Genomic DNA, 62,465 nt, shown 5'->3' on the forward strand with positions numbered 1-62,465 from the left:
TGATCCAATTTTAAATAGGTTTTTTACTTAAACTAATTTTTTTTATTAGTTGATTAAAAAAAATAGATTTATTAATTATTTTAAAAACATAATTTTTCATTAATTTTATGATTGAATTGGTTTATAATCAACCCACAAAATATTTTTTTTAAACCCAAATTATTTTTTACTTAGCCGAAAACTTATTTTTTATATTGTTTTAAAAATATTTTTTATTATTTAAAAAAAGAGTAATTTTTAAAATTCAAAAATCTGATTTTTAAATACAAAAAAAAACTAATAAATAGGAAAAAAATTAAAATACTAAATTTTTGAAAAACTAAAAACATTAAAAACTGATTTTTTTAATTATTTTTAAAATAATTATTAAAAATCTGATTTTTAAAATAAAATAATATTAAAATAGTATGGGTGGTTGGTGGTGGCCGGCCGTCGGAGCACCACCACCGGCCGCCGTGAAAGTTGCCGGAGGTCCGCCGGAAACCGCCGTCCACCGCCGTCCGCTGCCGGAGCGCCGCCGCACCGGCCGCCGGTGGTCCGGCGTTGACCACCGGTTGACCACCGGTCCTCCACCCCTCTTTTAATTAATTATTTTATTATATAATAAAGAATTTTAAAAAATTGAAGATTGGGCCTGAATTAGCTATTGGGCCTAAATTTTCAAACCAATTCCAAACCAAATTACAAAATGTGGTTATGGTTTATAATTGGTGTTTTTTTATTGGAGTGGTGTGATTTTTTTTTTAAATGGATTTTGCAAACTAAAATTGGATATGGATTGGTTAGTAATTTGGTTAAGGATAACCAAATTTTTTGCACACCCCTACTTATATGGGTCCCATAAAAGTTATATGGGTCCACATTTTTTTATGGGACCCATGTGAATTTCAACCAATAAAAGAGAGTGTGTTGGAGTGTGTTTATTAAAGAGTGTGTTGCTAGCATTATTCATTGATTTTTTTTCTCTTAATTTTTTAAATAAAATCAATTTTAACAAGTAGCATAAGGATTTAAGGCCCATTTGTATTAACTTATTTTTAAGCTTATGCAAACAGCTTATACAAATTTTATGTATTATTATAAGTTTGTCAAGCTAGTTTATGCTAAAATAGCTTATAAAAATACAATTTTCACTAGTGTGAACTTATAAAATAGCATAAAACCTAATTTTTATTGCATAAACTCAAAAATAAACTAATCCAAACAGACCCTTAAACAGGTAATCTTGAGCGGCATAATAATACATCATACCATTAAACAAATACATGCCTTCTAAATTACTACAATTAAAAATTTGAATGTATCAATACACTTGATCTTTAAGGTATTTAATTAATTTTTTTATAATTAATTTTATACTTATTATAACTTAAATTTTTATATACAAAATAATTTTGTATTTAATTTATCTATTATTATTTTTTAGTGGCCCACCCGAATATCTATTCCTGGCTCCGCCACTGGGTGAAATATTTTTCGAAATTGATTTTGGGTTTAGATAAGAATTGAAGCTGATTTGAGAGTTTTAATTGAAAAAATTGAAAATTGAGGAAATAAGATTTGATTTGGGAAAATGAGGGAAGTCTACAGTCACAGTGTGAGAGGAGTGAAGTGAAATTAGTTGGAAAAAAAATGAGGATTTTTTTTTATCAAAAACAAAAATTGGATTATAATTTTTTTTTATTAAATTTGTACAAAAAGAAATTAGTTAAAAAAAATATTCTGGTAGCTAATTTTTGGTCTCTAATCGAGGGTGGAAAATATTGAGGAAATATTTATACCAACAAAAATAAAAATATTGGATCATAATTCATAAACTTTTTTAAGAGATTTGTACAAAAATAAAAATTAGTCCAAAAAATTTTCTATTCGCTAATTTTTGGTATCCAAGTAAGAGTCTTTCCCACCTTAACTCGATTAAACTCACGCCGCTTGAGACCTAATAGCCTTTATTCAAGTATTGTTAGTCTAACTCAGTTTTTGTCACCCTGACTCGACTAAACTCAAGCCGCTTGGGACCAAATAATCCCAATTCAACTAATATTATTATTGAAAGAATTTTTTTTCATAGAGTTCTAAAGATATTTTTATAAGAATTAAAAATAAAATTTGATATATTTAAACAGACCAAAAACATATTTAACCCTACTATTAGACCAATTATCATTAACCATAATAATATTTCCCATATTAAACATTGATACAATAAGTTGTTTTAACGAGGTCCATAACAAGTACATATGCTCTAAGGTCCATAACAGCAACACTATTCCAAACATTTGATCTAATCCACCAAATATTGTAACAAAAAAAAAAGAAAGCCAATCAGCACATGTGAACAACCTTACATAGACGTCTGTACTTGCAAGTTTTCCTTAACCAGTTCCAAACTTTCAATCCAAGCCGTTGACATATATATAATAAATCAATGAACCATAAGTCCATTGGTCCAAGATGGACAAATGAATTGAAGGGTCCAGATTATACGGAACGGAACCATAAAATGGATAGGGTAAAAATGGAAATTGGTGGAATAATGTTCAGTTTTTCAACTTTCTTCGCTGTTCACAATCATACCAAACACAGGCTATATATAAGTGTTCAATACAAGTGTTCCTCCAACGGCTCTCTTGATCTCTTCTCTTCTTTTCTCTCCCCACACAAAACAAAACCCTAACGTTTCGTTTTTCCACATCTTCAATCACCACCGCTTATTCATTTTTGTTTGTATTCCAATTTACATTCAAATATTTCATCACTCACTGAAATTACATTTTTCTTTGTAATTTGTCAATTCGATTCAGTTTCGTATTTGGGAACGGAGAAAGCACTTGACGCTAACTTTGATTTCTCAAAATGGTTTCTCAGGGTTCTTCTCCGTAACTTTGATTTCTCAGGGTTTCGCTTTCACTAATCCACTTGACGGTAATTGTTTCATATTTTCTTGAAAGAAAAATCAATACTTGATAATAGATTAAATATATAACTTAACTTCCGTTAATTGTTGTTATGATGCCGTTACCAAGATTTCTGGAACTACGCTTTGTGTTATTGTTATCTTTGAATTTGAATTCTTGATTGAAAAACATTAGGATTCTTGATTGTGTAGGCAAGCAAATCTATTAGGATTCTTGATTGTGGGAATACATTTTACCAATCATTCATGACTTTCGTGCTTCACATTTTCTTGGTTTTAAAAATGTCACTGAAATCATCACTTTTCTCATGCAGGAAATTCCCCCAAAACAGGGGTTTTGACTTTGCTCTTGCCACCGCACCGCATCGCCATTATTATGTGAACCGACTTCATGAGGAGTTCATGGTGAACCGACAAGAATGAGATGTGCTCACATGGCTGACTAGGTCAATTGTAGTCCTTCCTCACAATTCCATTCGTATTCTTTTTCTGTTATTCATTTTCATTTTATTTTCTATATGCTTAAAAGTTAGGTGTTCAGATTAGGTAATTTTATTATCATAATAACTGTTTTAGGTGAATTAGGCAAATTTTTGTGTGCATATGCTTTTCTTGAATTAAGAAGAGGTTGACTATAAGTTATTTTATTCTAATTTCCAAATTTGAATTTTGATTCGGCAAGTGATATTGAAATACCATGCAAAGTGTGAAAACTTTTTTTGTTGCTTATAGTGATTTATTTTATATTTTTATATATATAACAAAGTCACTTAGAAATGCTCACTTATGGGGTTTGTATACAAAAACAGAAGTTAGCACTATTTTAAACATGAGTTAATAGCTAGGTAATAAAAAAGGAGAGTTAGGAGCTGAGATGCAGTATAAGGTGGAGGGAAGGGGAAGTATGTAGAAAACTACTTGAGGCAATGGTTACATCTTGTTAGTTGAATTTTAAAAAATTGACTGGTCTTTATGTAGGGATGTAGCGCTTAAATCTATTTGCAAAGAGGCAATGGCTAGTCCTTTGTTGGTTACATCTTCTTGTTAGTTGAATTTTAAAAAATTGACTGGTCTTTATGTAGGGAGGCAGCGCTTAAATCTATTTGCACGTTAACTCAGCTAATCTACTTGCACCTTTACGTAGTTATGCCATGATTTAAACTGCTTAATCATACTTATTTACCTTGTCCTATAATTTTATTAAACTTATTTAAAACTTTTTAGTTCAAACTGAATAACTTTTCGTGTATCTGAATTATGTGCTTTGGTAATGTATACAAGCATATTTCATTTAGTTCAATTGATGGACTGAGTCTTCACTTCATATGTAACGATTTTTCTTGAATTTCAGAATCTATCTATTTCTTCATGATTAGTGTTTTTCTTTGACAAACATTTCAGAATTGCTTTCTGTTCTTGATGTATATGCAATGTGTAGTTTGCTCTTTCATCCCAAAATAGTGGTAGTTACGGCTCCGTTACCTCCGCCGGTTTACTCAATGTGGTTCTCTGGTTTAATTTTCTGCTACTGATTGGCCTTTATCCTGGTTTATTTCTAATACCATTTTTGTCTATGATCTGTTCCTACAAGGCAGTAGCAGGGTGCTTCGGTTCTGGTGTTTAAATTTTGCTACAGTTGCTATGCTAATCACAAGTCAGCTTGTATTGAGCTTCTGTTTGACACAGTGGGGAGTCTCTTTGTGCCTACATTTTACCAATCATCGATGACTTTCGTGCTTCACATTTTCTTGGTTTTAAAAATGTCACCGAAATCATCACTTTTGTCATGCAGGAAATTCCTCCAAAACAGCGGTTTTGACCTTGCTCTAGCCACCGCAACGCATCACCATTATTATGTGAACCGACTTCATGATTCCCTCTCATAAGGAGTTCATGGTGAACCGACAAGATCGAGATGTGTTCACATGGCTGGCTAGGTCAAGTGTAATTCTTCCTCACAATTCCATACGTATTCTTTTTCCGTTATTCATTTTCATTTTATTTTCTATATGCTTAAAAGTTAGGTGTTAAGATTAGGTATTTTTATTATCATAATAACCGTTTTAGGTGAATTAGGCAAATTTTTGTGTGTATATGCTTTTCTTGAATTAAGAAGAGGTTTACTATAAGTTATTTTATTCTAATTTCCAAATTTGAATTGGCAAGTGATATTGAAATACCATGCATTATTATAATAATGCATGGTATTTCAATATCACTTGCCAATTCAAATTTGGAAATTAGAATAAAATAAAGTATACAACAAGTCTTAGATCAGCAAGTGATTTATTTTTTATTTTTATATATATAACAAAGTCATTATGTGGGTGGATGTATGGTGTGGTTGAATTTCCTGCAAGTTGTACGGTTGTCTAATTTCTATTTGGATGGTTGTGTTGTTGTCTACCATTGCTTTGCGAGTTCTCGTATCCTTTTGTCATCTGCATTTTGCCTTCACCTTCCATTTTGCTCGTAAAAGTTAAAAGTTGCATATGTTCTGGTTGGGGACTGTTCAGATAGGGCTTGAGTATTTAGGAATTGAATAAGTGTTGAACTTTGAATTGGAATTAGTAGCTAGAACATATACTCCTTGGACTCTCTCCTCGGGTATGTAACCATGTTATGCATACTTTTGTAGAAATTATTAATGAACACAAGGAGTAATACCATGGAAAGGAGTATGATCAATTGGAAGGGGTTAGAAATGCTCACTTATGGTGTTTGTATACAAAAACAGAAGTTAGCACTATTTTAAACATGAGTTAATAGCTAGGTAATAAAAAAGGAGAGTTAGGAGCTGAGATGCAGTATAAGGTGGAGGGAAGGGGAAGTATGTAGAAAACTACTTTGAAAAAATATGTTACAACTTTGGGGAAATGAGTTTTGGTTGAAAGAGGCAATGGTTACATCTTCTTGTTGGTTACTGGTCTTTATGTAGGGATGTAGCGCTTAAATCTATTTGCAAAGAGGCAATGGCTAGTCCTTTGTTGGCTACATCTTCTTGTTAGTTGAATTTTAAAAAATTGACTGGTCTTTATGTAGGGATGTAGCGCTTAATTCTATTTGCACGTTAACTCAGCTAATCTACTTGCACCTTTACGTAGTTATGCAATGATTTAAACTGCCTAATCATACTTATTTACCTTGTCCTATAATTTTATTAAACTTATTTAAAACTTTTCAGTTCAAACTGAATAACTTTTCGTGTATCTGAATTATGTGCTTGGGTAATGTATACAAGCATATTTCATTTAGTTCAATTGCTGGACTGAGTCTTCACTTCATAGTTAACGATTTTTCTTTTCTTGTCTTTGACGCTGTAACTTTAATTGCTTGAATTTTAGAATCTATCTATTTCTTCATGATTATTGTTTTTCTTTGACAAACATTTCAGAATTGCTTTATGTTCTTGATGTATATGCAATGTGTAGTTTCTCTTTCATCCCAAAATAGTGGTAGTTACGGCTCCGTTACCTACGCCGGTTTACTCAATGTGGTTCTCTGGTTTAATTTTCTTCTACTGATTGGCCTTTATCCTGGTTTATTTCTAATAGCATTTTTGTCTATGATCTGTTCCTACAAGGCAGTAGCAGGGTGCTTCGGCCTTTATCCTGGTTTATTTCTAATAGCATTTTTGTCTATGATCTGTTCCTACAAGGCAGTAGCAGGGTGCTTCGGTTCTGCTGTTTGAATTTTGGAACAGTTGCTATGCTAATCACAAGTCAGCTTGTATTGAGCTTCTGTTTGACACAGTGGGGAGTCTCTTTGTGCCTACATTTGTGTGGTTATCCCCTGATCACTGATGCTCATAATGCTCTCCACGAGAAGGTATGAATTATATGGTATATGACAGTGACAGTGGCATTCTTTGATTTTAAAATTTCGATGATGTATGGTTGAGATTGAATATTATTGTATTTGGGTTTTCAAATTTGATATTTCATTTTTTCGTTTATTATGTTTGGCATTATCCCAAACCACTGGAAGTCAGAGCGAATCATTTGTGATCTCTTTGATATACTATTTGCTGCATAGCTTACCATGCATAATCCTATTAAAGTTTTACAGGATAGACTTAATGGGCACTTGCAATTATGTTGTAGATATGTATATGGTAGTGTATCTTCCAAAATAGATGTATATGCTTTTGGAGTTGTGTATGAACTGATTTCTGCTAAAGGAGCTGTGATAATGGGTGCTGAATTAAAAGGGCTTTGTTGTTATTTTACATTAAAAATTTAAGAACTATATTGTTCATTTCTAATGTTTAATTTTTTTGATGATGTACTTTTTGATGGGTCAAATCCTACAGGTCTTAAAAATGGTGGATCCTAGGCTTTGGAGATAACTATTCAATTGATTCAGTTTCTAAGGTATGAATTATATCACAAAATCCAAGTCTTGTAAATCTAATGTCAGGAAAATAGGCTTAGAAATATAGGATACAAATGTTACGGGGACTATAACTTCATAATCCTACTATTAAATAAATAAAAAATAATCTAATGTAGTAATGGACTTTTCCTTGTTTTTTTTACGAGCTATGGACTTGTCCGCATTACAAAAATATCAATAAATTATAATTGGAAAGATCAAGTCCCATTTAAAGGTAAGCAATAACTCTCTGATAATTCCGTAGTAGAATGTCACTAGTTAAGTCGGAAGCTTAGCTTGTTTTTACTAATATTCTTGTTAGGATTGTCAATTTCAAACACTGCATTGGGGTTTTTTTTGGCCAGCATATGGCTACTATCCTTGTTTTATTGTAGATATATATGATACTTGAAGCATGAGGTCTGAAGGTTGGAGCCAAGGTAGTGTGTTTTGGAAACTTTAAAAAATCATTTTCTTATTTTTCTTTTCTTACTTTGTTTTTTAGTGAAATAGTTTGAAAATTCTTTCTTGAAGTTGTTAGATTCATTTGTGCTTATAATGTGACCAATAAGAATAAACCAGCTAAGCTCTTGCTTGAACATGTGCAGTGTTGTCTCATTTATCTCATTTGGAGTTCAATATTGGGGGTTGGCTTCATAACTATTTGCATTACATGTCTGCTATATTCTTTCCCGGTTTCCTTTGATGAAGAGTGGATTTTGCCATCTATATGCATTTGAGGACCAGTGTTCTATCCATTTTGCAATTTTTCAGCTTAGCTATCGTATTTTAAGCTGCCCTTTCCACTGGGAATCAATTATTTCTTTTGTCTCTCTGGTGATTTATTTCTGCTCATGTTTTATTCTTTAACCTGTGGTAGTTTGTTTATTATTTGGATTGGGGTTCATTTTTTTCTTAGCTCTAAGGCTGGTTGTTAGATTATACTGCAATAAATACTTATGCGGTACATCACTTGGCTGGTTGTTATGACTTCTATGATAAATATATGTTTTATGATTAATAAAAAAATTATCTCCTTTCGTGCCCCCAATAGGTTTTGCGCCTCAACAGGTTATAATTTTTTTAAAAATTTTAAAAAAGACCTTTAATAGCGCTTTTCTAAAAAGAGCTATTAAAAATAGACCTACAATAGCGCTTTTCAATAGGCTGTTGTCATGGATATTGCTATGAATTGCATTTTCATATGCTCTTTTAGAATTGTAGATATATCAAGGATTTGACAATTTTCTTGAAATGGATCGGTTATCAAGAATTATTTGTAAATTTTTAGATTATTGATTCATTGGATAATCGAGATATGCGTTTATATGTTTTGCAGTGAGCCGAAGTCCGAATATCGATTCTTGATTCAACGGATAATAACGGATTTTTTCAGATAGATAAATCAAATTTCATCAATGAGTTGTTCTTTATTATTCCTTATTTTTTGACTTTGATGCAAGATAAACGAATTGAGCTGTGAACGTGTTTTTCTGCAACGTGGGTTGTCAAAATAATAACTTTCTTCATAGCATGCAGCCTCGAGATTTGATTTGCAATCTTTTAGTAAAAAAAAAATTAATTCGTATCAATCTTTTTCTTTTTTGTTGATTCTTATAGCTTATATTTCTTGGTTTTTTTTATTTACTCTTTGGTGTTGCAGTAGAGGATGTGGTTTTGATTTCATGATATCTTGATCAGTTTTACTCTTAATTTGTTGGCAGAATGCTGGAGTTCTCATGTGATTTTTCTGTTTTAGGGTGTTTCCAATTTAGTATCGGATAATGGTAATGCTTTGCGATACTTGATACATGGTTATAACTAAATGTTGGATTGTGAATTGAAATTGCATCTGTTTTCTGCCGCGTCGTCTGTTTGAAGCAATAACTTGCTTTGTAGCATCAAACAATGAAGTTCGTTTTGGCACACTCTTCTTGATTGGGAATCATTTTCATATAATTTATTCTCTGGAGTTTTATTGTCCCTGTGTTATCAAATTATTACTCCTTTACACATTAGGTTTTCTTACATAAGTTGTTGACAATGTAATCTTACAGCCAAATTTCCACGATTCTTGAGAAACCAGGACAACTTCGTAAAAGCCCTGTTGATCAGTGACTTGGCCATAGCATTCATCTCCACCGTAACCTTAGATGCTGTTTCTTATGATCATCTATTTGTTGGGTATAACTTAACTTTGTTGGGCGAGGCTTTAGTTAATCTTGTACTATTTTGTTATATTTATTGTTATATGTGATTTATGCTGCTAAAAAGATATCTGCTTCATTTTACTGTATTAGGAGGAATCGAAAATTGGGTCATATGATGGGTACATGATGTGAAAAGTGGATGAAAATTTGTCCAGTGAATGATCATCTTCTGAAGGCTTTAATCTGGTCATATCTTCTACGAATCTTTACATTTCAGCTAGTTTACTCAGTATCTACTTCTGCAATTCTTTTAAGTTATTTTTGTGGGTTTTACAGGGGAGAGGTTCACATGCTTTCCTTTCAGCCAATAAATGTGCGGAACCGGTGGCAGGCAGAGGTTTACATACTTTTCATACAGCCTTGGGATAAAACAGGTAATTTTTGGCTTACATGTGTATTTGTTTTGGGAGAGTGTTGTAGTTTTGGTGTATCTGTAGCATGAACGCGAGTATGAAGCATTTAAGATTCTAGACTACATCATTTTTCCCTCCCCAAGCTTTATGTTTTGATTTTCTTATCTCTGTTAAAATCTAAGTCTTCAATAATTCTTTTTCGCTTGATATCAAGGTTTTCTGTACTATTTTCTTTTTCGCTTGGTAGGGATTTCCCTATTGATACACTTTTCTCAGAATCTCAAGAATTTCACACAATCACATATAGGTGTTTTCAAAACACTGTTTTGCATTTAATTTTTTTGGCAGCATGCTGTAGTCATTCTAATTGAGTAATAGGTAATTGTGAATTGAAACGTGTAGCTGCTGATTACAGTGTAGTGTGTTTTTTAAAACAATAAAGTGTAGTGTGTTTTAAAAACAATAATAATGTTTTGTTTAGTATCTAGCAATCAAGTTTGTACACTTCGTTTGTTCTCCGTGTTGTTTTAGTGTCATGTCTTCTCGGTAAGCCTATTGATGTGCAGTGAGGATTGGTGGTTTATATAACTGAAAAGTTCAGCCTTAAGTTTCTGACCTATAACCTGACAGTGCAAGAAATTTGAAAAACTTTGTGGGGAACTCTTTGTAACTATGATCTTCTGATCATTGACTTGGTTTGGATAACTATTTTACTCTACTTTCTTTATTCTTGTGTTTTTTTATCAACTATTTATCATAGCGTATCATTCAGTGAACAAATTAACAAGTACACACATGAACCATCATGTTTTGCTGGCTGTGTTATATATTTAAACTGCTGATGGCATCAATTTGATGATCTGAACTTATATTTGATCATTTCTGCATCCATGTTTCTTGGTTCTTCTCTGTAAGCTTGGGGAAGATTATCACATCGTTGAGATATAATTGGTCAATTTTTTCTTATACGTATATGTATTTGAGCTGACTAATTGTTCTTCGATAGTGTACAAGGTGGTGTTGAAGTTTTTGGGTGCTGAAGTTTGTAAGAAATAAATCATTTCTCTTCCCAAGATGAAGAATTTTCGACAACTTGGTTACATTATCTTCATAGTGTACAAGTTAACTTTCTGGAGAGACGACTTCTGGAACAACTCTTGCCCTTCTTTTACTGTTTAGTTTATATTTTATTTTATTTTTTTTAATTTATTATATGTGATTTATTTTCAAAAAAAAAATCATTATTTGTGATTTATGATGGTTGTGCTGATACTCCTGTAAAAATATCCTCTTCATTACAATTTACAGTGCCCTAAGGACTCGTCTGTATTACAAGGATGGAAATTTATTTCATTGAACCATCATCTTCTACAGACTTTAGTTTGGTCATCTCTTTTAAGACTCTTTACATTTCAGTCTTTGTTTTGATACTCAGCATCTATTTTGGTCGGTTCCTTTGAGTTTTCTGTGTGGATGTTACAGGGAAAAGTTAACCTGCAAATGTGTGGTTTGCAATGGAATTTGTGGCAGGAAGAGGTTTGTCATACTTTCTGTTAAACCGGTCATTTCTGTGTGGTTGTTACAGGGAAATCAGCCTATTAATGTGTGTATTTGTTTTGGGATTTAGGATAGCGTTGAAGTTGTTGTCTATCTGTCAGCTTGGTTTGGCACTCCCCAAGGACAAGGAGTTCTGGACAACAATGGTTTGGCACTTCTTTATTATGTTGATTTACCACTTCTTTTGTTATTATTTTCTCTCTTTATTTTCCAGTCATTTGAGATATAAAAATAATTAGAATTTTTCTCCTAAACTGGAAGCATAATGGAGAATTAGAATCTGCTGTCCTTTCATAAATTGCTATCTCTTACAATCATTTATGTTGTTGTGCTTTCATTTGGTGATCTGTACCGTGACTATGAATTGTATCCATTTCTTTTATTCTTTTATTCTAGGCTATTAGAGTATAAGTACATTGTTACAACTCGACCCGATCATCCCAATGATCAACTAGAAGCATTTTCTAATAGCCTAGAATGGACTTGGTCAAACCCGGAATAGTTTGTTTTAAGTAAGAAATTTATGATTTCAAAATGCTAACCCGTGAACTTTGAAAAAAAATTGTGATTTCTTTTTTTGTTAATGTAGTTTGAAACTTTCATGTGTTGAATGCAGTAGCTTCAACTCGTTTTGTAAGTTTTCACAATACTTTTGCACATAATTCATTGTTCCATTATCAAGCTAAATGCTAATAGATTCTTATTCCACTTCTGGTTGTAGAGGCTGGGGGTTGATATATTGGTCTCTAGATATGTGTTTGAGGAGGAAGATTTTATAAGGCCATGGGAAATATAACGAAGATAAATTGAATTTAATCACATGAAGCTAGAGACGAAATACTCATTTTTGTTGCTGCAAGTGAAGCTAGCATAGATAACCTTGTCAAACAACTAAATGTGCAGCCAAAACCGTTTCTTAGTGTTGCTCAACTTTGACTACATGTATATATCAGTTCTGTATTTCGATGCCTATCTATTGAAATAGTTAAGTCCCATAGGCAGTTTATTTTACATTAGAGGAATTAAAGTCATCGAGGGTGTATCAGAGGTATTGCTTCATAGGTGAATAGTGTAATTGTTGGTCCCTCCCTACACTTAGAAACTTCTTGTGCTTCTCATTTATTGTATGTAACTATTCTTATCTTTCATTTGTTTGAACTGTTCATGCATTGACTTTGAATTATTCTGCTGTCACCTACTACCTTGAAACAAATTATTCTTAAATAGTGTTGGGGTTCTGGTGTTTGCTTGCTGATTATTTCTATAATTCATAATTCATGCTTCGAGTTCATATGTGCTAGATGAGATCTAACATGTTCAAATGCAGGAACAACTGTAGAATGCATATTGGCTGAATGGAGTTAAACTCAGTAAGTTACTTGGGACAGGTTTTATTCTGTTACATTGCTAAACTGAAAAATTCTGCATGAAAACTGGTGATGTTGTGATAGCAGGTTGTCATTGTGGCTGTGTTTAATTTTTCAATTCCTCTTGGCTTAATTTGGTAATTTGAACTTAGATTTAAACATATTTGCTTCAATGCTTCTCTGCATGCTTGTGCAAGATTTTCACTGACTTTCTCATTCATCGTTGGAATATAACTGGTCATTTTTTTACTTACATTATATATCCTCAAATAATTGTTATTTGATTGTGTACAAGCTGGGGAAGTTTTAGTGTTTCAGTATCCAGAACCTGAGTATTACTCTGGCATAGCCTATGAGATTCTAGAATAAATCTTTGCACTTCGTATGATGAAGAAATTTAGACAACTTGGTTATGTATAGGGGGTTTGTGTTCTGATGATTTGTTCGTTGTGGACAGACATAACTTTGCTGGGAGAGGTTTTCTATTATCTTCTTGTTGGGAGAGGTTTTCTATTATCTTATACTGTTTTTTGTTCATATTGTTATTAGTGATTTATGCTGCTCTTTACCTACCCAAGATGAAGACTTTTGGACATTTTGGTTACATCATAGGTGCTTTTTTTTTTTTTTTTGAAAATCAATAACTTCTTGGACATGGCACAAGATAGATTGAGGAATATAGTTAGACCAAAAACCATTGGGATCAGACACAGCCCACTTAGCTAGCTAATGAACTACAATATTCTCAGTCCTCTTAACCCGACAATGCTTGGTTGGGAACAACTTAACTTTGATGGGGGAGGTTTTCTATAATCGTCTTTTAAATTCACAACGATGAAGATGATACTTCTTAAAAGACATCCTATTCATTTAGGAGGAAGCTGCAATTGTCTCTTCATATTGGTACACGATGTTCTTCCAAATTGTTCCAATGAGTCATCATCTTCTGGAGGCTGTCCTATAGTCGCTACTGTTGCTAGGCTATAGTTTGGTCATTACTGTTGTGACTCTTGCATTTCAATCTTTTTTGGATAATTGGCGGCTACTTTTGTCAGCTCCATTGAGTTTTTTGTGTGGGTGTTACAGGGGAGATAACCTACAAATGTGTGGCAGGAAGAGAGGTACACACTTTCTCAGTCTGCCTTGGATAAAACTTTCGCCTTGGGATAAAACTGGTCATACCTCTTACTTTCTGTTCAGCCTTAGATAAATAAAACATATCATTTTTTCCCTTCTTATTCTTGTTCTTGAGATCAGTTGCATGCTCACATATGTTTGCTTTCTGATGACTCGATTTCAGGATTTGCTGTTGTTTTCTTCAATAGGCTGACGTCATGGAGCTCGCCATGAATTGCATTTTCATATGCGTTTTTAAAATCCTTCATATATCAAGGATTTTACAATTCTCATGAATCTTCTTTTATGGATCGGTTATTAAGAATTATTTGTAATTTTTTAGATTATTGAATATAACTCTTCATTGGATAATCGAGATATGCGTTTATATGTTTTGTAGCGAGCCGAAGTCGGGATATCGATTCTTGATTCAATGGATAATAACGGATTTCTTCAGATAGATAAATCAAATTTCATCGATGAGTTGTTCTTAATTATTCCTTATTTTTTGACTTTGATGCAAGATAAACGAATTTGAACTGTGAACTTGTTTTTCTGCAGCGTGGGTTGCTAAAATATTTCCTTTCTTCATAGCATGGAGCCTCGAGATTTGTTGATTCCATTTTTTTTGTTGATTCTTATAGCATATATTTCTTGGTTTTCTTATTTACTCTTTGGTGTTGCAGTGGAGTATTGTATAATGGTAATGGTTTGCGATACTTGATACATGGTTGTAACTCAATGTTGAATTGTGAATTGAAACTGCACTGTTTTCTGTCGCGTCGTCTGTTTTGAAGCAATAACTTGTTGTGTAGCATCAAACAAACAAGTTCGTTTTGGCACATTCTTCTTGATTATTACTCCTTTACACTTTAGGTTTTCTTACATTTAATCTGGTCATATCTTCTACGAATCTTTACATTTCAGCTAGTTTACTCAGTATCTACTTCTGCAGTTCTTTTAAGTTATTTGTGCAGGTGTTACAGGTTCACATGCTTTCCGTTCAGCCAATAAATGTGCGGAACCGGTGGCAGGCTGGGATAAAACAGGTAATTTTTGGCTTACATGTGTATTTGTTTTGGGAGAGTGTTGTAGTTTTTGTGGATCTGTAGCATGAACGCGAGTATGAAGCATTTAAGATTCGAGACTACATCACTTTTCCCTCCCCAAGCTTTAAGTTTTGATTTCCTTATCTCTGTTAAAATCTAAGTCTTCAATAATTCTTTTTCGCTTGATGTCACGGTTTTCTGTACTTGTTTCTTTTTCGCTTGGTAGGGATTTCCGTATTGATAAGCTTTTCTCAGAATCTCAAGAATTTCACACAATCACATACAGGTGTTTTCAAAACCCTGTTTTGCATTTAATTTTTTTGGCAGCATGCTGTAGTCATTCTAATTGAGTAATATGTAATTGTGAATTGAAACGTGTAGCTGTTGATTACAGTGTAGTGTGTAGATAGTGGTAATGTTTTGCGAAACTTGATACATGGTTATAACCTCAGTGTTGAATTGTGAATTGAAACTGCATCTGTTTGCCGCTGTGTCGTCTGTTTTGAAGCAATTACTTACTTTGTAGTATCAAGCAATCAGGTTTGTTTTGGCACACTTTTCTAGTTTGGGAATCATTTTCATATCATTTATTCTCTAGAGTTTTATTGTCCCTTTGTTATCAATTTACTCATTTACACCTTAGGTTTTCTTACATTTAAGTTTTTGACAATGTAATCTGACAGCCAAATTTTCCACGATTCTTGAGAAACTGGGACAACTTCATAAAAGTCATGCTGATGGGTGACTTGGTTTCTTTTTTTTTTTTTTTGACAACTTTTTGTTTTATTAATTTTTCTCTATATATCATATAGTGTTCACTGGGTAAGTGTTACATCTAGGCTTAATCCGGCGATCTGAATTAAATTTGAGATATAAACAAATTTTTAGGGATTTATGTATTCACACACTTCACTCGGAATTTCACACAATCACACGTCTCTTGACTCTTTTTTTACTTTAACTTTTTATGGTTTTAGTGAACCATTATAGCTACTTGTTAAAAATACCATGCCAGTAAAATCAAAACTGTGATTATAAAAATTATCCTGAACTTTATTAAACTTTAGTTTAATATACATGTTTGCACTATGCGCAATATAAGTTGGAAACATTGGCACTAAATTTAATTTTTCCTATCCTTGTTCATCCCCCTATGTTGCTGCATTTTGATTAGTTTGGTTACTCTAGAAAAGTTGAAATATTCAATGCCTAGATTAGATATATATCATTAGTATAGCTATTAGAGGTAATTAGAAGATAAATAGTAGTCTTATTATCAGCCGTAGAGATGATGATATTTAGATATCTCACCATTTTAGAGGATTAGCTGAGGATACCTACAATTTCTTGGTAAATTGTCTACAGAGATTCCTACTATTTTAAAGGATCTGATACTGAAGTCAGTGTATCAGGTACTTGTGGATCTATATTTTTTAAGCCCAATGTTCCATCTTGTTTTTATATTCATTATGGATTATTGCCACACTTTTTCCAAATAATAGTGTGATCTAGTGGGCTGTACTTGTTTGCCACTAAATTTTTGAATGGTATCATTATTGTTGGGAAAAAACTATAGGGACTATTTGTCGAAATTTATAGCTATTTGTATCTGACCTATGGTTAATCATATTTTGTGCATGTTAAATATGCAGAGGGAGGTTTATGGAGGAGATATGGCTGTGATTGATGTTATGAAGTTTGCAGCAGAGCATGGAAGTAACTTTTATCATCTTATCAGAGAAAGGTAAAAATTAATGTGATATACCATTTTTATATGCATGTATTGATTCCTTTAGAAATGATAGCATGATAACAAGTAACCAAACTGCATTTGGGTCTTATTAATAATAATCAGAAGGTAAATAATAGTCTTATTACCAGTCGAAGAGATGATGATATTTAGATATTCCTTTTTCTTTTTAGTACTCAATGGAGAAAGAATGGATGAAACTCACTTACAAATACAGGGAAGGCCAAGGGAGCAGGTTTTGGCAGAGAAAGGTCAAGATTGGAAGAAATACAGTGCTATAAATACAGGGAAGAGGGACAACAGAGGAAGAGAAAGGTCAAGTTTTTACCACATTGTCTTGCTACTCAGATTGTTTACAAATACTGGCTTACTTAACATAATTTTTCTTTTAGTTATCAGAATTTTTACTAATAATTATACTTTTCAATTGATAAAGGTTAGAAGATATTCTAGAAAATATCAAGTCCAGTGATGAATTGTATCAAAAGTACAAAGTTCAATTGGAAAATTTTAAAACAATGAAGAAATGTTCAACCGAAGATCGAAGGCAACAAAAATCATTGATAGCTGGAAGTTCAATCCAAGTGGTAAGATCATCTCAAATAAAACATAATAAGCAAGATCACAAGAAGCAATCACTTGATCAACAAGGTCTTTTATTATTTATCTATTGGTGTTAGTATGAAATTCACAAACTCTTCATTTTTCTAAGGGCCTGTGTTCAATTCTAAGTCTTGTCAGCTTGAATGAAATAAATTTCTTAAAGACCAAGATAAGTGTGTGCATTATCTGTATATTAGTTAACGTAAAATGGCATAGGTGTTTGAAAAAAATTCACACAATCACACTACTCTTGACTCTTCTTTTACACATCGGTAATCAATTATGAACGTTTCGTGATTCTTGTTAAAATTGAATTGAAGTGTGAACATGTTCTACTAAATTCTAATCTTTGTCTTGGTTTTTCTACAACTATATATCACACTACCCCATCATATCTAGTAAGCTCAAATACATTTTTTTCTTAAAAAAAAAACACTACCCCATCATATTACTGATTTCTCACATTTTAGTTTTCCATATGTAATCTGGCAGTATAAATTACACAAATCTGGAGAATTGGGACAACTTTGTGGGGTTCTGTATTTGTAACTATGATATTCTGATTTGCGGTCTGGTTTCAAGAAATCTTCAATGTTTCTCTTGACTTTTCTACAACTATTTGTGGAGTTAAAATTTTTCAGCACATGTTTCATCTGTTGTGATGTTCACAGGGTATGTGTTACATTGTTTTGATGTGCAGCATAGGTATCCTTTCTCAATCACACTGTATCTTGTTAAATTTTCTGTCTGAAGTGGAGAAGTAGAAGATGAGTGCATATTCCCTTTGTACTGCGTATTCTGTCAACCAATTTACATGTTATATTTGCAACTATTGCTAGGCTTAATTTGGCTATCTGTACTGTGTATGCGTGTCTGTATTGTTTTCGTTCCCAAATAGTTGTTCTTTAATCGTGTGCAAACTGTCTTGCTATTTTTGTGTTTCTTTCAGTGTTTGTGTGTTTTTGTATTTGGAACTTGTATACCACTCTCACTTAACTCTTTGCCTTTCCCAAGACGAGCAAGTTTGGACAATTTGGTTATGTCATATTCATTGGTACACCATGTTCTTGCAAATTGTTCCAATGAGTCATCATCTTCTGGAGGCTGTCCTATAGTCGCTACTGTTGCTGGGCTATATAATTTGGTCATTACTGTTGAGACTCTTGCATTTCAATCGTTTTTTGCATAATCATCGTCTACTTTTGTCAGCTCTTTTGAGTTTTTTGTTTAGGTGTTGCAGGGGAAATATCCTATAAATGTGTGGCAGGCAGAGGTACACACTTACTTTCCCTTTCTGCCTTGGTTGAAACTGGTGTTACATCTTACTTTCGCCTTGGGATAAAACTGGTCATACCTCTTACTTTCCGTTCAGCCGTGGATAAATAAAACATGCCTTTTTTTTTCCTTCCCGTTCTTGTTCTTCAGATCTGTTGCTCACATATGTTTGCTTTCTGATGACTCGATTTCTGGATTTTCGGTTCTTGTTTTCTTCAATAGGCTGCTGTCACGGAGATCGCTATGGATTGTGTTTTCATATACTTTTTTTGAATTGTAGATATATCGTGGATCTCACAATTCTAATGAATCTTCTTTTATATGGATCGGTTATCAAGAATTATTTGTAAAGTTTTAGATTATTATATATAATTCGTCATTGGATAATCAAGATATGCGTTTATATGTTTTGCAGCGAGTCGAAGTCCGGATATCGATCATTGATTCAACAGATAATAGCAAATTTCTTTGGATAGACAAATAAAATTTCATCGGTGAGTTCTTCTTCACTATTCCTTATTTCTTGGCTTTGATGCAAGATAAACGAATTGAACTGTGGATGTGTTTTTCTGCAGCGTGGGTTGTCAAGATTTTAACTTTCTTCACAGTTTGGAGCCTCGAGATTTGATTTGCGCGCTCTCTAGTAAAAAAAATTAATTCTTATCAATCTTTTTTTTTTTTTTTTAATTCAATTTTTCTGTTGATTCTTGTAGCATATATTTCTTCTGTTTTAGGGTGTTTCCAATTTAGTATCAGATAACGGTAATGTTTTGCGAAAGTTGATACATGGTTATAACCCCAGTGTTGAATTGTGATTGGAAACTGCATCTATGTTCTATGTTCTGCCATGTCGTCTGTTTTGATGCAGTAACTTACTGGGTAGTATGAAGCAACCAGGTTAGTTTTGGCACACTCTTCTTGATTGGGAATCATTTATTCTATGGAGTTTTATTGTCCCCGTGTTTTCAAATCACTCCTTTACACCTTAGGTTTTCTTACATTTATGTTTTTTACAATGTAATCTGACAGCCAAATTTATGTGAAGAGTTCAACTGGTAAACTCTATCATTCAAGGCATGTTAGTTTATTCCTTTCATATTTATCTGGTCATATCTTCTACGAATCATTACATTTCAGCTAGTTTACTCAGTATTTACTTCTGCAGTTCTTTTGAGTTATTTATGTGGGTATTACAGGGGAGTGGTTCACATACTTTTCGTTCAACCTATAATGTGTGGTTTACATACAGGTAATATTTGGCTTACCGGTATGTATTTCTTTTGGGATAGTGTTGTGGTTTTTGTGTATCTGTTGTATGAACGCGAGTATGAAACATTTAAGATTCCAAACAACACTTTTCCCTCCCCAAGCTTTAAGTTTTGATTTTCTAATCTCTTTTAAAATCTTTTAGTGTTCAATAATTGTTTTTCGCTTGATTTAAGGGTTTGGTGTGCTTGTTTACTTTTTCGCTTGGTAGGGATTTACGTATTGATACGCATTTCCCAGGATTTCAAGAATTTCACACAAGCACATCTTGACTCTTCACTCTAAATCGGTTATCAAGATTATCGTGAGATGTGTTTATCTGTTTTGCAGCGAGCTGAGAAGGTTTGATGTCTAGAACGACTGGATACAATGAACAATAACGTTTTCATATTGAAATTTCAAATTACTTTGATATGAGTCGTGCTTTGCTATTTTTATTTATATTTGGGCTTTGATTTGAAGACATTGTAAATTGAATTTTTTACATGTTTTTCTGCAACATAGTTTGTAAAAATGATATCCTTCTTCATAGCATGGAGTCTAGCCTTTTGAATTGGTGATCAGTATTAACTTCTTTTTGTTTTCAAAATATTTCTTCTGGTTTTATTTACCTCTTGCTTGATCTTCATCTTCTGTATTCAAATATCAGATACAATTGCAAGTCTTCCCAGTCTAATCGGCTGGTCAAGTTTAATTCCTACCTTTATATTCTCAACTGTTAATTTTGTTTTTACTCTATTCTGAAGAGAAATTTTTATTTTAGATTGAATCAGTATTAATTTTTTTTTACTCTATTTCTTCTGGTGATCAGTAATTTTTTTCTTGTTGATTATTTTGCTTTCTTGCTTCTGAGGTTTGTTATTAGTTTTAATCTTGGAATTTTCTGCTCTTATTTTAATGATCTTGGAATCTTGTTCTTTTAATTCCTCAGTTGTGTCAAATACTCTAAATTTGATCATGTACATATCGGTGTTTTGTTAACACTGTTTTGCATTAAATATTTATGGCAGCATGCTGCAGTTATTCCAATTGAATGACAGATAATTGTGAATTGAAATGTGGAGTTGTTTACTACAGTGTAGTGAAATAAGACAATAATAATGTTTTGTGTAGTATCAAGCAATCAAGTTTGTACACTCTTTCATTTGTTCTCTGTGTTCTTTTAGTGTCCAGTCTTCTCGGAAAGTCTATTGATGTGCGATGAGGGTTGGTGGTTATATAACTGAAAAGTTCAGCCTTATTTTTGTGGCCTATAATCTGACATTGCAAGAAATTGGAACAACTTTGTGGGGCTCTTTTTGTATAACTATGATCTTCTGATCATAGACTTGGTTTGGATAACTATTTTACTCTTCGTTCTATATTCTTGTGTTTTTTGTTTTTTACAACTGTGGTACAGCGCATCATCCTGTGAACAAATTAATGAGTACACACATGGACCGTCATTTTTTGCTGGCTGTGTTATATATTCAACTGTTGATGGCCTTAATTTGATGATCTGACCTTAGATTTGAACATTTCGGCATCTCTTTGCCCTCCACAAGGACGAGGAGTTCTGGACAGCTTGGTTTGACACTTTTTTGTTATGTTGATTTGCCACTTCTTTTGTTATAATTTTCTCTTTCTACTTTCCAGTCATTTGAGATATATATTAATAAGAGTTTTTCTCCTAAATTAGAAGCATATTGGAGAACTAGTATCTGCTGTCCTTTCCTAAATTGGTATGCCTCACAAATTGTGAAATCACAAAACTGACCTGATCACACGAAACCATCATTTGGCTAATCTTATCAAATATTGGGACCAACCAGACCGACCTGATCTTTCTGCTCCTCAAAGCTTGCAATTGTATCTGAGATTTGACCAGCTGATAATTGACGCTGAATTTTCACTCTGGCAGGTTGGCAAATTTCATTTTTCTTTACATATTCAAGGTGTTTGTTTTACATATTCTATCTGCAATTTCAGTGCCTTCTTATGAAAGCAATTTAGAATTAGATCATGAAAAGGAGCAAAATTTGATGATGGCTAATCTCATATGTTCTAATCTTGAAAATAAGACTAATAGCAGAACAACGGTATTTTACTGTCCCTCGTTTGCATTCCCGGTAGTATATAGATATTTGTTTTCCAAATCTTATTATCTGGTTTTGTTTATGTTTTGTCTCTACTCAGCTCTCAAGGTCTTCACTTCTTGCTGAACTGGTAAGATATTCTCATTATTTGAAGCACAAAGCACTATATATTTTTTTTATACTGTCATTGTAATTTATATTATTATGAAGTGTATTCTTATGGAGTGGATTTTCAAGTAAGAAGTTGAACTATGTATAAGTTTGTTTTTCTCGTTTTAATATTTGGCATGGTTGGTCATATATATTTGAATTTCTTTCCTCGTCAACTAATTGCCAAATCACAAACTTATAACAGATTTTGATATTTGCATTTCACATGTTGGTTGTGAATATTTGTTGTGTGGTAATTATTTTAACCTCGATTTACCTTCATTAGTATGATTGTCGATATTTCATGTATTAGATGGAAAATTATTATAATGATTAAAATACATTACGATAGCATAGCAAAACAAAATTGTGTAACTAGTTTTGAGTAACTAAATTGTGTAACTAGTTGAGAGGAACTATAAAAACAGGGAGCCGAAAATACATATTAAACATTTGAAATCCCTAGTCCCATGAATAACTAGAAAATGAAAAGGAAAGAAACACGCACAATGGATGGATCTTGAAGCTCATGCGCAAGTCCACCGTGTATGCCAGTGATTTCCTAAGCACAAGTTGCAAGGCAGTTCAGTCATGGTATCCATTGGCTCGCCTAGAATTCCAACAGTAGAAAAGGCCACTGGCTCAGCTGCAATAACAGCTTCCTCACCTGACATTTTCCTTGTAGATTTAAAAAAAATAGCTTCGTTTCTGTTTCTGGCTACTGACGATGTACTCGTCATTATGTTGATTTTCTCAGTAAAAAATTAGTGTAGTGCAATTATTTCAATTACAAGTGCAGCCTAATACAAATTACAAACATTGTTAGACTCTTTAAACAATGAGAATCTTGCTATTCAAACACTTTCCAAATCCTGAACATTGTATTTTTATCTCATTATATCGTGGATGTATGTTGTGCATTGATGATCTAATCAGAGTCACGTCGCGTTTTATATAGTAGACTGATGCGGATGCTTTAGACTAGGTCTGAAGATTTTATGTTTGGATTAATTGCAGGCATCAGAGAGAGTAATGTCCTATGCTTCACAAGAAGTGCAGGACATTTACTATCTTTTGGAACAGGCATTTCTTCCCTCGGATCTTGCACTTCTACCACCCAAGGGATGAGGTTGCTACAACAGGTGCATTGTCTTTTTTTGTTTTTATTGTTGTGTGTTGTTTATTTAATTTCTGCTTGATGTGTACTAAAATCTGTTGGCCCTTCCTCATCTAGGTTTCTAATGTATTCCAGACGATGAAGGTTGGGAACTTAGCTGGGATGATGCTTTTCTTTGATTTTTCTGTAGTGGGAAAGATTTCTGTAGATGCTGTTAAACATAAATTTCTAACTATGAAAGTTTATCACAGGAAAAATGTTGTAATTTTCTGCAAGAAGGTATGTTTTCCTTTGTTAAACTTTGCTGTACTGGAGAAATGCAATTTATTTTTTTGAAGAGAATACTGTGTTGCATGTGTGGAAACTGAACTTAGGGTGCGTTTGATTCGTAAAACAACAAGGACTGGACATAACAGTACAGGACAGAACAAGATAATACAGGACAGGACAAACCTGTACCGGAAAGATATAGGACGATAATATTTTTATATTCGAAAATAAAATGGGTATTTTCGTATTTTTTATATTTGTACTGTGGACAAAAAGTTGTCCCGTGGTTTAGTGAGGGACAAAAAATCTTGTTTTTGTCCTGTCCCTTGCTATCTAATTTGTCCAGTCCCATAACAAATTTCAAATCAAACAGAGTACAACAAAAGTTGTCCTGTCCAGTCCCCTGTTTTTTAGCAAATCAAACGCACCCTTAGATATGGTTTGGAATAATAACATTAGAGAGAGTTGGGGTAGCACACCTATTTTAGGAAAGATGGTTAATTCTTGATTTAGCTGGTTTGAGCATGTTATTTGAGGAATACATCGGTTTGTTAGTATATCTTGGTTCTGCAGAATGATTTAATTTTATCAGTACAAGATATTTTTAAGAAAGACTTCACATTTCAGCCTTTTTATTACTCAGTAACTACTCTTCTCAGTTCATTTGAGTTTTGTGTTACAAGGGAGACAGCTATGAATGCGTGTTGTGCTCTGGCCAGTAGCAAGCAGAGGTTAATCATATACTATCCATTCAGTCTTAGGATAAAACCAGTATTTTTTTTACATATCTATATTTGTTTTGGGAGTGTGGATATTTGCTTTTCGATGGTGCGTCTTGACGCCTGCTAGTTTTTTTTTTTATTTTTTTATTTTTGTATTGGGAGCATATATGTTAAAGCATAAAAGGTTCGAAGTATAACTTTGCATCGAGCCGAGAATGAGGAGTTATGGAAAGCTTGATTTGGGGCCCTTTTGTTCTATTTGATTTTCACTTCCTATGTTATTTTTTTATTTTTTTTTACAATTTTACTTTTGTTTAAGATATATGAAGAAATAGGTATTGTCACAGTGTGGAAGACTAAATTCTTTTCATTTCACATGGAGCACCTTCATATATTCTCACTGTTATGCTAAATCATTTGGTGATGTCTACTCTGAAAATGAATTCTTGACATTTCTTTCTCTGGGGATCTACTTTTCTTGATTCTTTGAGTTCCATGAAGTACTACTTGGTTGTTACAGCAGAGAAGCCTATAAATGTAATGTGGGATAACTCGGGTCATTTTGGGCCTGTTTGTTTCGGATTTTTCACCAAAAAAATCTATTTTTTCTAAAATAAAATCCATTTTTTTATCTTACTTGTGTTTGTTTCAGATTTTTTCAAAAATGATTTTAGTAAAAAAATCATTTTTTTCATCAAAATGAGAATCTATTTTCAATAGCTTTTATCAAAATCCATTTTTTTTATCACTCAACATCCCTCACCATCTTAAAAAAATAGATTTTTATGATTGTAAACAAACGGAAAATAGCTTTAGATTTTCTTCAAGAAAATCTATTTTGTTAAAAATGATTTTTTTTTGAAAAAAATCATTTTTTTTAAATCTCAAACAAACAGACCCTTTATTTACCTGTACCTACTTGATTTGATTAGAGTACTTGTTAGGATGGTGTGATGTGGTATTGTTGGATTTTTTGTGTGTTGTTTATCAGGAATCTGAGGATTAGGAAAGCTTTAGGATAATTGTCATTTCGTTATTGAATTTTTTTTGTATTTTTTTCTGAAGCTTTGATCTGGATTTCTGTATTGTAACGATACAGTTCTCTGTAGTGTCAACTATCAAGCCTTATTTTTGGTTTGTTGTTTCTCTGTTGATTCTTATTGTTTATTCTTTTTGATTTACAAAAGATAAATATATGAATGTTCAGTGACCCAAGGACTCCTCCATATTACAAGGATTGCCTAAATTATGCAATTTCATGTTGAGTACAAGATCTTCCAAAGTGGGTGGAAAATCATTGCGATGAACATAAGCTGTGTCGAATACTTGCCACTATTGCAAGGCTTAAATTTGGTCATTTCTACTGACACAATTGTGTCATCATTTTAGTCTTTGTTTGATATTCAGCATTTATTGTTTGCAGTTCCGTGAGTTTTATGTGTGGGTGTTGAATGTACAGTGTGCTGTGGAGCCTGTGGCAGGATGAGGTTAACATACTTTCCATTCAATTCAGCCTTGGGATCCGTTACTGTTACATATATGTGTTTTGTCTTGCTAGTCTTGGCGATTAATGTTCTGCACGGAGAAGCAATTTAAAGGCAATCTGGCCCTCAAGATGGACATTCGGAAGGCTTTTGATACTCTTGAATGGAGCTTTCTTCTTATGGTTTTGGGTCAGATTGACATTCAAAAGGCTTTTTGATACTCTTGAATGAAGTGTTTAATTTAATTCAAATGCTGAATTTTAAATTATAGAATTTAGTCTAAATGTTGGAATTATATCGAATAGAATGTTATTAAATTATATAAATAGTTTTTTTAGCATTTTATATATAATTTAAGCCTTATGACTTGATGACCCATCTAAACTATCTTACTCATAACTGTTTGGGTTGGTTTGAGTTCGACAGAAAAATTATGGATTTCTTGCTTATTTGAACCGGTGGAATTTGATTGGGTTGGGTCGCACATTGGGCCAAACCTGACACACGCACACCCCCAAGTGTAAAGCTACTTGCTGCTGCTGTAAGTCCTATGGTATTAGGTGGAAGCTTAAATTGTGACATTTCATATTGACTACAAGGATGAAAATTTGTTCCAATGAAGCATCATGTTCTGCAGGCTGTGTACAATACTTTAATTTTATCATCTATGTTAAAAAAGATTTCACTTTTTAGTCTTTATGATACTCAGTAACTACTCTTCTCGGTTCATTTGAATTTTCTGCTTTTCTGTGTTACAGGGAGACAGCTATGAATGTGTGTGGTGTGCTCTAGCCAGTGGCAAGCAGAGGTTAATATACTATTCATTAAGCCTTAGGATAAAAACACCAGTATATATTTTTACATATCTATTGTGAGTGGGGATATATTTGACTTTCGATGCTGCATCCTGGCACCTGCTGGTTCTTTTGTTTTTGTTGTTTAGGAGCATGAATGTTGAAGCATAAAAGGTTCGAAGTATATCTTTTTGTATTGCATCGGGGATGAGGAATTCTGGAAAGCTTGGTTTGAGGGGGCCATTTTTTTCTTTAATTTTCATATATATTATTTTACAATTTTCTTTTCGTTTGTGATTGTGATGTATGTGTTGAGAATAATTTGCCTCAATATCTTTAGATTAAAAGGTTGAAACATTAAAACGAGATCTTCTAATAGTTTCTTCTTCATTTTTACTGTGGCAGATTGTTGAGAAGCTAACAGGACCAGGGATGGTCTGTATCGAAAGATTTTCTTGCTGTAGCTAAAACAAAATTACAAGCGCTAGACAAAAAAGATGCAGAAAGGAAAAAGACAGCTGAGTTTAAAATAGTTTAGAAGGAAAAGGTTGGTAAAAAACAATATGCCTTCATCTAAGGCCTTCATCTTTTCTACAATGTAAATAGTTATCCTTTAAGATTTTTTAATTATCTTTCCAATATTCTCTTAAAAATTCGCCTTTAATTAGTTGACTTAAAGTTTCTACTGACGGATTTTAACTCAATTGTTTTTTTTAGGAATAAATGTCATCAGAATACAATTAAGAAATGGCAGAATGAAATTGCATTTTAACTCAAGAATGCCCCATGTAATCTTCATGTTTAATCTTGTTCTTGCATTCACCATAATCGATTTATTTTATTCTTGATTCTTCTCGATCTACTTGGGTGTTAAATGTGAAAGGCTAGTTTATTTGATATGCGAGGAGGGTGGGAAGTTAAGTCTGAAAAGTTCTGTTAAACTCTGATACCATGTTAGACTCATAGAATGTTAGACTCATAGAAGTTTTGATCTAAAAACTGTATTTTCTCCTCAAGGAGAAGTCTCATATAAATACAATGTAATTACATTTGAATCAGCCCAATAAATCTGTAGCTGTCATATCGACATTTATTATACAATATATACTAATTAATAGTAGTTACTATTGTCAAAATAACAGTTACAAATAGCATTTAAATTTGCCATTAAGACATTAAACCTATTGACAAGTTCAGCCTTAGGTTTTATTACCCCATCACACAGTTTTTTTCTTACATTAAGGATTTTAAAATGTAATATGACTCTTTGTAACTGAGATTTGCTTATCAGAGGCTTGGTTTCAAGAATTATTCTAATCTTTTTTCTTCTTGGTTTTTCTGCAACTATCCGTCATATTACTGGTTTCTCACATTTTAGTTTTCCATCTGTAATCTGGCAGTATGAATTACACAATTCTGGAGAAATCGGGACAGCTTTGTGGGGATTATTTGTAACTATAATCTTCTGATTAGCGGCTTGGTTTCAATAAATCTTTAATGTTTCTCTTGACTTTCAGCACATGTTTTGTGATGTTCACAGGGTATGTGTTACTTGGGTTTGATGTGCAACAGAGGTCTCCTTTTCCAATCACACTTGCATCTTGCTAAATTTTCTGTCTGAAGTGGAGAAGTAGAAGATGAGTGCCTATACCCTTTGTACTGCGTATTCTATCAACCATTTGATGTTGCTAGGCTTAATTTGGCGATCTGAACTTAGGTGTGAAAATTCTTGCTTCCATGTTTCTTTATTCTTCTCAAAAGCTTGGGCTGGGTTTAGCACATACTTTTTTCATTCATCCTTGGGATACAATTGGTCTTTTTTTAAATATATATGTGTGTGTGTATTGTTTTTGTTCCTATTCAGTTGTCCTTTTTTTTGACAACTACAGTTGTCCTTTAATCGTGTGCAAGCTGGTGTTGCTGTTTGCTTTTTTTCAGTGTTTGTGTGTTTATGTATTTGGACCTTGAGTAACTCTTTGCCCTTCCCAAGATGAGCAAGTTTGGACAATTTGGTTAAGTCATATGTGCTGTTTGTCCTGACGATTTGTTCATTGGGAACAACTTAACTTTGATGGGGGAGGTTTTCTATAATCGTCTTTTAAATTTGCGATGATGAATATGATACTTCTTAAAAGACATCCTCTTCATTTAAGGCCTCAGGGAGTTCTTTGTATTAGGAGGAAGCTGAAATTGTCTCTTAATATTGGTACACGATGTTCTAGCATATTGTTCCAATGAGTCATCATCTTCTGCAGGCTGTCCTATAGTCGTTACTGTTGCTAGGCTATAGTTTGGTCATTACTGTTGAGAATCTTGCATTTCAATCTTTTTTGGATAATCAACATCTACTTTTGTCAGCTCCTTTGAGTTTTTTGTGCGTGTGTTACAGGGGAGATAGCCTATAAATGTGTGGCAGGAATAGAAGTACACACTTACTTTCCCGTTCTGCCTTTGATAAAACTGGTGATACATCTTACTATCGCCTTGGGATAAAACTGGTCATACTTCTTACTTTCCGTTCAGCCTTAGATAAATAAAACAGGTCATTTTTTTTTTCTTTCTGATGACTTGATTTCAGGGTTTGCTGTTCTAGTGTTCTGCAATAGGCTGCTGTCATGGAGATCGCTATGGATTGTGTTTTTATATGCTTTGTTCAATTTGTAGATATATCAAGGATTTCACTATTCTTATGAATCTTCTTTTATGGATCGGTTATCAAGAATTATTTGTTAATTTTTAGCTTATCGAATAAAACTCTTCAATGGATAATCGAGATGCGTTTATATGTTTTGCAGTGAGCCGAAGTCCGGATATCGATTCTTGATTCAACGGATAATAACGGATTTTTTCAGATAGATAAATCAAATTTCATCAATGAGTTGTTCTTTATCATTCTTTATTTCTTGGCTTTGATGCAAGATAAACGAATTGAACTGTGAGCGTGTTTTTCTGCAGCGTGGGCTGTCAAAATATTAATTTTCTTCAGAGCATGGAGCCTCGAGATTTGATTTGCGATCTCTAGTAAAAAAATAAAATTGTTATCAATATCTTTTTTTTGCTGATTCAATTTTTTCTGTTGATTCTTGTAGCATATATTTCTTGGTTTTTTATTTACACTTTGGTGTAGCAGTACAGGATGTGGTTTTGATTTCTTGATATATTGATTAGTTTTACGTTTAATTTGTTGGCAGAATGCTGGAGTTCTAATGTGATTTTTCTGTTTTAGGGTGTTTCCAATGTAATATCGGATAATGGTAATGTTTTGCGAAACTTGATACATGGTTATAACTTGGTGCTAAATTGTGAATTCAAACTGCATCTGTTTTCTGCCGTGTCGTCTGTTTTGAAGAAATAACTTGCTGTGTAATATCAAGCAATCAGGTTCGTTTTTGCACACTTTTCTGGATTGGGAATACTTTTATTGTCACTGTGTTATCAAATTATTTGTTTACACCCTAGGTTTTCTTATATTTAAGTTTTTGATAATGTAATCTGACAGCCAAGTTAGAATAACAACCCTATTTTGTGGGTTAATCTCTCATGTCTGTTCACATAATTCCCCAATAACCCCTTTTAAGATAAGCATTTTAAAACAATACACATTTCAAGTTGGAACCATACAAACTGAACTGTGAACTTGTTTTTTCTTTAGCGTGGGTTGTCAAAATATTAACTTTCTTCATAGCATGGAGCATGAAACTTGTTTTTTTATTGATTCTTATAGCATATATTTCTTGGTTTTATTATTTACTCTTTGGTGTTGCAGTTGAGGATGTGGTTTTGATTTCATGATATCTTGATCATTTTTACGTTTAATTTGTTGGCAGAATGCTGGAGTTCTCATGTGATTTTTCTGTATTACGGTGTTTCCAATTTAGTATCGGATAAAGGTAATGGTTTGCGATACTTGATACATGGTTGTAACTTAATGTTGAATTGTGAATTGAACTGCACTGTTTTCTGCCATGTCGTCTGTTTTGAAGCAATAACTTGTTGTGTAGCATCAAACAATTAAGTTCGTTTTGGCACATTCTTCTTGATTATTACTCCTTTACACATTAGGTTTTCTTACATTTAATCTGGTCATATCTTCTACGAATCTTTACATTTCAGCTAGATTACTCAGTATCTACTTCTGCAGTTCTTTTAAGTTATTTGTGTGGGTGTTACAGGTCGCATGCTTTCCGTTCAGCCAATAAATGTGCGGAACCGGTGGCAGGCAGAGGTTTACATACTTTTTCATTCAGCGTTGGGATAAAACAGGTAATTTTTTGCTTACATGTGTATATGTTCTGGGAGAGTGTTGTAGTTTTTGTGTATATGTAGCATGATCGCGAGTATGAAGCATTTAATATTCTAGACTACATCACTTTTCCCTCCCCAAGCTTTAAGTTTTGATTTCCTTGTCTCTGTTGAAATCTAAGTCTTCAATAATTCTTTTTCGCTTGATATCAGGGTTTTCTGTACTTGTTTTCTTTTTTGCTTGGTAGGTATTTCGTATTGATACGCTCTTTTCAGAAAATAGGGTCGTGTTTACCAATGAGTCAAAAAACTAGCTTAACATTTGATATGACAGATGATAGTTGATACAAAGAAAACAAATGTTAACTGTTGAGACAATAATATAAATCATGGAGTTCTATCTTTTACAAATACCAGCCAGATCTAATCCCCACTAATACACATTGCAGAGAACATGATGGTAAAAGGAAAAAGAATATTCAAACCTGCAATTTTGGCACTTAGGTAGGACCTCAAATTAACTCCACCGCGTATATTTGGTCTGTTGACAAGCCTGAATTCTCGAGCAACTCTTTCAATGACAACAAAGATTTTTCCCATATATTTTCACAATACTCTTCAAATTTCTCGCGGGTTGTTGTGCTCCCGTAAGAAAAGAAGCCTCGAATAAATGAAGGATCCTTATATGTTATTTATACATAGTATAATTACATCATGCCCTGATGGTTACAAAAATAAATACATTGACATTGTATTTTAGTTTAATTGGTTGCATCCCATTTCACTTGACTAGCTTTAACATATAAGGGAATTACATTCTTCAAATGTATTTCCCTTTACGGATTGGCATTACATTTGAAATAGAAACTTCCTTTAGATTTGCAAGTTAGATTAGAGAAAATACCATTAAACAATAAGCAGCAATGTCTTCAAGGGTAGTATGCACAACTCCCTTAACAGAGCTGAACACATATATTGCCAAAATTCAAGATCTAGTTTTGATGAAACTAGATTTTACATTTTACTTATCATTTTAGTCATTATATTATTAATTAATTAGTAGAGATTAGAGAATCCCGACACTCAAGCTTTTAGGACTGGTATCTCTTCAGCATCAGAAGAACATAGGTAAGGTCTGATTTTTTTGTAAATTCACATGTCTGTTATCATAGTTCTTCCTTTTCCTCACCAATTTATTTTTGGACTGGTATCTCTTCAGCACCAGAAGAACTTTCATTTTTTTGTAAATTCACATGTCTGTTATCATAGTTCTTCCAAAACCTCACCAAATTACTTTGGGGAAGTTATTGAAAACTTAATCTTGACAACATAATTCAGTTTATGAACTGTCAGAATCATAGGGCTTTAGGAAAAATAATAATAATGAACATCATTTGCTAGGCTGATGGATCATAATAGTCAGAAACCACAATTGTGGCCAGAACCAGCGGGTTACCTAGCTCTGGAATACATGGACACAGGCAAGGCTAGAAAAGAATCTGACATATTCTGTTTCGGGGTTGTTTTGTTGGAGATAGCCTTTGGAAAAAAGTCATACACCACCAAGAATTGAAGGGTGAATTATCACCAGTCGAATGGGTTTGGGAGCTATACGGATTGAGAAATATCATTGCAGCAGTAGATCCAATGCTATATGGGCAATTTCATGTGAAGGAATGGGAATGTTTGCTAGTAGTTGGACTTTGGTGTGCTAATCCAGATAACACATCAAAGACCATCTATAAAGAAAGTGATTAAGGTACTCAACTTTGAAACCCCGTTACGAATTCTTCCACAAAACATGCCATTCCTAGGTCCTCTGTCTTTTCCCATAATAAATATGCAATTTTTCTCGGTTCTCTCTTTCTTTAGGGCAACAGGTTAATTGAAAGTGAACAGATTGCAGTCACTTGGTTTGAAAGTGCAAGGAATGTCACATATCCAATTTGGGATCTTATGAGTTGAAGGTGCTGAAAAATTGTAGCGTTTTTAATTTTTCATTATATTATCAATATTCTAGAATGATCCATATAATTGCAAAATGTTAATCAAGTTGGTTACTCTATCTGAATATATTATTGAATGCATACGTAACATTAATCAGATAATTTCAAATTCATATTACCAACTTAATATCCTTCTAGTACTTCATATATGTGTAGCTGTTTATTACAGTGTAGTGTGTTTTAAAACATTAATAATGTTTTGTGTAGTATCTAGCAATCAAGTTTGTACACTCTTTTGTTTGTTCTCTATGTTGTTTTAGTGTCATGTCTTCTCGGTAAGCCTATTGATGTGCGGTGAGGGTTGGTGGTTATATAACTGACAAGTTTAGCCTTAGGTTTTTCACCTATAATCTTACAGTGCAAAAAATTTGAACAACTTTGTGGGGCACTCTTTGTAACTATGATCTTCTGATCATTGACTTGGTTTGGGTAACTATTTTACTCTTCTTTCTTTTTTCTTGTGTTTTTTTATCAACTATTTGTTATAGTGTATCATCCTGTGAACAAATTAACGAGTACACATACCGTCATGTTCTGCATCCATGTTTGTTGATTCTTCTCTGTAAGCTTGGGCAAGAATGAGATATAATTGGTCAAGTTTTACTTATATGTATATGTATTTGAGCTGAATAATTGTTCTTCGATAGTGTACAAGCTGGTGTTGAAGTTTTTGGGTGCTGAAGTTTGTAAGAAATAAATCATTTCTCTTCCCAAGATGTAGAATTTTCGCCAACTTGGTTACCTCATAGTGTACACCTTAATTTTCTGGAGAGATATTCTTTAATAACTCTTTGCCCTTCTTTTACTGTTTAGTTTTTTTTATTTATTATTATTATTTGTGATTTATGATGGTGCCGCTGATACTGCTATAAAAATATCCTCTTCATTACAGTGGCCTAAGGACTCGTCTGTATTACAAGGATGGAAAGTTTTTTCAATGAATCATAATCTTCTGTAGGCTTTAATATGGTAGTCTCTTCTAAGACTCTTTACATTTCAGTCTTTGTTTTGATACTCAGCATCTAGTTTTCTGTGTGGATGTTACAGAGAAAAGTTAACCTGTAAATGCGTGGTTTGCTATGGAATTTGTAGCCGGAAGAGGTTCATCATACTTTCTGTTAAACCGGTCATTTCTGTGTGGGTGTTACTGGTAAGTTAGCCTATTAATGTGTGTATTTGTCTATCTGTCAGCTTGGTTTGGCACTCCCAAGGACGAGGAGTTCTGGACAACCTTGGTTTGACACTCTTTTATTATGTGATTTGCCACTTTTGTTATTATTTTTTCTCTCTCTATTTTCCAGTCATTTGAGATATAAAAACTATAAGAATTTTTCTCCTAAATTAGAAGCATAATGGAGAATTAGAATCTGATGTCCTTTCGTAAATTGGTATCTGTCACAATCATTTGTGTTGTTGTGCTTTCATTTGGTGATATCTATCGTGACTATGAATTCTATCCATTTCTTTTATCTTCTTCAATTATTTCTTGGCTGTGTTTTACCTATACTCTAATAGGTTACTAACTGAGATAGTAAACTTTCATGTGTTGAATCAGTGTTTAATTTAATTCAAATGCTGAATTTTAAATTATAAAATTTAGTCTAAATGTTGAAATTTTATTGAATATAATATTACTTAATTATATAAATATTTTTTTAGAATTTTAAAAATATATTAAGTCTTATGACTTGATGACCCCCATCTGAACCATCCTGCACATATTGGGTTGGTTTGTCATCATCTTCTGCAGGTTGTCCTATAGTCACTACTGTTGCTGGGCTATAATTTGGTCATTACTGTTGAGACTCTTGCATTTCAATCTTTTTTTGGATAATCAGTGTCTACTTTTGTCAGCTCCTTTGAGTTTTTTGTGCAGGTGTTGCAGGGGAAATAGCCTATAAATGTGTGGCAGGCAGAGGTACACACTTTCCCGTTCTGCCTTGGATAAAACTGGTGATACGTCTTACTTTTGCCTTGGGATAAAACTGGTCATACCTCTTACTTTCCGTTCAGCCTTGGATAAATAAAACATGCATCTGTTGCTCTGATGACTCGATTTCAGGATTTTCTGTTCTTGTTTTCTTCAATAGGCTGCTGTCATGGAGATTGCTATGTTGAATTGATTCTATCTAAGAGTTTGCTCTACTATTATCGATTGTGAGAGCCTCTGCACCTTGCACTACTTACGAGTACATCATTCTTCTACAGGGTTTAATTTTGTCATCTTTTCTAAGACTCTCGACATTTCAGTCTTTGTTGTTTGATACTCAATATCAACTTCTGTCAGATGATGTTGCTTTGATTTTTGGCTTAACTATACATTTGGTCCCTTACGTTTATTTTAGATTTCAATTTGGTCCCTTACGTTTAAAAAGTATCAATTTGGTCCCTTACGTTTATTTTAGGTTTCAAGTTAGTTCTTTCCGTCAATTTTGTCACATGTGGCAGTCAATTTGCATATGTGGACTGACACGTGGCACTTGGACACGCTGACACGTGTACTGTTCAAACGGTGTTAGTGACAAAACTAACGGAAAGGACTAACTTGAAACCTAAAATAAACGTAAGGGACTAAATTGATACTTTTTAAACATAAGGGACCAAATTGAAACCTAAAATAAACGTAAGGGACCAAATGTGTAGTTAAACCTTGATTTTTCTATGTGGGTGTTACAGGAGGATAGCCTATAAATTTGTGGTTTGCTGTGGAACTCGTGGCAAGAGGTTCACATACTTTCCTTTAAGATTCTAAAGTACATCTCTTACTACTTGTGATATTTGTTTATCTGTATAGGAGCATGAGTATGACGCGTTCAAGATTCTAGATACATTTCTTTGCTCTATGCCCCAAGGATGAGGAATTCTAGACAGCCAGGTTTTGCAATTTGTTGTGTTGTTGATTTGTCACTTCCTTTGTTATAATTTTTCTTGTCATTTGTGATATATTTAAGAATAAGATATAGTTCTTCTCTCCCTAAATGGGTACCCCTCGTAGAACCTGCAACTGGAGCAAGAATTTGGTATGGAATTGGCTGCTGTTGTTGTGCTTTCATTTGGTGATCTCGACTCTGTTAGAAACTTATGTATTGATATGTTTTTCCTAGATTGTAGATATCAAAAAATTCACATAATCACACTACTCTTGACTCTTCTATTACACACTAGTTATCAAGAATTGGTTTTTGAAGTTTATATGATTCTTAAGAATCTGTGTGCGTATTTTAGTTTTGTGCAGTGACCCAAGGAACCCTCCATATAACGAGGATTGCCTAAATTATACAATTTCATGTTGAGTACAAGATCTTCCAAATCGAGTGGAAAATCATTGCAATGAACCATAGGCTGTGTCAAATACTTGCCACTATTACAAGGCTTAAATTTGGTCATTTCTACCTACCGAGACAACTGTGTCATTTTAGTCTTTGTTTGATACTCATAATATATATTTTTGCAGTGCCTTGAGTATTATGTGTGGGTGTTGATGTTGAATGTGCAGTGTGATGTGGAGCCTTTGGCAGGATGAGGTTAACATACTTTCCATTCAATTCAGCCTTGGGATCCGTTATTTGTACTTATATGTGTTTTTGTCTTGCTAGTCTTGGCGATTAATGTTCTGCACATGGAAGCAATTTAAAGGCAATTTGGCCCTCAAGATCGACATTCACAAGGTTTTTGATACTCTTGAATGGAGCTTTCTTCTCAAAGTTTTGCTTCAGTTTGGTTTTTCTAATATTTTCTGTTATTTGATTTATTTTATCCTTCATTCAACAAAGCTATCCGTATTGGTGAGTGGTACATATGTTGGATATTTTTCTTGTGCCAGAGGTGTACACCAGGTTGATCCACCTTCACCACTTTTTTTTTTGTTTAGCAAAGGAGGTTCTTAGCAGGTCTATTAGGCGAGCCAAGGTTGATGGTTCCCTTTCCGCCATGCTATATTGTCGCGGCATTGAGGTCCCAACACATGTTCTTTATATTGACGGTATCTTGATTTTTTTGTAAGGGCTCCCTTAGTAATGTTCGTTATTTGCTTGATATTTTTTATGCTTATGCTCTGGTTTCCAAGAAGGTGCTTAGCCTAGCCAAGCAAGTTTTTCCCAGGTTCTATCTCTCATTCCAGACTTCTCAACATCTCTGCTTTGTTGGGTTTTCATGGGGGACTTTTCCTTTCACTTATGTTGGTTTCCCCATCTTTGTTTCATATTTCCAGGCTGTTCCCTTCTTTCGATCATGGGAAGAGTTCAACTGGTAAAATATATCATTCAAGGCATGTTAGTTTATTCCTTTCATATTTATGTGGTCTGCTCCTCTCTTACGTCAATTGGATGTGTGGACTCGTAAGTCTATTTGATATTCATACTCGGAAGGTTTGTAGAGTTGCTTGGAATTCAGTTTTCTATCTGGCCTGGTATTAAGGGTTGCCTTTCAGATATTATGATCTATTTTAGATCGCTCATTGGCACAGGTGCTTTGGTTTCTTTTTGGAAGGACAATTGGTTAGGTTACTCTCTTGTTGAGACTTTGCATATCCTCATGAGCATCGTCTTCTTACAGCTTTAGTGGCAGATTCTATTATTATGGAGCTATGGTCCCCGATTATTACCCTTCCTCATATTATTGAAGACATTCAGAAATTATGGTTATGACATGTTCTTATTGTTGCTATGCTTTCATCTTCTGATCCTTTATGACAAGTTTTTGTTAAAGACATGCATCTTGCTGAGTGTATTATTATAGCGTTTGAGGCTATTAATGTTTGTCACAGGAAAGCAATTTAAAGGCAATTTGGCCCTCAAGATTGACATTCGGAAGGCTTTTGATACTCTTGAGTGGAGCTTTCTTCTCAAAGTTTTGCGTCAGTTTGATTTTTCAGATATTTTCTGTTATTTGATTGATATTATCTTTCATTCAGCAAAGCTATCTGCGTTTGTGAATGGTAAATCTGTTGGATACTTTTCTTGTGTTAGAGGTGTACGCCAGCGTGATCCACTTTCATTGCTTCTTTTTCGTTTAGCAGAGGAGGTTCTTAGCAGGTCTATTACGCGAGCCAAGGTTATTAATGCTCTGCACAGGGAAACAATTTAAAGGCAATATGGCCCTCAAGATTGACATTCAGAAGGTTTTTTATACTCTTGAATGGAGCTTTCTTCTCAAGGTTCTGCGTCAATTTGGTTTTTCTGATATTATCCTTCATTCAGCAAAGCTATTTGTGTTGGTGAATGGTAAATATGTTGGATACTTTTCTTGTGTAAGAGGTGTATGCCAGGGTGGTCCACTTTCACAGCTTTTTGTTTAGAATTGGAGGTTCTAAGCAGGTCCATTACACGATCCAAGGTTGATGGTTCCCTTTCCGCCATGCTATATTGTCGCGACATTGAGGTTCCGACACATGTTCTTTATGCTGATGATATCTTATTTTTTTTATGGGCTCCCTTATTAATGTTTGTTGTCTGCTTGATATTTTTTAATCTTACGCTCTAGTATCCAGTCAGGTGCTTAACCCAGCTAAGAGAAATATTTTCCCAGGTTGTATCTCTCATGCTAGACTTCTGAACATCTCCGCTTTGTTGGGTTTTCATGGGGGACTATTCCTTTCACTTATCTTGGTTTCCCCATCTTTGTTGGTAAACCAAAAGTTTTATATTTCCAAGCCATTGTCAATAAAATTACGGCTAAGCTTCCAACTTGGAAGGGCACCCTTTTTTCGATCATGGGAAGAGTTCAACTGGAAAAATCTATCCTTCAAGGCATGTTAGTTTATTCGTGGCTTGTGTCTCTCTTACATCAATTGGATGTGTGAACTCGTAATTTTATTTGGAGTGGTGATATTCATACTCGGAAGGTTTGTAGAGTTGCTTGGAATTCGGTTTGCGCCCCTTTTGAAGCTGTAGGTTTGTGTACCAAGTCTTCGAATCAGCTTAATAGTGCTTTAATTTTCCATCTTGCTTGGAATTTTTCTCAGAGCAATGAAAATTGGGTTGTGCTATGTCGTTCACGCTTTATGCGTGTTGGTTTACCTCAATCACTATATGAACTTCTATCTGGTCTGGTATTAAGGGTTGCCTTTCAGATATTACGATCAATTGTAGATGGCTAATTGGTTCAGGTGCTTTGGTGTCTCTTTGGAACGACAATTGGTTAGGTTGCTCTCTTGTTGATTCTATTATTAATGGAGCTGTGGTCATTCCCCCGATTATTACTCTTCCTCATATTATTGAAGACAACCAGAATTATGGTTATGACATGTTCTCATGGTTGCTATGATTTCATTTGCTGATACAGTGGTAGCATAAAAAATTATCTTTGAGCAATAACGAGGTTTTGTTAAAGATATGCATATTGCTAATTGTATTATTATAGCGTCTGATGCTATTAATGTTCTGCACAGGAAGCAATTTAAAGGCAATATGACCCTCAAGATTGACATTCGGAAGGCTTTTGATACTCTTGAATGGAGCTTTCCTCTCAAAGTTTTGCGTCAATTTGGTTTTTCTGATATTTTCTGTTCGTTGATTGATATTGTTATTTATTGTAGTATGATTTGTTAGTATCTTTTGGAGTTATGACAGGATAGCATTCCTATTTTGAAATGCTCCATCTCTTATGTATATAAATAGTGGTTTCGACCTTTTTCAAGTTAATGAGAAATATTCATATTCAAGTTGGTATCAGAGCAAAAAGCAGACTGTTGTTTCTCGGTCGAGTACAGAAGCCGAGTATCGAGCTATGGCTCATGCTACATGTGAACTTGTGTGGTTGAAACATTTATTGCAAGAATTGCATTTTTGTGAGGTTGGTCAAATGGAACTTGTATGTGATAATCAATCAGCTTTACACCTGTCTTCCAACCCAGTTTTTCATGAGAGGACAAAGCATATAGAAGTCGATTGTCATTTCATTAGGGAAAAGATTATCTCTGGGGTCATCAAAACTTCCTTTGTCAATTCTAAGGATCAACTTGCTGATATCTTTACTAAGTCTCTACGAAGTCCTCGTATAACTTACATATGTGACAAGATGGATGCATATGATATATATGCTCCCCCTTGACGTTATGCAGGATAGCATTCCTATTTAGATATGCTCCATCTCTTATGTATATAAATAGTGGTTTCAACCTTTTTCAAGTTAATGAGAAATATTCATATTCAAGTGATATTATCTTTCATTTAGGAAAGCTATCTGCGTTGGTGAATGGTAAATCTGTTGGATACTTTTCTTGTGTCAGAGGTGTACGCCAGCGTGATCCACTTTCACTGCTTTTTTTGTTTAGCAGAGGAGGTTTTTAGCAGGTCTGTTACACGAGCCAAGGTTGATGGTTCCCTTTCCGCCATGCTATATTGTTGCAGTATTGAGGTCCCAACACATGTTCTTTATGCTAACGATATCTTATTTTTTGTAAGGGCTCCCTTAGTAACGTTCGTTGTGTGCTTGATATTTTTATTGCTTATGCTCCGGTATCCAGTCAGGCCACTTAAGAGCAAGATTTTTCAGTATTGAGGATAATATTAAGGCTAAGCTTGCCACTTGAAAGGGCACCCTGCTTTCGATCATGGGAAGACTTCAACTGGTAAAATCTATCATTCAAGGCATGTTAGTTTATTCCTTTCATATTTATATGTGGCCTGCGTATTAAGTGATGCCTTTCAGATTTCACGATCTATTTTAGTTGGTTTGAATTGATTTCCCAACAATAACTTCTGAATTTTGATGAATATATAATTGAAATAATTTTGCATCTCATTTCTTTTACAATTTCCCTTGCGCTTATCTAATTTCTTTCCTTAAATAATTTAGGTTTTTTCATAGGTTAGAAATTAGGAATTAGTTACTTGTCTCATTTTATAATACACTAGTTAAAGATCGCAAGTATATGGAGAACATAGGTTTTAAATTCGATCACCTCTCATTAATGTGAGAATAGACATATAAGAATTCTTATCTCAGTTAGTAAGCTATTAGAGTATAAGAAGTACACTTTACCAAAAAAAAAACAGAGTATAAGAAGTACATTGTTACGAGTCCACCCGATCATCCCAATGACTCAACTGAACTAGAAGCTTTTTCTTATAGCCTAGAATGGACTTAGAAAGAAAATTGTGATTTTTTTTTTGTTAATTAGGTTGAAACTTTCATGTGTTGAATCTTGAAGTGTTTTTAGGTTTAATCTTGAAGTGTTTAATTTATTTCAAATGCTGAATTTAAAATTATAGAATTTAGTCTAAATGTTTGAACTTTTTTTTTTTTTGCAGGTTAAATGTTTGAACTTTATCGAATAGAATGTTATTAAATTATATAAATAGTTTTTTTGGAATTCTATAAATATTTTGAGTCTTATGACTTGATGGCCCATCTGAACCATCCTACTCATAATTGTATTGGGTTGGTTTGAACTCGACAGAAAAATTACGGATTTTTTGCCTGGTGGAATTTGATTGGGTCGGGTAGCACACTGGGCCGAACTTTCATGAAGTGTTTTTTTTTTATCAAAACTTTCATGAAGTGTTGAATCTTGAAGTGTTTAATTTAATTCAAATGCTGAATTTATATTATTGAATTTAGTCTAAATGTTGGAATTTTATCAAATAGAATAGAATGTTATTAAATTATATAAACAGTTTTTTTAGAATTTTGTATATATTTTGAGTCTTATGACTTGATGACCCATCTAAACCATCCTACTCATAATTGTATTGGGTTGGTTTAAGTTCGACAGAAAAATTACGGATTTCTTGTTTATTTGAACCGGTGGAATTTGATTGGGTTGGGTAGCACAATGGGTCAAACTCGACACACATACACCCCCAAGTGTAAAGCTACTTGCTGCTGCTCTAAGTCCTATGGTATTTGGTGGAAGCTTAAATTGTGACATTTCATATTGACTACAAGGATGAAAATTTGTTTCAATGAAGCATCATGTTCTGCAGGCTGTGTTCAACACATGAAAGTTGATACATATTATCACCCCTGGTTGAATTGTGAATTGAAACATCTACCTGTTTTCTGCAGTGTGTCTTGGAACAATAAAATTTTGTGTAGTATCAAACATACGGGTTTATTTTGGTACACTCTTCATTTCATGGTGAACTGATAAAGCATACAGAATGTGAATCATTTTCATTTCATTTATTTATTTTATTGTTGATTCTTCTCGATCTACTTGGGTGTTAAATGTGTGAGGTTAGTTTATTTGATATTGGAGGAGGGTGGGTAGTTAAGTCTGAAAAGTTCAGCCTTAGGTTTTATTACCCCATCACACAACTTTTTTATTACATTAAAATTTTTGATATGTAATCTGATTGTGCAAAAAGTTTACACAATTCTGGAAAATTGGGACAACTTTGTGACATGTAATCTGACTCTTCGTAACTGTGATTTGCTGATCTGAGGCTTGGTTTGGAGAATTATTCTAATCTTTTTTCTGCTTGGTTTTTCTACAACTTTATGTCACACTACCCATATCATATTAGTGCTTTCTTTTTAGTTCTCCACATGTAATCTGATAGTGTGAATTACACAATTCTGGAGAAATTGGGGCAGCTTTCCGGGGGTTCTCTTTGTAACTATGATCTTTTGATTAGCGGCTTGGTTTCCAGATATATTTATTGTTTCTCTTGACTTTTCAATCATCCTTATGATATAATTGGTCTTTTTTATATGCATGTGTGTTTGCGCCCGTGTGCGCGCTCAAATTAATTTGTGTTTCTTTCGGTGTTTGCATGATCTCAAATTAATTTGGATTATAAATTATTTTTATTTTGTTATTTCACTGTTGATTTTTATTGTATGTGATTTCCTCATTTAAATTAATTTGGGTGTTGCATGAGACATAAATCGATATACGTGATGCTGTATTGTGAGTGGGGGTTTTCTTTCCGTTAAAATTATCTTCAAAATGTTCGTTATAACTTTGTTTTTCTAAGTTTACACGATTCTTGAGAATCTTTGTATTTTAGTTTTGTTCAATATTGATTACTTTATTTCTTTTGGACAGGAGGAATTTGGAATAGTTTGGTTTTGTTAGATCTTGTGTTAGAAGACTACTACAAATACTTGAATATGAAGAAAATAATGAAGAACGTGTTCCAACTTCCTACCAATTTCCCTCCAAATTTCAAACCATGTTCCAACAAAAATATGTATATCTTGAATGCAATTTCAATCGAACAAATGAGTATCTATGAAATATGAATCAAATTTAGTAACGAATGGATAATAATTAAATTAAATGCATTTTTCAACTTGAAGTCTCGAATTCGTATATGATCTGAATTGATATTTTTGAATCAGATTGAAATTGAATTTGAATGGAATTGCAGGACACAATCACTTGACTCTGCAAAGGTCTCGACCTCATCATCGTTACAGTGCACCTTGTCCTTAACTTCTTCCCTTTCGCTATAACCTACCTCTCCCTCATTACCGACAGATACATATATATCTCTTCACTAGAACTTTTACCGCCAGGTACGGTGTAGGGTCTAATTAGCCTAATATATAATAATATATAGGTTTAACTACATATTTGGTCCCTTACATTTATTTTAGGTTTTAATTTGGTTCATTACGTTTAAAAAGTATCAATTTGGTCCCTTACGTTTTTACCGTTTGCATTAGTTAGTCATTTCCGTCAATTTCGTCACATGTGGTAGATAGTTTGCATATGTGGAGAGACACATTGACACTTGGACACACTGACACATGTATAGTTCAAACGGTCTTAGTGACAAAATTAACGGAAATGACTAAATTGAAACCTATTGGTGAAGGAGAAAGAATAGGTTATAAAGACATACTCCCTCCGTCCCAAATTATAAGGGAGAGAATTTTGGATTTTCTGATTTTTTTTTTTTACCACATCATAACATGAATAATTGATTAAAAAAACGATGTAACCCACTCACTATATGTTGGGAGATGTGGAATCTGGGTTGTTAAAAAAGGAAACATTTTTTTTTTGAATGGCAAATATTGCACAATCGTTTAAAACCACATAAGAAATACGTAGTAGTATAATTAATTCACCAATGTTAATGACGACTAATTTCCATTGTACAATTCAAAAGTCGAACAACTGACATGTTTCTTGTATCTGTAGTACACCAAAACACATAGTTGATCTTTATCGACAATCACTCAAAAACAAAGAGAAAAAGATCAACTATGTGCTTTGGTATACGACAAGTAGGAGCGATCGTGCTGATAGCGTGTTATAAACTAGAGCAATAATATAGATGAAGAAGAAAAAAAAATAGTCTGTGTTATTCACCATTAAGATCCATGTTACATTACATACATTACATAGGGTCTGTTTGGATTAACTTATTTTTGAGCTTATGTAAAACAGCTTATGCAAATAAATAATTTTTGGGTAAATAGGATTTTACGCCCCTGCAAAATAGGCCAGTTTTGCGTTACCCCCCTGCAATTTTTTTTTTTGTGATTACCCCCCTGTAAAATGAAGATTCCATCATTTACCCCCCTCAGTCGATAACATGGATGCTGACTGGACAAAATTGATGACGTGGCACGTACAAGTGGAATTAATTTATTTTATATTTATTTTTTTATTGTCAATTCATTAATGAATGTATAATTATTATTTTTTTAATTAAAAAAAACTGGAAAAAAAAAGAGAAAAAAACGATAGTAATTGGGGTTGAAGGTTCATCTTCTTCAATATTGCTATAATTTCATCATTCTCTCCAAAAAAATCAACAACAAAAGTTATCCCCTCTCTAGGAAAAGAAAATCAATCAACACACCAATATACTCAACACCTAAATCTTCATCACTTACTTATTCATCATCTTCAAACCCAAATCTTCATCACTCTTTGGAAAGTTTAAATTTTTTGTTACTTTGGCTTAGTTTTGTATCGTATAGTTGTGGTTATAGAAGAGAAATAATTTAGAGTTGTTAATAAGATGTGAAATTTGAGAGAAATTTGGGTAAGAAGATTTTGTTGATTGTGTGGGATTTGATTTGTGATTACACTGAGAAGAAGAAGAACAAGAATGTTTATAAATAAATTCTATTAACAATTTTTTTTAATTTCTTTTTCTTTTTGAAAAATTAATAATTATATTAAGTTATTTATCTACATGGTACAAAAACTTTAATAAAAAATGAATGAAAAGCCACACATGCATCCCACGTCATCAATTTTGTCCAGTCAACATCCACGTTGTCGACTGAGGGGGGTAAATGATGGAATCTTCATTTTACAGGGGGGTAATCACAAAAAAAAATTTTGCAGGGGGTAACGCAAAACTGGCCTATTTTGCAGGGGGGTAAAACCCTAATTTTGCAGGGGGGTAAAATTTTTTACCCATAATTTTTTATGCATTACTATATGTTTGTCAAGGTAATTTATGAAAAAATAGCTTATAAAAATACAGTTTTCATCGACAATCACTCAAAAACACATAGTTGATCTTTATCGACAATCACTCAAAAACAAAGAGAAAAAGATCAACTATGTGCTATGGTATACGACAAGTATGAGCGATCGTGCTGATAGCGTGTTATAAACTAGAGCAATAATATAGATGAAGAAGAAAAAAAAATAGTCTGTGTTATTCACCATTAGGATCCATGTTACATTACAATCATACATTACATAGGGCCTGTTTGAATTAACTTATTTTTGAGCTTATGTAAAACAGCTTATGCAAATAAATAAAATTTTATGCATTACTATATGTTTGTCAAGGTAATTTATTAAAAAATAGCTTATAAAAATACAGTTTTCATCGGTCGAAACTTATAAATTGATATAAAACCTTATTTATTTGCATAAGTTGTTTTGCATAAGCTCAAAAATAAGCTAATCCAAACATTGGGCCAATTACACAGACAATGACCTATATGAATGTCCATTAATAATAATATTCATAACACTTTGTAACTTTTTTTTTTACCAACAAAAACAATGATATTCATTCATTCAAACTAGAAGAGTATATCTATCGAAAACATTACTTATTTAAATTTGCTAAAAACTAAAAAGAATAAATTTGTGAACAAGCTCGCAACACTCGAGTTAATAACATATAACGCTTTTATCTATAATTGATACGACAAAATCCAAATGTCCAGAATAGTCATACATCCCAAACACCGTATTAAGACGAGAAATTAAACAAACAATCACACACTATGACCGAAGTGACACAACATCAAACACAAATATCACAAAGACGAAAACTCAAACTAACTCCGAAAATGAATGAAAATCAATCACTTATTTAAATAAAGAGTTTAATGTATATGTTTTGTCGGTGTAAGACATCCAATAGAAATCAAACATTTCTTCATGTCATACAATTATAGTGAGATATCGTGGGATAATTTGGCGAAATATACGATTGATATTAATTGACAGTATAAAATTAATTTACGCCGTGTGTGCATATACATTTTTCTCTTAACTAAAACGTAATAATAAAAATAATCAAAAGCGGTGATTTAGGATCAAAATCTAATCTAATCTAATTTTTTTGTCAAGATAATCTAATCTAATCTAATGGATAAAAAAGAGAAGCAAGAATAAATTAGGTTCTGTTTCTGTGTGGCGGCTGGCTATTTTTTAACAACTAAAATAATAAGTATAAAAATGTTTTCAACAAAAAACAATAAAAACCCAATCTTAAAACAATAAAGAGTTTTAGCCTGATATTTAATTTAACCGTCAATGGACAAGTTCGGAAGCTTATTTGAAACCATCGGAAACTTCTTCACCGGCGGCGATCAGATTCCTTGGTGCGACGGTGATGTCATCGCTGTAATTCCCATTCCTTTCAATTCATCTTTTCATTTTTTCCATTTATTTTTGTTTTTCTGCATTTCATATCCCTAATTATGCAATCAGGAGGAATTCGAATGTTCTGAGATTGATAACGTTTTTATGAATCATGACTTAGAATGCATGCAAAAATTGTGGCGCGTTTGTTTTTTCATCAAGTAATTGATTTATTTGTTTTGTATTAATTTCGTGATTAATAAATATATGAGGTTGATAATGTAGTTGTTACATTTTCCTTTCAAAATGACATGCTATATCGACTTGCTACTATTAATTTCCATCATTTTATTTTATTTTTTGGTGTTAACCCTCCGGTTCTCGGGGGAAGAAGCCTGATAATCCGGAACTCACCCTCAAGGTAAGTAAAATTTGGCCAAGTCTTGTTCCTCCTTGGAATCAACTTGGGTTCTCCCGAATGATTTGTCCTTGGGGAAGGCTCGTTAGCCCCCCGTATGGAGTCATGACTTGACCTAACATAGAAAGTAGCATCGGGAGGATTGGAACCTGAGACCTAGACAGGAGCATACTCTCAGGTTCCAAGCCTACACCACCGGGCTAACCCATGGGGTTATAATTACTATAATAGACATCTTGTTTTTACTTCATTCTTGTACAATAAACCTTTTAAAAACATGAAGCAATGTGAGAATAAGGTGTGAAAATGTGAAATGAAAATCGAAAATATTTTATTATCTTCAAATAGTTTTATTTATTTATTTATTTATTTATTTATTTATTATCTTCAAATAATAAATCAGCAATGAAAGAAAGGGGATCACATGTGTTCACTTTATAGTCTCTAATGCTATTTTCTTTACTTCCATTAATCTCATCTATTTTGCATTGCATTGTTTTGTAGGGCTGTGAAAGAGAAGTTGCAGAGGCGTCTAATGGTGACTCCGATGAGCGCAAGAATGAAAGCATAATGAGGTTGTCATGGGCACTTGTTCATTCAAGGAAAAATGAAGATGTTCAGCGTGGGATCGCCATGCTTGAAAGTACAATGACTCTTCTTTCTTTTTTTATAAAGCCAAACAATATATTAAAAAAACATATTCAAAGCACGAGATATGGCAAAAATAAGATTACAACATAGCTTTTACAAACGAGTTGCAGTTACAGAATAGTTTTCAGTGCTTTGGGTTGCATTTTCATGTTATATAATTTTTTTTTTCAAATATGGTATTGTGATCTATGGTTTTCTAATGTTTCAAAAATCAGTTGTTTGTTTCAGTTTCTATTTTGGTTATTATTCTAGATAGGTATAGTTTCTGTTCTGATTATTGATTGAGCTTAATTATCTTCATAAATTCATCTGAACTTTCCATCTTCTCTATAATTGTGATTTCATGGCATTTCAACACTATATTGTATACTCGATATATTAGTCTTAACCATATTCGTTGTCTCACATATGACTGCTAACTCAGATTTATCTGCTTATCGTGTTAAAATTAATTTAATGTCACTGTAAATAAAACATCCATTTAGTTCCATGGTTTAAACTTACTTCAACAATGCATATCAGATTTCTTCTGTTACAGAGCTTCATTTTTAGCATTTTAGCTCTTTTTAAGAAAAGACCAGCCTGAGATGCTTGTGACGTGAATTTGGCCAATATCCTCACCACTAGGGCTGCTGCCCCTTCCTTTCTTTCTGTGTGTTTTGTTATATAGAGCCCTTAACAAATATTGAAGTGTTCTGGCCAAGCATGACTAATCTTGTACATCCTTGATTCTGATTCACAGTTTCTTTGGGCAATGATAAAAGTCCTTTACATCAAAGAGAGAAGCTTTATCTTCTTGCTGTTGGGTACTACAGGACTAATGAATATACTAGGAGTCGACAGCTTTTGGAGCAATGTTTGGAGGTCTGTCTTTATCACTTATAGATAGATAGTTTGAAACTATATTTTTCTTGTTTTTCTGGATAGATAGTTTGAAACTATATTTTTCTTGTTTTTCTGGTGTCATATCATAATTTTATATGATGTCTCATGTATGCGGATATTGGTATTAGACAAAGCGTTGGATTTTGGTTTTGTTTTTCTCTTCTTGGAGTCTAGAAATTTGAAATATTAATATCAATTGTTATTTTTATGAACTAACCAGCTGTTATTTTGGGAAATTCTACTCATTTTTCAACAATTAGTTTTATTTATTTTCATTTAGTTGATACATAGTCTGTCACGTGGTTGCTTTTGTGGGATAGAAATGTCATATTAGAGCGCATAATCAGATGTTTGTGTTGTTTCCTATAATTTGGGATGTCTTGGTATTTAAGATGCTATTAGTTAGGATCATTTTTCTTTGTTATTAACAGTTACAAAAGGACGATCAGTACACCCAATGGGGTTGGCTTAGTAGAAACATGCTAGCTCCGCAAGTAGGGAGAATGTGCAAATAAATACTCCCTCCGTCCCAATTTGATTGACATAGTTGACTATTTCACGCATGCCGATGCATAACTTTGATGATTAATATTTTTAATTGTATAATAGTAAAAATTATAAAAATTTGATATTTTAAAAATACTCATCGAGACGAATCAAGCAACATCTTATATGCTAATATTTATTTTTGTTTATTAGTAGAAAAATAAGGTCAAAGCAACATGTGTGAATAGTGCACAACAGTCAACTGTGTCAATCAAATTGGGACGGAGGGAGTAATCCTTATCGAGAGGTTTATGGTTTGATGAGATCTTTTGTGAAAAAACAAATTCCTTGAGAAACAGTTTTACCATTGTTGCTTTGTCGGTCTCAAACATGGTTGCTTATGGTAGGAATACCCGTGTGTTCCATCTAAAAATGACTATTAGTTTGAAATGCATAGATCAATAAAGTATTCTCTCAGATTTTTAGTTGTTTTAGAAAGAGATCTGTCAAGGACATGTCTAATCTCTACATTTTCATCTAAAAATGACTATTAATTTGAAATGCATAGATCAATCAAGTATTCTCTCAGATTTTTAGTTGTTTTGGAAAGAGATCTGTCAACGACATGTCTGATCTCTACATTTTCGTGTCCACGCATGTGATTTCGTCCTATGGAATGGCTGATAATGCTGATTTTTGTATTTTTTCTAATATGGAATACTTCACCATTTTAGAGGGCTAGTTTTTTTCTTATTAATATATTATTGTTATTTGCATACGAGTATTGTGTTTATGGTTTGATTTCATTTCAATCCACTGATAATGACATTAATAGTTTAATACTATTTGTGAATACTGAATAGTCTTACTCTTAGGGTCTGTTTGGTTCGGGGGTTTTGGAGGGGAGGTGAGGGGAGGGGAGGTAATATTTTAATTTTTTTGTGTTTGGTTCAATTTTTAGGAGGGGGTATGAGGGGAGGGGAGGTGAGCAGAATCCCTCCTAAACTCAATTTTTGCTTCCCCCCAAATTGGGGGGATTTGGAGGGGAGGGGAGGGAAGTTTTTTTAAAGTTTATTAAACTGACAAAATTATCCTCAATATATTTTAGAATTCCAATATTATTCTTATTACTATTTTTATTATTAGGTTTTTGTTTTCTGTATTTGTTTGTTTTTTATGATTACTTGCCGTCGCTGCTCGTCACATACATATATAAGATGTTTCTATCTGTTATTGCTTTTCGTGTGATACATACATATATATTATGTTTTGCTGTACATACATATATATCACGTACTCAAATTTGCCTTTATATATGTGTGTGTATTGCTTTTCTCTTTTTTGAGAAAAAAATATATACATATGTCAATTTGTCAATTTGGAGTATTGATAGTTTGTTAAATTATTATATGTGAAATTTATTTTTTTAAAAATATTTTATTGAATTAGATGGATCATCAAGAACGAGAAATTGCTATTAATAGATGGTTTGATTTGCGCCGAAGAGCTGTAGCTCAACTTATGTGTGCAATTGTTTATTATTATGTTCGGATGTCTCGTAAGAGAAAATTAAGTTATAGTATGAGCTCTGAGAGAGAAAGGGTGCGTGAAGAAATAATGTATCGAATTAGTAATTGTGAAACTATTACTTTTAAAAATATGAGTGTTATAAGATTTTAAGGGTAAAAAAGTAAATTGCTTTTAAAATACCTCCCCTCCCCTTGTGAACCAAACATATATTTAATTAAAATACCTCACCTCCCCTCCTCTTCTCTCTTTTGAACCAAACACATATGCAATTAAAAAATTTCCCTCCCCTCCCCTTCCCTCCCCTCCCCTCTGTAAAAATACCTCACCTCCCCTCCCCCTATTTTGAACCAAACAGACCCTTAGTTATTACATTGATGATTTGGCACTTTCTTGAATATCGATATTGGGTGGAATTTAAACTATATTATACGTCCTTTGTTTAACATGAATGATTCAGCCTGAACTTTTCTTTTATCTCTAAATAAATTTTGTGGTGACCTTTTATTGTTGCAGATTGCACCTGATTGGAGGCAAGCATTGTCCCTCAAGAAAATAGTCGAAGATGGAATTGCAAAGGGTAAGTTACTTCTTTCTTAATCTTGAATCGCGTCATCGTAACATTAACTAATGGTTTGTGTATCAATGCAGATGGTGTAATAGGAATTGGCATCTCTGCAACTGCTGCGGGGATTTTAGTTGGTATCGTTGCTGCAGCATTGTCCCGAAGGTGAATGTATACATTTAAAATCAGCGGGAAATAATCCTTCATTGACAACTACAACTTTTATCATTTTTTTATTATTTGTTTAAAGGAGAGTTTTACCGCACATATATAAGTGACATACTTGATTTGTAAATAAATAAAAGTGAGAATGCTTGATTATTATGAGAAATGATAATATATAATAATAGACAATGAAACAAAAATTATCTGTTCATATTATTTTTGTAGTTTAAAAGTTATGTTGGCCTTCCTTCGCAGACTAATGGTTTTCTTATCACCAATCTGTAATTTTATGCCTTCCTTCGCGTCTTTTGCGACAACGTTAAAGAAGGATACAATTTCTGATTTACAGAACTTCTCTACATATTTAACAATGAATGAACTATAAATCCAACATTCAACTAGAAATTATGTTGACTCTATAGCTGGAAAATCCAAATGCTGCAGGGTTGTGGGATGGAGGATCGAAGCATTGATATTGAGTACCTACAATGATTACCTGTATTGAGAGTTCTGTTGAACTTTTTTTTTGGTTAAAAATAGGCTCATGCAGTTTTAGTCCCTTTAACATTTTATGCTTATTTCCATCTCTCTAAAATATAAAACTGGTTTCCGTCCTCAGTGTTCATTTTAAGGCAATCAAAGAACAAAAGTAACATTTTAGGTGTTAAGGGGTGGCAAATGGATAGATTTGGATTTGGTACTAATGGATGTATCAAAATTATCTATTAATCCATTAAAATCCAATATTTTTTTAACAAAAATATTCAATCCATTTATTAAACACATGATCCATCCAATCCATTCATTATGATGGTCGGTTGATGGACATCCTATTTCCAAGGAAGGAAGGTTGGAATAGTTTATATTCAGTGGTTATAATGCAGTTAGCAACTTAGCATAGTGGTCAACTTAGCATAGTGGTAATGCAATTCATATTATCATATTGTGTGTGGCCCTTTTATTTAAAAAAATAAAAAATAAAAAAAAAAAAATATTCCCAAGAAATAGCTTCCACTATTAAAATTATTTGGAATAGAGTTTCCACTATTTTGTTCCTGGCAAACATGTTGATCACCATCACCTAGTACTAGCAGTTTTATAGGGAATTTCCCATCTCAGTAGGAGCTTTTCAAAGAAATAGCTTAGTAGTCACGTTAGCCATGCTCGGAATGATTTTAGGCATTTTGGGGTTAATTTTTGCATCCATAAAACAAACACAGCCAAGTATCGTGCATTTTCATTAGAGGAAGTTTTATAAGAATAACACAATTGATAGATGCTATTCTCTCAATTACTTGAGGGAAATAGTAGAATCTTGACCATTGAATTGTGAGGAGAGTGAAAAGAAAAAGATAAAAAAAGGTGAATTAAAAGGTAGAAATTGAAAAAATTGAGGAAATTAAGGAAAATAAAATTGAGAAAATTCATTTTCATGCTATAACGTCAATATATAAGAGTTTGAGTTTAAATTTGGATTTTCTACAAAACATTTTATAGTAACAATAAAAATATTTGGAATAATTTAAAGTGCGTGAATCTAATCACAAAACAACTTTAAAAATTTATAAATAAAAAAATTAAGAAAACTTAATAGGGAAAAGTGACAAGAAAACTTAATAGGGAAAAGTGACAAGGTCAAAACTAAAATTCACTTACTATTTTAAAGAGGAAAGTCGTATTTACCCAAAAGTCAAAATTTGAAGGTACAATTACCTCACTGGCCAAGAGGAAAGTCATATTTACCCAAAAGTCAAAATTTGAAGGTACAATTACCTCACTATCACTATGTCCATGCGTCTGTAAATGTAACAGATCTAAAACCTGCCTTGTTTATGTCAGCATGAATTTCCTTAATGTCTTATTTGTTTCATGTTAATTGACAATAGTGATGTGAATAACATTCAGTAAAACTTTAAGCCAAAAAAAAACAAAAAACTTTAAGTATAGTTCAATTATTTAAGACGGTAGAACCTTTACTTAATAATTACAATACAACGACTTTATAATTGTTTTCATTAAGCGTCGAATAAACGGCATTCACTTGTAAGAACAGATTTATCATTATGAATAAAATGCTAAAAGAATTCTAATATAGACAACTTCTTCGAGTGGTCCACAATAGACTGGTGTTTAAAAGATATTTAAAATATTATTGATAATATTGCTGTGTGTCATGTACCAAAAAAAAAAAATTGCTCTGTGTCAACAACAACAAAAAACTCTATAACATGTATTTTTAATTAATTTTAGTGTAAATATGTTTTACACTCAACTGTCAAATCATTAAAAACGTATGGCTTTAATTGTAATAACTACTCCTATAATCACACATATAAGCTTGTGATTTATTGAAGTGTAAATCTTTTACACCAACCAAGGGGATAGGACATGCCGCTGCATATTTTTGTGCCACATTGGAAGCATATTTTGGTGCAGTAAGATTAGTTTTTTTCTTAGGAAAAACCAGTTTCTACACAGAATTTTTAAATGCAGATTAGTTCTTCAAAGGTTCAAAAGAGAAATCCACAAGACCAAACTTCGCGAGTACATAACATTAGGACACAGATCACCTAGGACTGACTTATCAGTTACAATTCTACAATCATAAATTTATGCACGATACAACATATGAATTCTGAGAATTCAAACAACAAAACTAAAGAGAAACCGAGACCAAGGAAATATCACCAAACACATCGATATGTGACATGCATCTGGGTGATTTCACCGGTGTAGGTAACTTTAACTACCTGCCCCCTCTGAAGTCCATAATATCGAGCAATTGCATCAGTCTGTAGCATTCGGGGAAGCTGAAAAATACAAGACTTAATATAAGAATGCTAATTCATTAATCAACTAGAAGCATAACTGAAATTCATTCATGTCTGAGATAAGCTCTTCCTAACTTATATCAACTGACCTGCTTTTCTTGTATATCATACTTCTTCAGGAGATTTTTTTTCTGCTTATCAGTCAGCACCTGATGCTTTGGTTTCAATACATGCTTTGTAACATTAACAAGCAAGTCTGTAATCTGAACAGTAGAGAATAAAGGTTTCAGTGAGTTTTTTTGTGCATGAAACTTGTATTTTTGTCAACACAGATAATATAACAGTCAAGTTATCGAGTATGAAAGTAAATAGGAATGTTTTATGGATCGTTAATTAAGAAGTACTTAATGGACCATTACCGAAACATTCTGGAGTTCAGATACAAAGTCAAGCCATTCAGAAAGAGACGCTGTTGTTACTCACAACTTGTAAGCAACTCAAACTTGATGGTATCCTTATCGACTTTTGTATGTCAAATTCAAATATACTAAAAGGATTGATCAATAGAGACTTCAGTGTACTTTAGGAATGAAGCACTTTTCTTTTAAATGGAATTCACTTTCTTATTTAGTTGTTTATTAGAACAGAACACACGGAACTTAAGTTGTCCGGTACAAGGTGGTTAAGATCGAGATCCTAGATAGGATAAGGGAGTCAAGATAAATCATAACACAGATCATAAGATCCTACAAAATTCATAAAACTAACGTGTGTATCTGCATTGAATTCATATATATGATTATAAAATATCAAATATAAGAATAAAGAAAACCACAAGCAGATACGGTGAGTTCGCAGATACATCAGTCCAACACAGAAGAAATGATCGCAGTAACAGAGGTGCCATTACAAAATGGAGAATGAGGTCGTAAGATGACTTAGGTTGAAGGATTGGTCAGTATGAGAAATCAAAGCAGAAGAGCGTGGGATTAGAGACTGGGGTTTAGTGTTTGAACCGCATTTTGGGCTCTCTGCAAATGGCTTTTGAAATATAAGCCGCACATTCGATTTACCAAAGCAAAAGAAAAATCAGTATTGGTTAATCAAACAGAATTATTCAGATATTAAATTTGGTTTATTTTCAATTACCTCAGAAGTTTGAATACCTATATTCTGTAATATTCATTTCTGATTTTTCTTTAAATAAATATCAACACTTTATCATGATTGTTGGAAATTCCTTTAAACAGATCAAGTACATGATTTCAAGCATCGTTGTCAAACTTATGAGTTAACTCGTAAACTTGCACACAAACTCAGTTTTTGGTAGACTAGACTGAAGCAAACTCACGATTTTACATACAAGTCAACGAATCTGAAAAGAAGTGAAATAATACGTCCAAAACGGAAGCGCTCATTTATGTTGTGCGCATTCATCAGTGCCTTCCTGTTTGTGAAAGTTCAAAGCTTGTGACATTGACAAACAACAAAGATTCTCACATAGGGTTCCCTCTGTGCAGCCTGCCCCATCCCTCCACAGCGCAAGGTTACACGCAGTACAAGGCAAGTTTTCACCACTGAACTCAATGTTTTTTTCTCATTTACTCCCTCTGGTCCTTAATATAAGAAAAAATTTACTTTTAAGATTCACTGAGAATCTAATGCATCTGGTCTATATTCTCAATGAATCTAAAAAGTAAATTTTCTCTTATATTAAGGACTATAGGAAGCAGTTTTGTTTTAATTTGATATTTTTCCCCCATACCAGGTTGAGGTTTTGTGTTTGCGCCTTTGATGTCAGATAATGTCTGAGGCTAATGTTATGGTCTGCTGTTTTGCTTTATTTTAGAGTTAGAGTTTTGAAATATTTTTGTGTTAATGGGTACTATATTATGCAACTTTGTCATTTATGTTAGCATGACCCTTTCTAATATTATGCCTATATTAGGCAAAATTCAGAGCTTATGTAGACTCTAGAATTTGACAAACTTGATTCCAAACATTCTTAAAAAAAAAAAAATCCAATTTCAAAGAGTAGGGATAATCATTTCCAAATTTTGATTTTCTGAACCACGCCAGAACAATTCCTAACTAACTTAACTTCTTTATTGTTTAAAGAATTAAGCAGTTTAGATTTCCCTGTGGTAAATCTAGGTTCACAATCCAAAAATATGTTTGCCATTTTTAAACAGTAAAACAAAACACACAGAAAATTGTACTTTTTTAGTAAAGTTGTACTTGCATGCAATTTTAGGGTTTAACTCAAAGTTCACATATTCATCAAAACAGAAAAATTGTTTTCATCAAACACCACTTAAGAAACAGAACATGCAAAATAACAACAATTAATTTCCAAAATAAAAAAAAACATACCTGAAAAATTTCAACCTTGAAATTAAGAAGATTAATAGCTTTCAAAGCTTGACTAGTAATTTGATTTTGAACAATCAAAATAAGACCAGTCAAAGTATCTCTATTCACAATTTGTCCAGCAATGTTTCTAACAACATTCACTTTCACAATCCCTGGTCCAGTAAAAATCACCAAAATCTGCAACAACAATAAAAAAACTCACTCAAATCATCATCGTAACCATAAAACAAAACAAAACACATGGAATCAATAAATAAGAGATATACTATAGATACCCTTTTAGAGGGGTCAGTGGTATGAGTAGCAGTGAAACGGAGACGATCAACATCAGGAGATTGACCGTGAATTTGACGAAACTCGTCAAGAGAGCGTTGGATTTCGTCGGAAGGGATAGAGTAGCCTCTGTCTTTGAGCATCTCGAGTGTTGTTTTGCGAGATAAGTAGTAACGATGACTCTCTATGGTTCCATTGTCTAATTTTGTGATTAAACATTTTGGTGGTTCTTGTGGTGGTTGTGGTGTTGAATCTGCGTTTCCATTTTGAATCTCCATTGGTGTTGTGGTTTGTGTAGGTTCAGTGTGTGTTGTTCCATTCTCTGCCATCGTAACTATGATTTCTCTCTCTGTGCTGTTCTTCACTTCTGTTCTGCCTCTTAACTCTGTCTCAAACTCTGTTTTTTTAATTAATTAAAGACTGTATTTTCACTTGGTAAAATGTGAAAGAAAGAAAAGAAAGAGAAAAAACCCTATTTTTTTGAAAAGAGAATATCTTAAAAAAACAATAATCCTTCTTTAAAAAAAAAGTTAAATAATTCAATTTTCAATGTGTTAAATGCACAAACTTTTATAAAAACTTATTCCACCATTTAAGATATTTAAAAAGTGTTTTTGATGCACTGTTGTCAGTTTTTTAGGAGGTTTTTTAGGAGGTCACTTGATTGAGGATTTGTTATTTAACCTAGAGGTATTTAGTTCGAAACCCGGTAACAGAGACATTGTTAACATTTTTCAAATAACTATGTTATAAACAAAAAATTAATTTTTTTTATTAAAAAAATAATGTATTTGATCGATATTATACTTAGTTTTTTTTTATAAATTAAGAGCATTTAGATCTCAAAGTAGGAACAGACATCCAACTATGTTGGTACCCCTATCCCTCATCGTCATCCACCTATAGCTCAAATTATTATTAAAAGAAAAATAAGATAATTGCAAGGGGACTTAGGGAAGGCAATCTGACTCATACCCAACGGGTACCCGTAAAAATTACCCACAATGAGTAGGGTAAAAACCCGCATTTTGGGTACGGGCACGGGTATGAGTAATTACCTGCAAAAATGAATGGATACGGGTACCTTAGTACCCACCCCGCCTCATACCCACATAATATATATTTATTTATTTTATTTATATTATTATATAATAATATATGTAAATCAATTTAAAACAATACAACACTATTAAGCTATTACGTATTTTTAATAAAATATTTATTTATAACATAATTATACAAAAATAATGTGAATATTTAACATAAATATGAACTTTAACTTAACATAAGAGGTTAGTAATAATTTTGTTTATAATTTTAATTAGTCAATATTAAAATCTTTGATATTTTTTTAATTATGTTAAAAAATGATATCATATTTTATAATTCATCAATTTATTTTTAGTAAAAATGGGGGTAATGGGTCAGGTATGTGTACTTAAGTACCCATAGGGTATGAGGACGAGAGCAAAAGTTGTTACTCACGCGGGTTCGGGGATGGGTACGAGTATTTTTTTCAATTCGTGGGTATAAGGATGGGTACTATAATACCCTACCCATACCCTACTCACTGTCATCCCTAAGGGGACTAGGCCTTACCCCAAAGAACTGAATGTAGAACAATGAAACATACTTAACTCCTATTTAACCCTAAAAGATAAAATAGAAGTCCTTAGTAACTAAAGGTGAATGCACTAACCGTCAACACGAAACGGTCCACGTATCCACTACTCCCTGCAGCAAGTGATGATAACTTTTTCAAGCTAAACGGTACGAAATCATGGAATGATACAGATATTGTGCTAACCCAAACACTAGTTTGCTAGAAACCAAAGCTTCCCAGTACAAATCGATAGCCAGATCGACGGATGGTCAATCAACGGGACTGAGCACCACAAGCACAATAATTACCAAAAAAATATTAGCAAGCCCAGTGGCACGATCAACGATTACAACTGTCATCATGGAGAACCTACGTACTGAACTCTTTCGAGTAAAAGCGGGTCAAATAAAGTCTTGATGGCTGTAGCTCATGAGAGGCTTCCAAGCGAACAATGCATAGAAGTTCCACCATGTGGGGCAGAGGATGGTGAATGAACACGACTGCCAACACGGAAACAACAAATCCATGAACCAACTGCTCACAGCGATGGCGACATATTAGAGGAGAGATAAATAAAATTTATAAGAAAAAACATGCAACAGAATTGGCAGGTAGCTCAAGCCTATATTTTTTGAGATCGACAGACTGGCCGGCTAGTCAGCATGTCTACGGCGGATCCAGTCAGTCTCGTGATAAAGAGAAGTTTTTTCCAACCTTCCATTGCAAAAGGTATCGTCACAACAACAAAAGTAGCCCAATAAATCAGTCGAGGCTCCCCATGGTTTAGTAATAGGTAGGGGACAGTAACATCAACTCCCCTTTAATTTACCCAAATCTAAACCCCGAACAAGACAAGGGGTTAGACCACCACATATCTATACTATATATAAAGAAGATACATGAGTTTTGGTGTGGACTTTTCATAATACCCTTGATTTTTTTTAGTAGCAACAAAAATCTTTTATTAACAAACTTACCATATATAAGACACATCTTTTTTTAGCGGAAAAAATCTTTTATTAACAAACTGACCATAACATAAGACATTTTTTTTTACATAAGTTAGACACAGGCATGCGCGAAACGTGTCTGCCGGGCCCACTAGTTCAAATAAAAAATAAAACCTTTTTTTTCTAGCAAAAAACTATTATTTATTTTTTTTCCGAAGCTTCCAACAACAAGACAATCAAATCGCTTGTAAACCCGTTAGAACTTATTTACTAAAAACATAAGCATTACAAAATTACAAAGCCATAATCAACATAAACATTTAATATATAATGGATCATGAACACCTATCCAATTGAGAAATTTATTTTACAGAGATTAACAAAAATCACATCCTAAAAACAAGTGATTGGAAGTTTCAGCGACTCCACAACCACCTGCACATAATATTGAATCCAAGTGAATCATTCCGTTGTGAGCCATGTTATCTTTTGTTGGAAGACTATTATTTATTAACCTCCAAGCAAAAAGAGTCACCTTCCCGAGAACAATTTTGTTCCGGATAACATCATTATGAGCAGTCATCACTAACGGAACAATGTGAGTGAGCTCCTCTAAATTCTAACCGAATACCTTATATCAATACCATGATTCCACTTCCAAAAATCTTGAGCATCAACCTTAATGAAAAGGTGCTCCAAAGTAGCACAACAACTTCTTCAAAAAAGTAGCACAACAAATTTTATACAACTCCTCCTCCTACCTCAACATCATCTCCACCCCTCTCTCCCCCACTCTCCACCCCCTTCAAATTATAAACTCCGCTAACTACATACCTTGTATCAGGATCATGATATCACTTCCAAGGATCTTGAACATCAACCTATTAAATTTACTCCCTTTGATCTTTTTTTTGGTCAAGTAGTCTAGTATGTAGAAATTCCACCTTAAAGGTGGATATGTGTCCGGGGTTCGAACCTCAGCTCCTGCACATATGGTGTGATTTCCCTATCAATTGAGCTAAGCTCGCGGACATCTCCCTATGGTCCTTTTTATAAGGAACGATTTGAAAAAATAATTTGTCATTTTTATAAGAAACATTTTTTAAATTTATTTTTTTATTAAATACAAAATTGTATTTGTACCCTTATTAACTACTCCATATGTCCCATATTATAAGAAAAAAAAATTATTTTTTCTTGTCCTAAATTATATGCAAATTGCATTTTAAGATTTATCATTTTTAAGATTTATTTTTACTTATTCTCATTAAATTTAATGCAAATTGCATTTAATTTACCCTCTTTTTTCTTTTTCCCATAATTAACAACAAATAAAAATTATTTTTACATCTTCCCATGAAACTTATTTAAAGTAAAACACAAAAAATCATATTTTAAAATTTAAATTATCATATTTTACTTTTGTTAATAAATGTGATTTTTTTTTCCACTTATAATATAGGATAGAGGGAGTAAATCAAAATAAATCATTTCAATGCTAGTATATTAATTATAGAGACATATTCTTAATGCTAGTCGATGATTAGTTTTAGAATAAAACATAAAAGGAAAATGCTAAAATTATAAAATTATTAATGACAAAAATTAACTTTATTAGTCTGTGTGTTTTTTTCAAAATATTCTTTATAAAAAGATCGATCAAGTACTCCCTCCGATACCAAATATAAGAATCAAAAACAAAAAACATCAATACCAAGGAACATGTATTTGGTGTAATTTTTACACCTAATTGTCAAATATACCTTCATAGTCAAATGATTTGATCTCGCATAGAAAATTGAGCAGCTTACACATTTCTAACTTTACAAGTAGAGTGAAGTGCATTGGAAATAGTGAAGTGAAAACAATTAAAAGGGTAAAAATGATATTTTTAGATTAAATTGACATTAAAAGTTGTGTTTTTTCTTATATCAAGGATTAAAAAAATCTTAAAAAATTTTCTTATACTCCCTTCGTCCCATTTTAAATGACATTTTTTTGACTTTGATTTGTCCCAAAATAAATGACTTATACAACTTTCAAAGTATTTTTTTTCCAATTTTACCCTTTATGTTGACCCCTGTTTATGTGTGACATATTCAACCAATTTAATCATTACTACTAGTAATGAAAAAGGTAAGGACAGTTTAGTAATTGTACAACTCTCTCTTTTATTTATGCATTTTTCTTAAAGTGTGTGAAATGGTCAAATAGATCATTTAAAATGAGACTGAGGGAGTATATAGTACCAGAGAGAGTATAAAATAAAGGAAAATGTTAATATGTGCACCAAGGGCACATGTTAAAAATACAAAAGTAGTAATATTTTCTTGTAACTTGTGCATTATACTTTTTAAACATTAAATTTTTTTATGTTATTAAATGCATATTTCTATTTTTAGATACCTTAACATGTGCCCTTGATGCACATGTTAACATGACCCTAAAATAAAAACATTTATTTTAAAAAAAGTTAAGTGTCCTAGAGCTGGAGAAAGGAGAAAGTCTTGGTTAGGCAAATACTCAACACATAATATTTGGGCCCATCCAATCAAATTTTGACAACATATTACTTTTTTATTTTATTTTAAAAAGTGTTTTTCTTTTCTCTCCACTCTTCCGCCTTCTTTCTCTTCATCAGAAACTCCATTGTCTCTTCTCTAAATCTCTACAACATCATTTACAATTTTAAACTATACGTCTCTTTGGTAGATATACCTCCTTCTTCCCCTTTTTCCATCTAGTTTTAATCATTAGTAGAACAAGCATGTAGGAATTTTGTCAGATTGCCATGACCTAATGCTTCAGTCTTGAACATATAATAACGAAATCAACCTCCTGCGCTAAATTAAAGTTGGCATGATGAAATCAAGTTAATCGAGTCTTGATTGAAAAAATTGAGTGGTCAATTAAATTTACTTCCCAGAATGGTGAATGAAAATCAAGCTAATCTTATTTTTCCAAACTTTTTCCATCAAAGTGTGTTGTTGCTGTTTAAATATTTTGTTGATTTTTTAAAATTTTTGTTTTTCCTAGTGAGATGGGAGAGATAAGATAGATCCAAAAGAATTTATTGATTTATTTATTTTTTACAGTATAGCTCCCGGTGAAGGTTGATTAAAGGGAGATATGTATTTTGATAAAGTTTGGAAGAATTGGAAACATTTTGATTGTTGCAGAGATTAGGGAGGAAGAAGATGAATGGTGAAGAGAGAAGAAAAAAACACTTTCCATTTTATTTTTTAAAAAAGTAATGTGTTGTCAAAATTGGGTTGGATGTGCCCAAATAACATGTGTTGTGTATATATGCCTAAGTAAGAGTTTCTCCCTAGAGCTGACTTACTATACCAAAGCAGC

At 33.0% G+C, this 62,465-nt stretch overlaps 2 protein-coding genes and 2 long non-coding RNA genes across 6 annotated transcripts; 3 read left to right on the forward strand and 1 right to left on the reverse strand.

Annotated features, from left to right (window-relative positions):
- The first annotated feature begins 8,268 nt into the window (after positions 1-8,268).
- On the forward strand, positions 8,269-12,639 carry LOC123888091. Of its 3 annotated transcripts, none has more exons than XR_006801958.1 (5): positions 8,269-9,875; positions 10,861-11,390; positions 11,482-11,557; positions 12,001-12,044; positions 12,133-12,639. It is a non-coding gene; the product is annotated as an uncharacterized LOC123888091 (long non-coding RNA). The 3 variants fall into 3 exon arrangements; XR_006801957.1 differs by lacking the exon at positions 12,001-12,044 and having other exon boundaries at positions 10,861-10,975; positions 11,163-11,390; XR_006801956.1 differs by lacking the exon at positions 12,001-12,044.
- Positions 12,640-21,659: 9,020 nt separating this feature from the next.
- Positions 21,660-23,547, forward strand: LOC123890615. The gene is made up of 4 exons (XR_006802893.1): positions 21,660-21,915; positions 22,013-22,042; positions 23,080-23,204; positions 23,297-23,547. It is a non-coding gene; the product is annotated as an uncharacterized LOC123890615 (long non-coding RNA).
- A 22,760-nt stretch (positions 23,548-46,307) lies between these two features.
- On the forward strand, positions 46,308-51,349 carry LOC123893235 (mitochondrial fission 1 protein A). The gene is made up of 5 exons (XM_045943173.1): positions 46,308-46,483; positions 47,364-47,502; positions 48,253-48,374; positions 50,925-50,988; positions 51,060-51,349. Exons 1-5 carry the CDS (start codon positions 46,394-46,396, stop codon positions 51,140-51,142), a joined length of 498 nt encoding a protein of 165 aa, XP_045799129.1. The 5' UTR covers positions 46,308-46,393; the 3' UTR covers positions 51,143-51,349.
- A 2,214-nt stretch (positions 51,350-53,563) lies between these two features.
- On the reverse strand, positions 53,564-57,053 carry LOC123893152 (DNA-directed RNA polymerase V subunit 5A). Its single transcript, XM_045943074.1, has 4 exons — positions 56,558-57,053; positions 56,283-56,459; positions 54,059-54,172; positions 53,564-53,948 (listed from the first exon to the last, which is right to left on the reverse strand). The coding sequence occupies exons 1-4, from the start codon at positions 56,882-56,884 to the stop codon at positions 53,823-53,825; spliced, it is 744 nt and encodes a 247-aa protein (XP_045799030.1). The 5' UTR covers positions 56,885-57,053; the 3' UTR covers positions 53,564-53,822.
- Between the last annotated feature and the right edge of the window lie 5,412 nt (positions 57,054-62,465).

This window comes from Trifolium pratense, linkage group LG6 (genome assembly GCF_020283565.1).
Source record: "Trifolium pratense cultivar HEN17-A07 linkage group LG6, ARS_RC_1.1, whole genome shotgun sequence".
NCBI classification, from domain to species: Eukaryota; Viridiplantae; Streptophyta; class Magnoliopsida; order Fabales; family Fabaceae; genus Trifolium; species Trifolium pratense.

Excerpts from the sequence above, each read along its gene's own strand:
- LOC123893152 (XM_045943074.1), bottom strand. The coding sequence starts at position 56,884 with ATGGCAGAGAATGGAACAACACACACTGAACCTACACAAACCACAACA. Across the intron at positions 54,173-56,282 it reads TCAAGGTTGAAATTTTTCAG|ATTACAGACTTGCTTGTTAA; the intron begins GTATGTTTTTTT and ends TCTACTGTTCAG. Across the intron at positions 53,949-54,058 it reads ATGATATACAAGAAAAGCAG|CTTCCCCGAATGCTACAGAC; the intron begins GTCAGTTGATAT and ends TGTATTTTTCAG.
- LOC123893235 (XM_045943173.1), top strand. The coding sequence starts at position 46,394 with ATGGACAAGTTCGGAAGCTTATTTGAAACCATCGGAAACTTCTTCACC. Across the intron at positions 46,484-47,363 it reads GCGACGGTGATGTCATCGCT|GGCTGTGAAAGAGAAGTTGC; the intron begins GTAATTCCCATT and ends ATTGTTTTGTAG. Across the intron at positions 47,503-48,252 it reads TGGGATCGCCATGCTTGAAA|TTTCTTTGGGCAATGATAAA; the intron begins GTACAATGACTC and ends TCTGATTCACAG.